Here is a 54,013-nt window from a genome sequence, read left to right as displayed (position 1 = left end):
ATTTATAGCCCTTGACTCGGCCGCCCTCGTCGACGAATTGGCGTCCTCGTCAATGAGTCTGCCATTGCCTTCGTCGACGAAGCGGTGGCCTCACCGACGAGCCTAAGATCCCCGGTTTCCTGAAATCTCTCGGCTTCTCCTCATTAACGAACCTCTGAATTTTGTCAACGAGAACAGAAGGGACTTCGTCAACGAACTTTGGCTTCGTCAACAAAGTTTGCCCAAATTACCACTTTACCCTTCTTTCAAATATCAAATCCACATACGACGGTTCGGGTTCTTACACGATCCGTGAGATCTAGAATAAATAAGTAAGAAAAAGGTAAAATAGTAAATTGAGTAGGCTTCGTCGACGAAGCCAGAGTTCGTCGATGAAATGCAGGTGCTCGTCAACGAGGAGAAGGTGAGAGGTATTGGGAAATCCAAAAATCTCAGGCTTGTCGACAAGGCCACCTCTTCGTCGATAAACTGCCTTTGTTGACTCGTCGACGAAGACGCCGCCTCATCGACGAGGTTGGCCGAGTCAAAGGTGCTATAAATATCATTTTGGTTACTTAGAAGCTAATATATCAATTGTTCTCTCTCTCTCTCTCTCTCTCTCTCTCTCTCTCTCTCTCTCTCTCTCTCTCTATCTCTCTCTAGATTTCTTCACCGTATGTTACTGGAATTGACGATCTGACATTACTACGAGGATCAGGAAGGATTCTCTTCGAGATTTATGGAATGGATTTTCGTTTCGAGCATTTTTGGGTTTTGACCCAAAATCGAGGTAAGGCTCGATTTTCATTTCAGTTTTAGTAGTTCTGTAGGGAATGGGATTGTAAGTATGTTTTGTACTGTGATTTATAGGTTTTGGGAACTCAGTTCATGGTTTAGGAACCGTAGAGTTCGGGTTTGGATTTTTAGGGAAAGGTAAGGAGATTCTATTTATATTGGTTATTTTCAAAATCATATTCGGTAGAACTGTGGTTCATCGTCCTATGTGTGTTTTGACTACTCATTTGGGGAAATCTAACGGGTGGAAATTATGAGAATTTCATGTTACAGTTTTGGGAAAAATGGGGCATTGGGTTGCATCTCTGGTTTCGTTGGAAAATCGTGGATATATTGTGATATATATTGTGTTATGGAGATGGTCGTGCATTGACTTGTTTAAACTGTATTTTTGGAAAATCATTATTTTTAGATTACCAAATGGGTGTGGATTTAATTGTTATATGAACATGCATAAGTTGTGATTTTTTGAAATGAGATATAGGAACGAGGTTCCGAGTTGTTCCAGGTTGTGAAAGAGTGTCTGCCTCTATATCTGAGGGTGTGAAATACCACCTGCCATTGGCAAGAGTGTCTCGCTCTATATTTGAGGGCGTGAAGTACCACCTTTTTGGCTAATCACCGAAGGGTGTGAATCTACCAGTTGTACCAGTACAATGCCATGGGAGCCTGGGGGCCATGTGCCGCGAACGCCATGTGCCGGCTTCAAGCCGAAGGGTGTGACGACATCGGTCACTTGATCATGTGTGTGTGTGATGAGCACTATATTGGAATTGTTTTGTGAAAATACTGGAATTGTATTGAACTGAGTATGTTTTATGTCATGATAACACTCATATGCCACACACTGATATAACCTGGATCTATCTTACTAAGAGGTGTCTCGCACCTATCGTACGTACATGTTTTTCAAGTCCTTCAAGTAATCGGAACTAGCATCCTTGTGTTAAGAGCGTAGTGGTTGGTGTACTGCGTGAAGTACTTGTGTAAGTACTAGGACTATATCGGGTTACTGTTTTGGGTTTTGGCTGGCACTCGGGTTTATGTTTTGTATTATGGAGCTTAGACTCCTTTTGTATAGACTCTTGTATGGTACAAAGTATGTATAGAAAGAACATTTTCCGCTTTGTATATGTCATATATGTGAATGTGTATAGGGTGTACGGGAATCCCACGAGGTCGGACCCTCATTCAATATTATTGTATTATTGGTGTTTTGTATGATACAAGGACAGGTTAGGTTACTAATTCACCCCTGGGTCTCATTACCGGGTTCGGTGACACTAGAACCTTACCTAATAACGCGTCGTTCGACCCGAAGTTCGTTTCGTACCTTATTTTCTCTACCGCCAAAATAAACTAATTATCCAGAGTTTCACTGATCCCCTAAACAGATTTGCATTTATCGACCCTTGGCATGATGATTGAAGGATTGAGTGACGAATTTTATGAAGAAAAGAGAAGAGAGCATGAAAATAAGTGAGAGTGGTTTTTGCTCTAAAGAAAGACAGAAAAATGAGGCTCTCAGGCTCACAAATCTATATATAACCGAAGGGTTCGGTCGACTGGGGCATGTCTCGGTTAACCGGCCTGCATTAAATGAGGCCACTTTTGTCTCTAGTTGGTCGAATGGAAATAGGATCCGGTCGACCGACACTGAAGGACTTTTCAAATTTTAGGGTCCGGTTGGCTGGGGAAAGGGATCAGTCGACTGACCTTCATAACCGGTTCAAAAAACAAGTGTCCAATCGACTGAGGCATGATCCGCTCGAATGGCGCTCAAATAGAGGCGTTCGATTTTGGGTTCGATCGATTGAGGGGAAACCAGAGGGGTTCGATTGACTTGGCAGTCGACTGGGGCTTTAATATTACAAGCTATGAGGTAGGTTCAGTCGATTATGTGACAACCTGAATTCTAATGAGATTTAAATCATAAAGAGGAAGGGAAATGGAAACAGTAACAGAAGGAAGAAGCTGACTCGCGTTCGTTGACGACATCGCACTTTGGGAAGAAATAAACGAAGGAAAACATCAGGGATTCGTCAACAAATATAGGTGATTCGTCGAAGAGGGCATAAGAAAATTCATCGACGAAAACTAAATTTCGTCGATGAAGAAATACCGAGAGGGGTTTTAAGCCGACTGAATTTCGTCGAAGAGGACTGAATTTCGTCGACGAAATTATTGAAGGATTTTATGTTAAAGGAAATTAGGGTCGTTACATTTGGTATCAAAGTCTGGGATTTTTGGTTCTGTAGACTCTATAGTGCAGCAGTAATAATACCAGAGTATAGGATAAGGGAATTTGAGGTCTGGTTTTATAGTCTAGATTTAGGACTTCCGTGGTGGTTTGTGTGATTTTCCTGAGGTGACGATTTCAGGAAAGTCATTGTAAACTATCATCAAGTTGGGTATCTAGGTTGTAGGATTGAACCTTGAATTAAGATTAGGAGTGACGAGTTAATTGGGATATATATACTATATGAGTTGAGTGATATGTATAGTGAAGGGGGTTTTGAGTTACGTTATATGTTTTTTAGGATGGACCTTGGTGGCAATAGTGCCCACGCTAGTGGGAGTGAGGGTGCTGGACCCTCAGGCGCTACAGGCAGTGATTTAAATGTTGTTTTATGTAGCGTGGCACCGCAGGTTATGGCAGAAATTGCCAGGAGTTCGAAGGAACGGGGTGGTCTGTTTGTAGGCCACGGTAGCATGATCGTGAAATTCTTAAAGATGAGCCCTCCAGCTTTCTCAGGAGGGACAGATCCTGCAGTTACTGAAAACTAGGTATAGGAGATAGAGAAGATATTTGTAGTGCTGCAGTGTTCTGAGGAACAGAGGGTACTATTTGCCACATATAAACTGACTGGAGAGGCTAAGAGATGGTGGTTAGCAGTGAGACTTTTAGAGCAGCAGATGACTGTACCTGTGGAGATGACGTGAGAGCGGTTTTAAGAAATATTCTTCGACAGGTATTTTCTAGCCTCGTCTAGGGAGGCTAAGATTGAGGAGTTCCTGAATCTAAAGTAGGGACAGTTGTCAGTACAGCAGTACGCGGCAAGGTTCATCTAGCTATCCCGCTTCGGCCGTACATTATTCCAGATGAGGTGAAGAAAGTACGACAGTTTGAGAGAGGTCTAAGGAGGGAAATTTACAAGCAAGTATTGATATTGAAGTTGTAGGATTTTGCTGAGATAGTGAACCGAGCCACTATAGTGGAGATTGGGGAGCGGTTGGAGGCTGGGGAGCAGAGGCAGAAGAAGAGGTTTACACCTTCTAGTTCCCAGTAGGGAGTCGGCCGTGCTACGTGGAAGAGAGGTGGCTATTATAGAGACTGGAGATAGAAGACCGGGAATCACAATTTTCAAAGTGTGCAATCATCTCTAGCTTGCCCATCTTATGGGAAGAGACACCTGGGGGAGTGTCGTGCCGGGCGAGGTGTTTGCTACAGGTACAAGGAGCTAGGATATATGATGAGGGAGTGTCTGACGCAGACTGGTACTGCTCCTGCTCCTAGACCTGCACAAGGAGGTTACCAGGCTTCATGAGGTGGCCAGTAGAGGAATACGACCCCCGTCAGAGTTTTCGCTTTGACGCCGGGTGACGCTAAGGCAGCTGACGACGTGGTAACAGGTACTGTTAGTATGCTTTCATTTAAGCTTATTGCACTTTTTGATTCTAGTGCTACATATTCGTTTGTGTCCTTGGAGTGTGTTAAATTATATGGGGCAGAAATGCAGTCATTAGATGTTGAGCTATTAGTAGTTACACCGACCGGGTCAATGGTGAGATGTAGAAGGGTACTCTATGGTTATCCAGTTGATGTTCAGGGGAAGATTTTATCTGCTAATTTAGTGGTACTAGATATGCATGGGTTTGACATTATTTTCGGCATGGATTGGCTAGCGACTAATTCTGCTATTATAGACTGTCGTGCTAGAAAAGTGATATTCAAACCTCTAGGGAAATCAGAATTTAGATTTACAGGGTCACGAGTGCAATCCTTACCTCATATGGTCTCCGAAGTCTAGGCAAGGAGGCTGCTCCTGAGTGGCTGTCTGGGATTTGTGGCTTTTGTGAAAGAAATGTCAGAAAATGAATTGAAGCTTATCAATATGCCTGTGGTGAAAGAATTTACATATGTATTCCCAGATGAATTACCAGGTTTGCCGCCTGATCGTGAGGTAGATTTCCCTATTGATCTACTTTTAGGCAGCGCTGATCTCTAAAGCACCGTACCGAATGGCGCCTGTAGAGTTGGCCGAACTGAAAGATCAGTTACAGGATTTGCTAGATAAAGGCTTCATGCAACCTAGTGTATCGCCGTGGGGAGCCCCAGTGCTATTTGTGAAAAAGAAGGACGGGACTATGAGGATGTAAATAGACTATAGGAAGATTAATAAAGTGACAATCAAGAACAAGTATCCTCTATCACGTATAGATGACTTGTTTGATTAGCTCCAGGGTACACGGGTGTATTTGAAGATCGATCTTAGATCAGGTTACCATCAAGTAAAGGTGAGAGCAGAGGATGTATCAAAGACGGCTTTCAGGACCAAATATGGGCATTATAAGTTTCTTGTTATGCCATTTGGTCTGACGAATGCTTCTGCGGTATTTATGGACTTGATGAATAGAGTCTTCCACCAATACCTAGACCAGTTCGTGGTTGTTTTTATTGATGATGTACTGGTCTATTCGAGGAGCTATGAGGAGCATGAGATACATTTGAGGCGGGTTTTACAGATGCTCAGGGAGAAGAAGCTATATGCCAAGTTCAGCAAATGTGACTTTTGGCTCGAGAAAATTGTATTTTTAAGGTATGTCATCTCAGGAGATGGAGTTTCTGTAGATCCTAGTAAGATTGAGGCGGTAGTGAATTGGGCTAGACCGAGGAATGTCCAGGAGATTAGGAGTTTCTTGGGTTTAGCCGAATATTACCATCGTTTCTTCGAGGGGTTCTTAGCTTTATCAGGGCCTCTGACACGACTGACTAGAAAAAATATTAGATTTGAATGGGACGAAAGTTGTGAGCAGAGTTTTCAGGAGCTGAAGCAGAGGTTAGTCACAGTGCCAATACTGATCATCCCGTCTGGGGGTGAGGGTTACACTATTTACAGTGATGCGTCCTTAAAGGGACTTGGTTTTATGTTGATGTAGCATGACAGGGTAGCGGCATATGCATCCAAACAGTTGAAAGAGTACGAAAAGAACTACCCTACCCATGATCTTGAGTTGGCTGCAGTGGTACACACATTGAAAATTTGGAGACATTATCTGTGTGGTGAGCAGTGCGAGATTTTCTTCGACCACAAGAGCTTAAAATATTTCTTCACCCATAAGGAATTGAATATGAGACAGAGAAGGTGGTTAGAGTTGATTAAAGATTTTGATTGTACTATCAGTTACCACCTAGGGAAGGCAAACGTGGTAGCTAATGCACTGAGCAGGAAGTCTGGAGTATCAACGTTAGCAGCTATAGAGATCTAGCGTCCAATCATGATGGATCTAGAGAGACTCAACATTTAATTAATAGAGTGTAATACTCCAGTAATTGCCAGCCTAGTGGTACAACCTACTTTGTAGGAAAGAATTAAAGCTGCTCAGAAAGAAGATCCAAAATTGGTAGAAGTAATGGACAGAGTGCAGAGTGTTCAGGGAGAGGAATTTTGCATTTCAGATGACGGAGTTTTGCGGTTCCATTCCAGACTGTGCATTCCCGCTGATGCTAACATTAGGAGGACTATTTTAGATGAGGCTCACAGATTCTTGTATACAATTCATCCTGGTAGTACGAAAATGTACAGGGATCTGCGAGAGTTTTACTGGTGGAATGGAATGAAGAGGGAGATTGCTGAATATATAGCTCAGTGTTTGACGTGCTAGCAGGTAAAAGCTGAGCACCTGAGGCCAGCAGGTCAGTTGTAGCCGCTATTTATCCCAGAGTGAAAGTGGGATCATATATCCATGGATTTTGTTTCAGGGCTGCCGTCGACATCGCATGGCCAGAATGCGATTTGGGTGATAGTAGATCGATTGACCAAGTCCACCCATTTTCTTCCTATCAAGATTAGCTATTCTCTCGGCTGTTTAGCAGAGATTTATGTTCAGGAGATAGTTCATTCTCATGGGGTGCCTGTATCTATTGTGTTAGATCGAGACACGCGATTCACGTCATGATTTTGAAGGAGCTTGTAGGAGGCTCTAGGGTCTCAGTTATCATTTAGTACGACATTTCATCCTCAGTCAGACGGACAGACTGAGAGAACAATACAGATACTAGAAGATATGCTCCGAGCATATGTTTTAGATTTTGGGGGTAGTTGGACTCAGTTTATGCCACTGGTGGAGTTCGCATATAATAATAGTTACCAGTCCAGTATTGGCATGACACCGTTTGAGGCACTATATGGTAGGAGATGTCGATCTCCTTTGTATTGGAATGAGGTAGGTGAGCGGCGAGTTGTGGGTACAGAGATGGTACAACAGGCGTACGATAAGGTTCGGCTTATCAGGGAGAGAATCAGTGCAGCTCAAAGCCGACAGAAGAGTTATGCTGACAATCGTTGTAGGAATTTAGAGTTTGACGTGGGTAATCACATATTTTTGAAGATACCTCCGTTAAAAGGAGTTATGAGGTTTGGTAAGAAGGGTAAACTTAGCCCTAGATTTATCGGTCCATTTGAGATTTTAGAGAAAGTGGGACCGGTGGCCTATAGGTTAGCTTTACCACCTTCATTATTCAGAATTCACGACATATTTCACGTATCTATGTTGAGGAAATATGTCCCAGATCCTTCTCATATTATCAGCTATAGTGAGTTAGAGCTCAGTGATTCGCTAGTTTATGAGGAGGTACCAGTGCAGATTATGCACAGAAAGGAATAGGAACTGCGTAGTAAGAAGATTCCTCTGGTAAAAGTTTTATGAAGGAATTATGCGATAGAAGAGGTTTCTTGGGAGCTCGAGGAACAGATTAGACAGAAATATCCGTAATTATTCCAAGAAGTTTAAAGGTAAATAGAAATGTGAGTAAATATGTAGTTTTCTTTTGCAAATACATGTAATGTTTTAGTAGTAAGAGGTATTTTAATCTGGGGGAAATTTTATTTTGGTATATGTAATCTCCCAAGACTTGAGATGTAACCACAGTATTCCTCCACCACAAGTGAGGGTAAGTAATAAAATAAGTAAACCATTTTGCCTCATAAGGGATGATGAATTACATGAATAGCAAATTTTGAGCACAAAATTTTATAAGGAGGGGAGAATGTGACAACCCGAATTCTAATGAGATTTAAATCATAAAGAGGAAGGGAAATGGAAACAGTAATAGAAGGAAGAAGCTGACTCGCATTCGTCGACGACATTGCACTTTGGGAAGAAATAAACAGAGGAAAACATCAAGGATTCGTCAACGAATACAGGTGATTCATCTACGAATAGAGGTGATTCGTCAATGAGGGCTTAAGAAAATTCATCGACGAAAACTGAATTTCGTCGACAAAGAAATACTAAGAGGGGTTCTGAGCTGACTGAATTTCGTCGATGAGGACTGAATTTCATCGACGAAATTATTGAAGGATTCGTCGACGAATGACGTGGCTCGTCGATGAATCCAGTTCTATATATATATATATATATATATATATATATATATATATATATATATGATTTTTAACTTCATTATTAAGCTATCTTCATCCTCTCTCTCTCTCTCCCCTTCAGCCCCCTCTCTCTCTCTCTCATCAATTTTGGGCCAGGTTTACGCCGAATCGACAATCCGAAGTTGCCACAATGCTCTTGGGGAAGTTCTCTCCAAATCTGCCGGAGCGGATCATTGGTGAAAGCAAGTTGGAAATCATCCCTGAGTTGAGGTAAGGTTTTTTAAGCCAAATTTGGTCTCATGATAGTTATAGGAAATGATGTACGCATGAAAATACTAAGGTTTAATACTGGAAATTTTCAGTTTCAAGGCATTGATCAGGAAATCCTACGGGGGTCAGGTTAGGATATTTTAGGGGCTTTCTTAGTAGTCAGGTAAGGGAATAAACTAAAGAAGTTACTTTTTACGCAAATTATTATTATTATTTATGAGCAAACTGATTTCCGGAAAATATGTATGATATTTGAATATTATGGAATTAATTCATGTTTGGGAAAAATACTGTATTTATGCTGAAACATGTTTATATGTATGAGATGCCAAAAACCATGATTTTCAGAGTACAATGTATAGTTTTATATAGCAAATATGTGGCATGAATATTATTTTACGTGGAGAAATATTATGTTATGATAATGATGTAAATGCAGTATGATTTGAGAAGTTATGAAAGTATACAGTACAGTATGATTCTGATAAATGCATGATAAAATGATTATTTTCATAATGATGTATCTGTGTATGATATGTTCGGCACGAGGCCGTAATTATGATATGTTCAGCACGAGGCCGTAATTATGATATATTCGACATGAGGCCGTGATTATGATATGTTTGGCACGAGGCCGTAATTATAATATGTTCAGAACAAGGCCGTAATTATGAAAGATGTTATATAATCATGTACTATATGTTATTAGAACCCTGATGTTAGTTTAGTTCAGTTAAGGAGCTCGATACCGTAGCTTATAGATCAGATGTTTATGATCAGATTAGTGCTAACCATCCCACGAGGGGATGGGAGATGGATAGTCAATGTGGCTTTCAGTAGAGTGTGGACGTCCACCTGGCAGTCCTGACCAGGGTGTGGTGAGCCCATCGTACTTACAAATATATTTGACTCGGCAGTGGTCGGCCAGCCATTATTGGGTCCCGCCTTCAGGCTGCACAACCCATCATGGGGGGTAATATATGACACTAGCTAGCTATTCATCCTGGGTATATTTTAGTATTATTAGTATAACAGATGTTTACATGCGATACGATTTACCAGCTATTATGAAATCATATGATTATTCAGTATATTATGTTAAATGTCTACATATATATGAAATGTACTGTATATGTATAATTATATTAAATATTCATGTTGCCACACAGCTGTATTTAGTTTATTTTCCTTTACTGAGAAATGTCTCACCCCCGAACATTAAATGATTTTCAGGAAATCTAGAGAGACCGGCGGGCCAGGGCCGCCGTTGAGTGATTGGAGCTTCCCTACTAGAAAGGTAAGCATTGAACTAGGATTAGGAGTTTTTGGTTATATGATCCTAGTGTTATTTTGATTTTTTCTGGAAGAGTGTAAATAAATACAATATTTTGGGAATGTAAATAACTCTGGTATTATGCTTTTGGATAGATGATTGAGATTTTTATTTTATTGCTGCTTAGGTTTCCGCTGTGAATGACAGGTGTCCCCGTTACCCACAGGTTCAGGTTGACCATTTTATCTATTATGTTACATTTTATGTTAAAGGAAATTAGGGCCGTTACAGATTAGGCTTGTAAGTTCGGTCAACTGGACCTTCATTAGTCTTGAATTTTAGCCCTATTTTTCAATTTTTTTTTTGTATATAACACTTTAAGCCAATGGAGTTAAGTTTTCAAAAAGTAAAAATTGGCTTTTAATCTTTACACTAATTAGATTAGAATGTTCATATTATAACCCTTCAATGAAATAAACTAATTTGTATTATGTGAGGGGTATAATTAAGTTCTTTAACCAAGATCTAAGGTAGGAACGATGACATTTGTTTTGGCACCCATATTTCTCTAAGTATTTGCGGGTTAGATTCCAGCGTTTCTTTGACTCTCTATACATGTTTGGTTTTCACATCTTTTCTTTTGAATAGGCAATCAAACTTGATGTGCCCCTTCTTTTTACATAAGAAGCAGGTGGTGTGAGTATATGGACCAAAGGAGTTACTAGCATAAAATTAAGATGCTTTTACAAAGTACCCCATGTATAGGTTATTTCTTTTCTTATTTTCAATTCAATTAAAACCTATACCTTCCTTATATAAGGTCATCTTATGAGATCCTACGAGCTTATCAAAACTTTCTTTGCCCCTAGTACATGTGATCTTAACTTGGTCCTCAATTTTTTTTCTAAGTCTAGAATTTTCAAGTCTTTTAGGCCCTTGCAAACATGCTTGTAATTTTTTGAATTCTTTGTTCATTTTGTTTGCTTTATCCTCTAGTTCGAAATGTGAAGATCCTTTTCATTTTCAATATAAATCTGGAATCTTAAATCTTTCAGCTCTTTTTCTAACATTGCATTCTTGTTATCCAATCTCATGATTTTCAAACCCCTTTCCCTATTAAATAGAACTTTAGATTCTAATTCTTTCAGTGATGCCTCATTATTGTTTTTCAAATCAATATATCATTTGTTAATTTTAACAAGAGACTTATGAGTTCTAATATATTCAATTTGTAATTCCTTAAAAGTAGGCATGCTTTCACTACCAGAACTATCACATGATTCACTATCAGAATCATCATGAAATATAGCATAATAATCATTACATGAATCAGCAGCAAGTATAGAAGGAGAGGAATGTACCTCTTCATTAGTCAATGCTATATAGCAATAATCTTCTCCTTCTTGAACGTTTGAGCTCAAAGCATCTGGAGTAGTGGATTCCCTTTTCTCGGTCTCTCCATATCTATTTTTGAGTTCCTTCCAAATATCCTTAGCATTCTGACAAGCTATGATTTCTTTAAAAACATCAAAATCTAAAGCACAATAGAGCATGTTCATAGCACTATAATTAATTTGCAATAAATTATAATCATGCTCATTCATTTCACTTTCTATTTTTGGAAACTCTACATTTTGAATGGTTTTCATTGGGATATAGTTCCCTTGATCGATTAGTTTCCAAACCCTCTAATCATAGTTTGAATAAAAATAGTAATTTTTTATTTCCAAACATTGTAATTTTTATCATAAAATATTGGAGGCCTTGAACAAGATCAACCCTCACTAAACATAGATACACCATTCTAAGTCATTGCAATCTTTATGCAAATAGCGGTTAAGCTTATTACAACCGAGTTTTGATACCAATTGAGGGGAATTGTGTAATCCTAAGTAGGGGTGAATTGGAATTTTAAAAACTTTTGTGGATAATTTAAACAATTCACACAACAATATCCCAATAAAAAATAAAGGCGTATATGTAAAAATAATCAGAGCAATTTATACAACATACACGTGTGGAAATTAAAGTGCGGTAATGTAAATAAGGTATGAGAGAGGGAGAGAGTGACACCGATATTTAATGAGGTTCGATTATACTCGCCTACATCCTCACTTTGGTCAAACCCCCCAAGGATTTCACTAACCCTGCTTACTTAAATGGATGGAGCAGAAACTGTTACACACTCCTTAAGTATGATGGAACCCTCCTCTCTAAGTGATACCCCACGCTTAGTACGATTCACAATCTGAACCGTTTACCACTCTTTACAGGATAGAGTCCCCCTCTTCAAGTGATGTACCCTTACTTGGCCCATGGTTCATAACCCGAACCGCAAAGGGCTTGTTTGTAAAATATTTTCATACAATAAAGTGCTTCACAAAAGCTAAGATGTACAAGTTTGAAAACTATTATGCAATATCAATGATTTATTGAGTGAAGCTTGGTAGAGTATTTTATTTTCCTCTCAAAATATTTTTCCAAGTAAAAGAGAGAGTTATGGAAAATGTTTTTCTTTAAGATTGACCTTGTGTAAATTCAAAATAAGAGAAGCTTTTCAAGTAAAGAATATATGAATGGATATATTGCTCAAAGTTCTCTTGATTTACTCAAATATTTTCTCCACAAACAATTTTCAATGATGAAGTGTAAAGGCAAGTTTGATTTTTGAGATTAACACAAAATACAATAAAAGGCTCTCAAGCTAGATATATGAAATTAATATAAGCCCAAGCCTCTTTTAAGAACCCCTTACAAATTTCTCCAAAAGATTATTTAAAAGAAAGTAAATGGAAAAATTTTGATCTTTGAAATTTGGAAAACAAGAAGGCTTTCAAGCACAACATGTATGAGATTAGATATGTACACAAGCCTCTTTGAGTAATTCACAAGATTTTCTCTAAAATGATTTTTCAAAATAAAACTAGGAGAAAAATGACTTTTTTCTTTGTAAGAGAGTATGAAATGTGAGAAACAATTAAAGAATAAACAATAAAGCTTTCAATATATTTCTTTAACATTTCAAAAGAGGTTTGGCCAAGTATTTATAGGCATTTTGAAAATATGGCCACTAGGTGACCGTTGGGCATTAAAATAATAGCATAATTTGAATTTATTTGATCGTTTGAAGCTTAAACTAGCACAACCTGAGAGGTCCGGTCAACCGTCCAAAGGGCAATTTCCTTTTTCGCGAGCTTCAGTCTGCCGGACACCAAGATACGGTCTGCCGGATCATAAAGCCGATTGACTGGGCCAACTAAGCGTTCAAGCGGTCGATCGACAGGGACATCTTAAATTATAATTTTGGCCTTATGAATTGGCCGATCGACTGGGCCAAATAGACTTACAAGAGACCAGTCGACTAGGCCCTTATATAATTGCCCATTTGTTCATTTCTATCGACTAGGCCATCAAGGCTTAAGTGTGGCCAGTTTGCCATGCTTATTCAAATTACGTTTTTGGCCTTATGCCTCACCGGTCGACTGGCCTAAGTGTAACTATGGGAGGCCGGTCGACTGGACCTTAAAAAAATGAGTTTTGGCATAGTCTTTGATTTCAAAAACATTTTAAACCTTTTGTGAAAAATAATCTGTAAGTATAAAAATATTTTCTTATCTTTAGGGTTCCCAATGTGATGACCTGCTTAATTTCCACGTTTTTTTCCTATTATATAATATAATTAACAACATAATTATCAGCAGATCATAATCCACCTGGACCCATGGATACCAGGAATACATCAGAACACATAACGGAAGCCTAAGCAGCAGGAAACATAAATCACAAACACCTCATTATACCATACATCACAATACCAGAGTACTACAATCATTGTATATATTTGTACACAACACTCAACCCAAAAATATGTCTTAAGGTCATTTCCATAAAATACATCTGACCCTATCAGAATACTTACCCTTCTGGAAGGGCAGATCTACCATACTAGATCAACGGGGCTTTATCTGCTCCACTATCAGGGGCACCTGAAAAGTTTATAAAATTTTGGGGTGAGACACCTCTCAGTAAGGGAAATAAACTAATACTAGTGTGTGACAACATGAGTATTCCGTGTTATACATATATCACACAGAACATATTCAGTAACTGTTTTGTCAAATCGGGGAAAACATATATATCATCAAAATATGGCAAAACATACTGCATTTTCATAAACATATTTCATCTCATATAATAATAATACAAAAACATTCCTGGTAAGTTAACTGGCTGTTTTCATGTATTACCCCCACATGACTGGGTTGTGTGGCCCGAAGGAGGGACCTGACAATGGTTGGCCAACCACTACCAAGTCAAAAGTACAGTCTGTAAGTCTGATGGGTCTGTTAGAGCCGGTCCGTACACCAGGGGTGCTCACACACTTCTTAAAAACCACATCGACTATCCAATCTCACACCACTTCGTACAGCGGCGTTAACACAAATATCATGATCACGAAGACCATGGACACATAGCAACAGTACTGTGCAAGTGCTAGCCTAAACCAAGCCAACCAGGTTCTGATATCATATAACATATACTGAAATTGTGATATATGGATATTTTATATCATTAATTATCAAATCAATCATATCATTTCGCATATATATATATATATATATCATTAAAATCATCGGCCCGTACGCCGATATTTCACATTTTACTATAGCTCGGCCCATACGCCGGCAAATCATAGCACAGCCCGTACGCTGGCAAATCATTTCCATAGCTCGGCCGGTATGCCGGCAAACATATCCATTGCACAGCCCGTACGCTGGCAAATCATACACGTAGCTCAGCCCGTATGCCGGCAAATCATACACATAGCTCGTCCCATATATCGGCAAATATATAAAAATCTCGGCCCATACGCCAGTTTTCCATTATAAAAATCCGTATCATTAACACATTCCTAGAAAACAGTAATTCATATAAATTTCTACTTATGCCACACTAAACAGGTTTTTCGCATATTCAACATACCATCATTTCCAACAGTATTTTTTCAATATATAAATCATATATAATATATTTATTTTCCAAAATCGAATGCTATAATAATATACATATTTTCATAAAATACTAACTTAGTTTATCCCCTTACCTGATTCCTAAAAAAGCCCCTAAGAAAATCTACCCCGCACCTGCAGGGTTCCCAACTTAACACCCTGAAAATAACATTCCTCATAACTAAAGTTCAGTATTTCTATGTGTATATCACTTTCTACAACTATCAATAATCCAAATATTGAGTAAAAACCCTTACCCTGGATTTGGGATGGTTTCCACCTCAGCCCCACCGATGATCCGCTCCGGTAGACTTATAGAGAATTTTCCCAGGAGCATCGTGGCGGCTTCAGATTGTCGAACCAGCAGAAATTCGGCCCGAAATCGAAAAGAGAAGGTGGAGAAACTGAAGGGTAAGAGAGAGAAAGCTTTTGCGCAAAAAATTTCGGCCAAAAAATGAATTTTAGGCCTATTTAAACTGTGACCTTATTGGACGAGCCACATCACCTCGTCGATGAGGTCAATACAAAATTCGTCGACGAACTCTCCCCTTTGTCGACAAAATTCAGAAACCCCAAAATCATCCTCTCGGTATTTCCTCGTTGACGAGCCACGTCATTTCATCGACGAGCCCAATAATATTTTCGTCGACGAGCTCCTGTTATACCCTCATCGATGAGTCCTTTATATTCGTCAACGAGGAGCTAAAAAATTCCTCAAAATTTATCCTTTCCAAAATGCAATGTCGTCGACGAATGCTTCTCCTTCTGTTTCCGGTTTCCATTTCCCTTCCTTTTATTATCTAAATACCATTATTCTTTAGGTCGTTACACCCAAGGTCAATCTAAGTTCATTTTGAGCTTCAATATAAATTATATGAGCATGCATGCACAAACAAATCCTAATTACTATTATAACTTAAAATTAAAGTCTTTAAGCTCTGCTCTCATGGAATATGCCATGGAATATGATCTTTTAGTTGCTTTTCATGGCTTTCGTATTGCATCATCATCTTTGCTATCAAAATAATGAACCTGTATAAACACTAAGCACACAATGAGATGTTATGGTTTTTCATAATCAAAACAGGGATCAAACTCAAAAAGTCAACAATAATCAGACTCCTTCCTCTGCGAGCATCCCTTTGCTACTAAGTGAGCCCTATACTTCTCTTTTTACCTTTTTAAAACTGCTTCTTTCTTCTTGTACACCCACTTGCATCCAATCATCCGCTTCCCAGCTGGAAGCTTCACCAAGTCCCACATCTGGTTCTTATGCAATGATTCCATCTCATCCACGATAGCGCCCATCCAGCTACCTTTATCCTGGTTGTGCACGACGTTTTTAAAAGTAGTAGGATCCCTGCTGCTAGTGATAAATGCATAGGACACCAGATCGTCAAAATCGTACTTGGGGGTAGCCTGACGATGTGTCTATGTTTGTCTACAACTATACAGTGACACGACTGCTGGTCATTAGAACTAGAACTTCCTGTATTCTTATCCTATGGACAGGGTAGTGTAGACAACCTCTCTACCTGCGAGCCTGATCTGCTCGTCTAGCTGGATCACCTGAAAAATGTTAAATCATTAGGATGAGACAACTTTCAGTAAGAAGAAATATGCTATTACTAGTGTGTGGCAACTGAGTTTACATAAACAATTTACTAATAAGTAACTAAAAATTGAGATAGCCTATAAAATTATACACAGTATAACTCACACCTATGTGGCTTAAAATATGTTTGTAATATTTGAATTTTCTATTTAATCATATTGCTAATATTATAATATATCTACTATTACTCTGTAAATCTGTATATTTATATATAAATAACTGTGAAAACTACTCTGAAAATCTGTATGTCATGATTTAAACCCTTATGATAGGGTTGTGTGGCCTGTAGGCGGGACTTAACTTTAGTTGGCCCACTAGGATAAGTCAACTGATACTCTATCAATCCTTAGTCTGGCCTTACTGCAATCCCTCCAAAGACTTGGTACTGGCATCTCCCTTGTCAAACTGACCACCTCTACCCAGAATACTGGGGAGCCTGTAATTACTCCAAGGCACGGTTGACGAAAATCCACACACTATCTGAGATATGTGGTTGTACTTTGATCTGAAATAGCTACGGTACCATGCTCTGCTGACTGAATTTGACTGAAATAATTAATCTGATTGAAATATTTCATAAGGGTATGATACTATATAATACTAATATATAATTATCTTACTATTTCATCATGATTCCAAAATAACCATAATACTGTAAATATTATATGTAAATACAGTAATATCTGACTGAAATAACTGTATATTTGATCCGTATTATCTGACTGAATAAATTGTAATATCTGAGTGCTATGGTTTTGTAATTCTGTAAATCATGATATTCTGTAAATACTGTAAAATATCTGTTTGTATAATATCTGTATGTAAAATGTTTCTCTGTAAAATATCTGTCTGTAAAATACTTGTCTGTATAATATCTGTTTGTATATACGCTGTAACTTATAATTCCGTAAAATCTGGTAAAATAAATTTTTGTGTTAAAAATACTATAAATCATGGTATCCTGAAAAATTGTATAAACTCTGTACCGAACAAGTATCTACTCAGACCACACAATTAATAAAACTCATGTTTTGAAATCTGTAAAATTGTATAATTTATACCCTGTATCTTAATAAACAAATACTATAATTTACTGATAAAAATTTTGAATTTTCTAGCACAGCATATTTCCCTTACTTCGCTTACCCCCATGGCGTTCATACTACCAAAATCCTGAAATTATACACATACATATTTTTCCTGTCAATCAAATGAATTTCCAAATAGTTTCATACTCACATTTCCTGAATTATAAACTATTTATCATTTACCTAGGTCCCTGAGGAAGAACACCTATTGAAAACCTAGCCTGCTTGTCGTGTATATATCAACCCTGAATTATACAAAACCTGAATTTCTCAATTTAACCTTAGAAATACATTCACATCTAAGCTTATACCTTCAATAATTAAATAATCAACCCAAAACACTCAAATAACACTCTTACCTCATTTTTGGGATGGTGCCCTAAAACCCCCAAATTGAAATTTTACTCTGCCTACGTTGTAGAGAATCTTCCTAGGAACCCCGTGGTGGTTCCTGATCGTTGAAACGAGGCTTATTGGAGTAGAAATTGCAGAGGGAGGGGAGAGGGGTCGTGGGTTTGAGAGAGGAGAGAGTGAGAATTTGATTTGTTTTAAAAAAATAAAAATAAAGCTCTCGATTCTTTATAACTTTCAGCACTAGCCAAAAAACCGTCGCCAATTTTCTGTGCTTCTCAGAAAACCGTCGCCCGTTTTCAATTAACTGATTCCAAAATTTACTGTTTAACCTTTACCCGACCGCGATAACTTCCCAAAATCGTTACGGATTTTCTAATTCCTTTAGAAAACCATCGTCAGTTTTTTCCTTCTCTGGCCAAAAATCCATTTTTTCCCATTTTTTTTATTATTATAATTTTTGGGTCACTACATTCACCATGTGAACTCTTATCACTGGCCTTCTTCCTTTTATAGCCCCATCAATGCATTCATGATATCCTCCAACTCAATGATTTCTTTCCCCCATGATAGAGTCGTGACCAGATTCTTGTGTGTGGGAGACGTCGGTAAGGAATTGAGTAGCATCAACACTTTGTCTTCTTCCTCGAACTTCACATCAACTCACTTCAAATCACTGATGATGTGATTGAATATGTTTATGTGCTAAGTTAGGTCTAAACCCTTTGTCATCTTAAGCCAATATATTTTTTGCTTAAGATACAACTTGTTTGTCAATGACTTGGACATGTACTGACTTGCCAGTTTTAGCCAAACCACTGGTGGCGATTGCTCATCCATGACGTTATACATCATGTCATTCGCCAGACAATGTCAGATAGTGGACACAACTTTTGCTTCCAATTCCTTCCAATAGTGTCATCCATGCCTCCCAACTTCTTTCCATATAGTGTCTTGATCACCATGCCTTGTTGCACCAGCAAGTCCTTGACCCTCATCTTCCAAAGTCCAAAATTTCCTGTTCCATCGAACTTATTAACATCGAACTTGGCCGAAGAGATCCCAGCCATTGCAATCAATAGCTCTGATACCAATTTGTTGATATGAATGCGCAGCGGAAGACCTCGCAAACTCAAATCACTCTCAGAACAAGAAATGCAAGCACTCAACGATGAATAATAAAAAACAAACAATCACTCGCAAAGAGAATCAATGAAAGCAATAATCAAAGACACAAAATTTATGTGGTTCGACAATATGCCTACATCCACAGGAGCAACAAATGAATTCTCACTATCACGATATCAAGCTTACAATTAGGGTTACAAATATTGATTAAATACGAACCCTAAGCGTACAAGAACCTTAGAGGCTATCTAAATCATCCCCGTAGCATTCGTAGGAGGAAAATCCTCTAATCCCCCGATCTACTAATCGCCAATTCTAAATTCCGTGCCCTGCGCCAAACAAAACCGTTGACGGTTTTAGCTAAATCGTTGATGGTTTAATGTCGAGAGTTGTATCCTACAGACTGAAACTATTGACAGTTTGATACCAAGAGCAAATCGTCTCTGAAACCGTCAACCAATTCGTCGATAGTTTGATCCTGCAACTAGCTTCCTTGTTTTTTTTGCATCACTAAGTTTTTTTTTCTGGTGCATGCATTCCATTCAAATATGAACCACATCTCCAACAATTAGGATTAAAGGAGGAGAGTATAAAGAATTTCCAATCACAATAGAGGCACATCAAGGTTCTACTTTGAGTTCGTATTTTTTTTACTTTAGTGATTGATGAATTCACTTAGAATATCCAAAATATGACCTCTTGGTGAGCTTCATTTGCAAATGATATTGCTTTAATTGATGAAAGTATAAATGAAGTAGAATATAAATTTGAATATTAGAGAAAAACTTTATGTTCTAAATGTTTTAGACTAAGTAGAAACAAGAAAAATATATATGAAATGTAACTTCAACCAAACAAGGGGAATTATTTAGGTAGGATAAAATTTGATAATCAAGAAATTAATAGCAATAATAGACATCGATACCTTAGGTCATCATGCAAGTAGAGGGACAATTTGAAAAGAGCGTGATACATACAGTGAAAGCAAGTTAGCTAAAATGGAAAAGTGCTTGAGGCATGCTATGTGGTTGTAAGATACCCTTAAAATTAAAAATAAAGTTTTATAAAGTAATTATAAAATCAGAGATATTATATGGATCAAAATGTTGGACGACTAAGAAATAACATATCCAAAAATTAAAAGTTATAAAAATGCTGATATTAAGGTGGATAAGTTTTAACGACCTGCTATTTAAATGGGTTTTTTTTTTATACCATAACATTTAACATGCTGTGATACCATACTAGATTAAACCCAATCATCAACCTAAGCAGCGAAAAGCAGAAATCAAATAAACATAACCATATCTAATTATATACAATACTAGAGTGCTAAATTGTTTCCCAAAATATACATATATAACTATTCCCCATAAATGCCCTCAATTGACTAGGGCTATACAAAAATACTCACTCTAATATTAGGACAATATTGAGGCCCCTCTATTTGTGAGCTTGATTTGCTCGCCTACCTGGATCACTTGAAAAATGTTAAAGTAATTGTGATGAACTAACGCTCAGTAAGACGAAATATGCTATTATTAGTGTGTGACAGATGAGTTACAATACTATGAAAATATGTTTCTATAAAATCATGTATAATTGAATCTGTAAATATAGTACAAGTAATAGAAACCACCACCATTTCCATGTTGCTTAACATATCAGTATTTTAGGATACTATTTAAAATATTTATAATGTACATAAGTATATTCTCTATCTCTGTAAATCTATATATACGTAACAGTAACTGAAAACTTCTCTGTGGATAACTGTGTGTCATGATTTAACCCCTCATGACAGGGTTGTGCGGCTCGTAGGTGGAATCTACCTTGGCTAGTCAACCAGGGTAAACCACTATACTTCCTCGGTCTGATTTGCCCTCCTCAACCCATATCTGATAGGGAGCCTGTCCACGTCAGGGCACTATACGATCGACTTACTACCACGTATTATCTAAATAGGTGGTTGCACTCTGTAAATTGTATGTAGCTACGGTACCGTACTTTGTAATTGTATGGTCCAACAGGGTCTGATACTATATAATACATCTCTATATACAACTATCTGATTTACCATGATTCTGAAATAACTGTATTAACCATGACACTGAAATAAACTGTAACTGTATCAACTGTATTTCTGAACTGAACTATAATCTGTAAGTCATGGTACTGGAAACTGTATAATCATGATACTGAAAACTACATAATCATGATATTCTATGATTACCATAAAACATATCCACTAACTGTATATTCTGTAAAACATACCCTGAAAATACTGTAAAACATACTTCTGTACTATTTTCATATTCTCAAGCCACACAATAATTTAATACATAATATTCATAATTAATAAACTGTATAATGTCCTACTGTGAATAATAAACTGGTAAAAGTATACATTTTATACTGAAAATCATTTTAAAACTACCTATCATAGCATATTTCCCTTACCTAACTCCTGCTAAAATCTCCTACTATAACGGGTCCAACACCCGCAGGGTTCTACACTAAACACCCTGAGAACCATAAATCTCAGAACAAAACTTTACTATTTTTATGTTTATTACATTTTTTACAACTGCTGGAAAGTCAAATTTCGAATAAAAGGTCTAACCCTGAATTTGGGATAAATTCTAACTTCGTTTAACCAACGATCCACTCTGACAGACTTGAAGAGAATTTCGCTAGGAGCGTCGTGGTGGCCTTAGATCGTCGATCCAGCGACTGATGGGGCCGAAATCGAAGAGAGATAGAAGAGAGGCCGTAGGAGAGAGAGAAGAGAGAGAGCAGCGCTGAAGAACCCTCGTCGATGAACCCCTGTATTCGTCAACGAGGCTTGGAAATTTCTTGAAATTATTATTATCTCTAAAGTGCAATGTTGTCGATGAACGTAGAGCCTCCCTCTGTTCCTGTTTCCATTTTCTTCCTCTTTAATTATTAAAATACTATTATTCTTCGGGTCACTACATAAGTGGTGTAACTTTAAAGGATAATTAAGAATGAAGACGTTAGCAATAAGATAGGCATAACTCCAATAAAGGACAAGACAAAAGAAAAACAATTTAAATGATTTTGGCATTTAAAGAATATGCCAAGTAGTGCTAGTGAGTTAGTTATTGTTAATGGTCGTAGAAGCGGCAAAAGTACACTTAAAATAATTTGTAATAACAATTAAGGAAGGATATTATATGCCTTAAGGTGACTGAGAAAAATGCTATTGATGAGGTGAATTGGAGAAAAAAAATTGATATATTCGACCTCGTTTAGGGTACTCAAGGTTTATTATCGTTGTTATCATTATTGTTTCTTTGCCTATTTTATTACTAAAATTAATATATATATTTTAAAAAATAGAAACGTTGAACATCATTACATCTAAAACCCAAAACAATACTACAAGAGTTGGTTGAATGAATATCTTCTATGGCAATCACACTTAAATCTTTTTATTTTTATTTTTTTTGGTAATCAGTCCAACATGGTTTTCTTCCCTATAACAAACTTCTCATTTCACAACACCTTAAAAAGAAAAGAAAAATGAAATATAAGAGATTGAGAGAGAATATTAGGAGGAGGGAGTCAGCTATGCTTTCCTATTTATCCTGCTCACTCTCCCACGCTCCCTCCCCTCTCCTCGCTCCTCTCTGCGCCCTCCACCCCCGCCTACACCACCCCAAGCTCCGCCGCACACGCCATTTCTGCGCCTTGCTTCCCCTCAAATCCCCGCCCTACCTCTCTGGATTCCCCCTCGCATGCGCCCGGGGCGCGCGCGCATCCATGCACTCTCCTTCGGTGGACTCGCCGCCGTCGGTGGATTCGGTCGCCGACGATCTCAAGAACCAGAGGTTGGGGGAGAATAATAGGGTTAGGGTGCAGCTTCAGGATCTGAATTGGGACCACTCGTTCGTCCGAGAACTGCCCGGCGATCCCCGGTCCGATACAATCCCCCGACAGGTATAGTTTCGCGATTTTGTGCTTTTGGTTGTGCAACTCAGATTATTATGTACAGTTACGTTAATTTTGTATTTATGGTTTCGAAATTCGGATTTATTTGCCTTTTTTTTTTCGCCGGTGATTGATTCAATCTGATTTAATTGGGACAGAGGTTGCGCTCCGTTATTCTTAATATTGGAGCAATGATTTCAGCTGAAGTGTTTGGTGTAGTAGCTGTTAAAATCAGATAACTAACAAGCTAGGATGCTTACATGTCTTTGGAAGCTCAAAGTTGGGATATTGCATTCGGTTTTGGTGTGTATTTTGGACAAGATGCACTATGAAGATTGTACAGACTTTAGTTATGCAAGGCCTCAAATCCATGCTTCCAAACTCATGCCTTATACTTTGTGAAGCTTAACAAGCTAGGGTAGAGTTGGACATCAAGGAGGTTTTGAACTTTTGCTTCACCAAAAGGTGTTGTTTTGTTGGTTGGGACGATTAATGGGTTGGGGTTGTCCCCACGGTACGGTACAGGGGTATTTGGGAAATTTTTCTAATGCCTCTGTACGACTAGGGTTAGTATAAATACATATGACGTAACCCTACTTTCATAGTTTCATATTATGAAATTCCGCTGCCACTTGCTCTTGTGGATGTAGGCATACTGCCAAACCACGTTAAATCTGTGTGTTTTTGTTACTTTATCTATCTTTGTGTTTTTCTGTACTATTCATCACAATTGCTGCACGTTTTATAACAATTGGTTTTAGAGCACAGATCACGATGTCTGGGATTTCTCCTACGAAGTTGGACATGGTGAAGCTCGACGGATTTAGAAATTTTGGATTATGGCAGAGGAGAGTCAAGGATTTGTTAGTGTTGTAAGGCATGGTGAAGACATTATACAGAAAGCAGTTAGAAGACTTGAACAACATAAATTGGAAAGAATTGGAAGTAAAGACTATGGCAACTATCAGACCTTGACTGGCTGATGACGTGATGTATCATGTCATGGATGAGGAATTATTGATGATAGTTTGGTTGAAACTGGACAGTCGGTACATGTCCAAGTCGTTGATGAACAAGCTTTATATTAAACAAAAACTGTATGGTCTTAAGATGTCAGAGGACTTAGATTTGAAGTAGCATGTCAACGTGTTCAATAAGATCATTAGTGATTTGAAGCGACTTATTGTGAAGTTTGAAGACGGAGACAAGACGTTGATGTTATTGAATTCCCTACCTGCTTCTCGTAAGTACGAATATTTGGTTACAACTCTGATGTGGGGAAAATAAACTCTTGAATTGGAGGAGATCACAAGTGCTCAATTAGGTTTTCATCAGAGAAAGAAAGCTAGTGATGAGAATTTACAAGGTAAATGACTTGTGGTGAGGGGTAACCAGAAACATGGGAGAAACAAGTCATGAAGCAGATCGAGTAACAATAAATCTTGGTCTAAATTCAGGAAGAGGAAGGTTATACAATGTTTATAAGTGCGGGAAAAAAGACACATAAAACGAGATTGTCTAGAGAAAAAGAAGAGAAATACAGAGAATAAAGAGGATCCATCAAAGTTTGCAAATGTAGTGGAAGAAGAAGACTCAGAGAGCGGTGACGGTGATATGCTTTCTGTTTCATTCAGTTATGATAATCTTATAGATTCTTGGTTCTAGATTCAACATGCTCCTATCACATGACACCCAATAAAAATTGGTTTGATACCTAAAAGTTAGTAAATTCTAGTTTTGTTTTGATGGGTAACGATGCATCATGCAAAGTTGTCATAATAGGGAATATTAGGTTAAAATGTTTGATGGTGTTGTTAAAACGTTGTATGATGTTAGAGATATACCAAATTTAAGGAAAAATCTGATTTAATTGGGCACTTTAGATTGTAATGAGTTTAATTATAAGTCTGCAAGTGGAGTAATGAAGGTAAGTAGACGTGTCTTAACAGTGATGAAGGGGCAGAAAATAGCAGGAAATTTTTATACACTGTTGGGTACCACAGTTGTAGGTGGAGTTGTAGCTGCAGAGTTTGAGTCAAATAGTACAGTTTTGTGGCATATGCGGTTAGGTCATATGGGTGAGTGTGGGATGATGGAGCTTCATAAGATAAATCTATTGAAGGGTGTCAAAACATGCAAATTTAATTTCTGCAAGCATTGTGTTATTAGGAAACAAATTAGGGTGCAGTTCAAGACAGCCACGCACAAGACAGAGGGAATTCTTGACTATGTTCATATAAATGTTTGGGGGATAGTAAGGGTAGCATCACGAGGAGGACACATGTATTTTGTGAGTTTTATTGATGATTACTCATAAAAGGTTTGGGTGTACTTCATACGACATAAGTCAGAACTGTTTGCCAAGTTCAACTTGTGGAAAGCTGAAGTAGAAAACCAGACAGGGAGGAAGATCAAATGCCTTAGGTCCGACAATGGTACTGAATACATAGATTCAAAGTTCTTGAAGTTGTGTGAGTAGCATGGGCTTAAGGGACACTTCACAACATACAAGACACCACAATAGAATGGTGTAGCGGAAATGATGGACAAAACAATAGCTAAAAGAGTTTGGTGTCTCAGGCTGAATGCATGGCTTGCAAAGAACTTCTGGTTAAAAGTAGTGAATATGACATGTTTCTTGATTAACAGGTCACCTAGTGCAGCACTAGAGAGGAGTTATGGACAGGCAGCACGGTAGACTACTTTGGTTTGAGAGTGTTTAGATGTCTAGCCTACGTTCATGTTTCTAGTGAGAAGAGATCGAAGCTTGATGCAAAGTCTAGACAGTGTATTTTTTTGGGGTATCAGAAAGGGGTGAAAGACTTCAAGCTTTGGGATCCGAAGGCAAATAAGGTGGTGATTAGTAGAGATGTGATTTTTGATGAGAAATTTATGTTGCAGTGTACTCAGGAAGAAGAGAAACAAGTGTTATAAAATTGCAGCAGCAATGAGCATGTGGTGCAGGTGGAGTTAGAGACCCATGGTAGAGAAGACTATGTTTAGAATGCAGGGAGTTCTAGTTCAGGAGATCAGCAGCTTCACAGTATAGCTATAGACAGACCCAGACACACTATCAGGCCACCTACCAGGTATGATTTTGAAGATTTGGTTTCTTATGGACTCATTACTAGTAACGGGGATCCTAATATTTTTTTAAGAGACAGATAGCCAAGAGAAGAATAGATGAATGAGTGCTATGGTGGAGGAGATGGAGTGTCTGCATAAGAACCCGACATGGGAGTTGGTGGAGCTTCCAGAGGGGAAGAGAGCGATAGGATTCAAATGAGTGTCCAAGAAGAAAGAACCTGCATCAGAAAAAAAGAGAGAAAATTTCAAGGCTCGTCTAGTAGTAAAGGGTTACTCACAGAGGAAAGGTGTTGACTATGATGAGATATTCTCCCTTGCGGTCATACATACTTTTATCAGGGCGATGTTGGGTTTGATAGCGCATTTTGATATACAGTTGGAGCAGATTGATGTAAAGACAACTTTTCTTAATGGTGATTTGGAGGAGCTGATTTACATGGTACAACCAAAAGGGTCGAGTCAGCCCGGACATGAATACTTGGTTTGTAAATTGAGGAAATCACTTTATGGGTTGAAGCATTCTCCGAGGCAGTGGTACAAGTGATTTGACTCCTTCATGATCTAGATTGGCTACAGGAGATGTAAGTATGTTATTGTGTTTCTGAGAAGTGGTTTGATGATGATTCGTTTATTTTTTTGTTACTCTATGTGGATGATATGTTGATTGCTGCGAAGAGTATGAGTGAGGTCAACAAGTTGAAAATTTTGTTAAGCAAAGAATTTGACATGAAGGATTTGGATGCAGCAAAAAAGATTCTTGGGATAGAGATTTGCAGGGATAGAGCTTCCAGGAGATTATGGCAATGTTGAGAGGTTGTTGGAGAGGTTCAATATGGATAATGCAAAACCAGTGAGTACACCTTTGACGAATAATTTTAGATTGTCTACCACTCAGTGCCCGAAGACAGATGACGAAGTTCAAGACATGTCAAAAGTTTCATATGATGTATGTTATGGTTTGTACAAGACCAGATTTGGCACAAGCTGTCAGTGTGGTGAGCAAATTTCTATCAAATCCGGGACAACAACATTAAGATGCAGTCAAGTGGATTTTTAGATACTTGAAGGGTACTATAGACTATGACATCATGTTTGGCAGACAACAAGGTGATCCTTCAGTTGTGGGATATGTGGATGCAGACTATGCAGGGGACTTGGATGACAGGAGGTGTACTGCAGGTTATGTATTCACACTTGTGGGGGGTCTATTTGTTGGAGGTCCATGGTTCAGTCTCTAGTTGTACTATCTACTCTTGAGTTTGAGTATATGATAGTGGCTGAGGCTACCAAGGAAGCTTTGTGGCTTATAGGGTTGGTCAAGGAGCTGGGTATTCAGCAAGGTGGGGTTCAGTTGCATTGTGATAGTCAGAGTGTCATTTATTTGACGAAGAATCAGGTGTATCATACGAGGACGAAACACATAAATGTGAGGTTTCACAGGATCAGGGAATTGGTTTCTTTTGGTGAACTATTGCTTGAGAAAGTTCACACTCTTGAGAATGCCACAAACATGTTGACAAAGCTTGTTACCACAGATATGTTCAAGCATTGCTTGGACTTGATTAATGTCTCCAAATGCTAGATGGGAGGCGTCCCAACCTATTGTCCCAGGTGGAGTTTTAGGTTATGTTTTCTTTTTCTCCTAAGGGGTAAATATTCGCCAAGGTGGAGATTGTTATAGTATGTGGCTCATATCGAGTGGAATGACAACATCGACCTTTTGAGTTTGTAATTTATTGTTTTGTTGGCTGGGACGATTAATGGGTTGGGGGTGTGGGGGCAATGCCCCCACGGTACAGTACAAGGGTATTTGAGAAATTTTTCTAATACCCCTGTACGACTAGGGTTAGTATAAATACATATGATGTAACCTTACTTTCATTTAATGAAATTTAGTTGCCGTTCGCTCCTATAAATGTAGGCATACTGCCGAACCACGTTAAACCTGTATGTTTTTGTTGCTTTATCTATCTCTATGTTTTTCCATAATATTCATTATAATTGCCGCACGTTTCACAACAAAAGGGTAGCACAAGATTCTACCCAACCATCAAAGAATGGGAATGTTTGTTCCTTTTTGAAGAGATATTGGACAACTGACTATTTGCATAAGTCCAAATACCGTTTTTTGCCTTTCAAAGGGATGATTAATTGATTATTAAGGGATGAACAACGGCATGATGGAGGATATGGAAAAAGATTAGGTGACTTTTTGAGAAGGCAATGAATTGGGGGTAGCTTAATGAGGGCCAACTGGGACTTGAAGACAAGTTGGTCTTGTATGGCAAAGATTGCCGACTTAATGAATAAGGAGTCACTTGCTTCAAGATGAAGGCAATATAAAGAGAGGACTTTTTTCCCTTCTTTTGAGAAGGAATGGCAAGAAGATGGACTGTAAGAATTTGGGCCAAGACTAATAAAAGAGATGATGACCTATGATCTAATAAAAATTCTCTCCAATTAGTAAAAAATGGGGAAATTGGATATTTGTGCATCAATTGAAGTGACATGAGAAGGGTATAGGGACTTAAGAAACAACTTCTTGATGTTTGATTTTGAATTTTCACTTACCTGCAAAAGACCATTTTGTGTTTCTTCATGTATGTGTTGTGGTTCCCTGCTCTTGTGGTGCTTTTCCCAACTGCAATGTTGAAAATTGAACAATAGGCGTTACAGACAATTTTGCAAGTTCAACATCCTTCTCTCATTTTACGAAAGTGATGTAAAAGGACCCACTTCCACTTGACTCCTATCATCCATTGACTTCACCATAGATGCTCTTATCCAAACTTTGTATTGCACTTTATCACCTTCTTGTGGCAATCTATGTTCATTTTAGTGATCACAGGCTTTGTTGTCATGCTCAGTTCATTCACATGCGGAGCAAAATATGGGCTGAAGTTTGTACTTGTGAGTTGTAATCCACTCGCTCCTCTTGTCAGTCTTCAACACTAAATGACCTCCTTAGGCCTATGATTTCTCCATTTGCATTGGTAGTGATTCTTAAAAATTTTTCCTTGAAGCCCCATATAGTTCCAATGTTGACATTGACAAACCACTTATTCTGTATAATCTTTGAAGTGTAAACCTCACACTTTCATTCATAACAAGGTGCGTATGAAAGATGCATTCCTCGCTAAAGATAGCCAAAAATGATTGTTCAAATGCCAATAAATTCCACCATCGAGTTTTTGTGCATTGTTTATGTTATGAACTTTCAAATGGGTTTCGGCCGACCACCACAAAGTCCACTTTGTTACCCAAAACCCATAACCCTAGACTTGCTTTGCGTTTCATGTGCTAAATGGCTTATTTCTTAGGACTTTTTTTATTAGAGTCAACTCATAATCACATCATCACAACTCGAGTCCTCCTCCACATTCAAATCAATAGTGAACTCATGGAAAACACCTTGAAACTCTTTTTGAATCTTCTAGTTCACCTTACTTAAAACTTTCATATACCTCCTTTTAGAAATGAAGTGAGAACCACGAGAAGACTAGAATCACATTTCACATTATACAAAATGACTTCTACATGACATCCTGAAAAGACTATAACTCTTTATTTATATATTTATTTATTCATTGTCACATTTCATTAATGGGTTTAATCCTTCTTCTTTATGCGGAAAATACTTTTTTTTTAATTGTTATAAATGCGACGCATATCTCCTTTGACAAGCCATGTAAGGATTTTAATTACGAAAACACACTTCACAACACCATCAAAGGGAAAAAAAAATACGAAGAAAGAAATGAGAAAGAAACATAGAAACGAGCTTATTTGCTTTTGCATTTATTCTTCTCACTTACTAATCTCTCTCCCCTCCCTTTTCTCCTCTTTTTGGCCCACACCTCTGTTGTCGCCTCCTTCACCCTCCCATCTCCCACCTTAAGCTCCCTTGTGAATCCCACTTTTGCGCTTTGCTTCCCCTAAATCTCTATTCTTATCCATTGAATTCCCTTGCACAAGTGCTGTGCAAACTCTTCCAATGGGGCATCCATGCATTCCCGTTTTGTGGATGCACACTTGTTAGTGGATTAAGTTCCTAGAGATTTGGGGGAGAATGATGAGGTTAGGTTGAAGCTTGAGGATTTGTATTGGGGCCATTCATTTGTCTGAGAATTCCCTTGTGATCCCAGCTTTAACGCAATTCTCTAACAGGTATAACTAAACCGATTTTGTGCTTTTGGTTTTGAAATTTGGATTCTTTTGTAATGTTTTTGTGTTTTGGAATTGATTTGATCTAGTTTTATTGCGAGAAAGGAGGAATGTGATTCTCTTCCATTTTATGACCGAGAACAACGGGGCAACAGTTGTGGAGGAAAAGGGATGATGTAGTGGCTTACTTTGGGGGGGGGGGGGGATCTAGAGATAAAAATAGAGACTGAGGATCTTGCATGGTTTTTGATGTCAAAAACAGGCTAGCCATTGCGGTGGTCCTATGCGATGCAACTTAGTAATGGATGTGATCCTGAATCATGTCAAATCCTGCAATACATCTCCCTTATGGCAATTCAATAGCCCCAACATTTGATCCATATAATAGCGAAAGGGACCTTGTAAACAACCAATAAGAGGCCCATGGGGTAAACAATGTTTTTTTTTTTTTTCAAATGTGTTATTCCATATCTGATGTTGCCTCATATGAATTTTGATTTACTTTGTTTAGGGAGTTAACTAGTGAGGGATCTTTCATATTCATGGACTTTTTAGATGGTGAAAGGGAAAACTAGGATGTCCAAGGTTGCCCACATGAGTTGGGCTTGAGTTAGGTAAATACTGATGGGAAGTTTAACGAATCTTGGGTAAAGGAAAAGAGGCTAAAAAATTGAAAAGGGAGCTGGATAGTGTTGTTTGTCAATTGTGATAGAGGATGCAGTTCTTGGCGGTCAAAATGTGATGTGGGACATGGGTGTTGGTTCTTTAAGATTTGTCTTGTACGTTCTTTCTTTTTGTTGATTTTACTAATGCTTAAGGGCTTTGAAGAGTGGTTCACCTCAATTTATAGCCGAAAGTCCTCTTATAGCCCAAATTCCTCCTCCTTGCGTAATTTTTTCTTTCACGAGTTCTAAAATAGTGTTTTTGGCCTATGTAGTTGTAGTCTATTATAGGTGGTGGGGAGGGACTTCAATGTAACTTGCAACTCAAGGGATGGATTAGGGGGTTCTTGGGTCTCTAGCAGTATGAAGAAGTTTTGACTTCTTGATTTGGTATTTTGGGCTTAGGGATATTCCTTTAAGCAATGGCTTTTGGTTCTGGGTTTCTTACACTGAGAGATTTTTGTTCACCGACGAGTGGGAAGGCATTTTTCCAAATGTGGTATAGGAGAGAAGGGTAGCCTAGTGTGTAAGCACAACAATGAACCGCGGCAAACCCTCAAACGACCTATCTAAGATTAGGGGGGGCGATCCTCAGTAGTGGTGACCCTTTCACTCTTGCACGGACTGATACATGTACCAAATGCTCATATGGGAAAGTGGGCTCTTGGGCTTGTAGCTTTTTTTGTGGATTGGGGGGGGGGGGTCGCTTCGAGAAATCCTTTCTTTCTCGTCTATTTAGGGGGGTGTGGACACACTTGCGCGGATTACAGGTGACAGTTACAAGAATGTCAGGGAAGTGAACAGTACGGTCCCGACGACATTCGGGGATGGATATAGACCCATCGGGCAGGAATAATCATTCCGGTCCTAGGAGACCTTGTTAGGCCTGTTTCAGACCAATGCTATGCGCTTGTAGGCCCTAATCCAATGCAATGGGCACCCACCCTTTTAGATTTTAAAACATTGGTTGGCACCCTTCGTTTAGGGATTGTGTGAGGTTTTTGGTGGGGGGAGTGGCTGAAAGGAGAAAAAGTTGAATAGTGGAATAAAAGGTGGGAATGTCAATATATGAGAAGGAATAGTGGGCTTGGATAGGTTGGAGGAGTGTGGCATCTTAGAGGAGGAGGATACACTTGAAGGGATACTCTTTGTAATGATTTGGAGGTGTTATTATCGAGGGAAGATATGGGTTGATGTTAGAAATCAATGGTGAAGTGGGTGAGGGAGGGAGGCTGTAAATCCAGATTTTATTTGTATTTATTTATTTATTTAATAGGATAGCCAGTGGAAGGAGGAGGAAAGGCCTTATCAAAGAATTTGAACTAGATTTCGGGAGCTGTGTGAAGTGTCGTAAATAGAGTGGAGATGAGACCAAAAGCTTTTACAAGCATTTGGGGGAGTACATGAACAAATTAATGTTGGGCATTGATTGGAGTGCCATTGAGACAAATTCTGCTTAGTGGCTTGGGAAGCCTTTTGAAGTTGAAGAAATTAAAAAACAAGGTTTGAGATGAGTAGGGAGAAAGCTCTTGGTCCTTATGGTTTCATGATGGTCTTTTTCCTGGACAACTGGGAGTTTGTATTTTAAAGTTTTTGAGGAATTTCTTTGTAATGAGGTGGTGGATACTAGTGCTAAAGCTTTTCCTTTTTGGACAGCTGGGAGTTTGATATTTTGAGTTTTTGGGGAATTTCATTGTAATGGGGTGGTGGTTAATAGTGCGAATTCTTCTTTGTCCTAGAAAGCATGAGCTCAAAGTGCGCGAAGGACTTTAGGCCTACTAATGTGCTCACTAGCCTCAACAATATTCTTTTAATGGTCATATCTAAAAGATTGGAGAGGTTTTGGGTGAAACAATGAGCGCGAATAAGAGATATCACGTAGTTGAGATATGTTGGGAGACCCAAATAAGAAGGGGCCTTGGCAATGTGATTTCTAATATCTCCCTAATTGGTAAATTGTTGTGGAGGTTCACCTTAAAGGTTAATTCCCTGTGGCACTGGGTGATAAAAAGTAAATATGGAGTTCTTTGGAATGCATGGGACACTAGAGGAATTGGCATGGTTTTTGTTGCGGATCCCTGGAAGACAATGGCATTTGGTTTTGGGAGGATGGTTGGGCTGGTGAGATATTGTTGGAGTTGATAGTGCCTCATCTTTTGAAGATTCCCACTCTTCAAATGCACCTATCTGCCCATTAGTTTCTTCGGAGGGGGCTCTCCATTTTTTAGGAATCTCAGTGAAAGAAAGGCTGATGAACTCACCACCTTGCTTAATGTTACTGGGATTCTTTTGCTCCTTCAAATAAGGGTGATGAGAGTCTTGGGGGTGGGGTGGATTCTTGAGGTCTCTTTTCTACTAATTTTTTTCCCCCTCACCTATTATATCCTGCCCCAGTCATTTTCCTTGGAAGAAGGCTAAGGGCTCCTTTTAAGATTCACGTTCATTTGGACTGTGTCTCTTGATAGGCTTAATATGCCAGACACTTTATTGTACATACAACCCTATAATACTCTCAGCCCTGATATGTGCTCCATGTGCTGTAAGTCAAGTGTTAACAAACATCTTTTCCTCCACTGTTGGGTGGCAAACTATCTTTGGAGTGGTCTTTTATTTTTTGTTTGTTTTGATGAAGCTAGGTGGCTCCTCGAGTTGTGGGGGATTTCCTGCAAGTGAGATATTGGAGGTCTTGGCAAATCCAGAAAGGGAAGAGCTTTATGGAGGTGCACCATTTTTGCTACCTTGTGGACCTTTTGGATTGGGAGGAATTTGAGAATCTTGAAGGATTGTCCAATCTCCTCTCATTTGTTATGGGATAGAGTTGTGTTTCTAGCCTTTTTTTGGGCTCATCTGTTCGGGTGTCTTTTTGAGGGATGTCACTTCCAGAACTGCAAAGGGATTGGAGGGCAGCTCTTTGGTAGTTGTTTTAACTTTTCCTTGGTTTATTTGGAGGACATCTTGTTCTCCTCTCATTGTACTTTGTCTTTTCTGTTAATATATCTTTTTATTACGTAAAACCAAAAATTGCAAGAGGACATGTTTGTTATTTTAATATTGGAGCTGTGATTTCAGCAGAAATGCTTGATGTGGTAGCTGCTAAATTCAAATGACTTTAAACAAGTTAGGATGCTTATTCTTTGCAAGCTGGACATGCTAGGGTATGGTTAGACATGACTTTGGTGAGGCAGTTTCTGCCACAAAAAAAGGGTAGCAGATGGATTCTATTCAATTTTCACAGGATACAAATATTTGGTTCTTAGAGGTGTGCTGGATAATCCATTATCTCCTATAAAAAAAATTCTTTATCCTTTGTAGGGGATATTGCACTGAAGGTCAAATCATCTCTTTTTGCTTGTCCCCCCCGGGGGGGGGGGGGGGGGTTTGTTAAGGGTTGAATGGTGAGACTATGAGTGAGTAGGAAATGGATTAGATGCATTTTGAGAAGGAAGGCTTTAAGAGTGCATTAATGGGGACAAGGGAGGGAGGAGAACTTAGGCTGACACAAGTTGGTCTTGTATGCCAAAGCTCGATGATTTTATAAATAAGTTGTCACCTGGTTCAAGTTGAAGGTTCTATAAGCATAAATATTTTTTTCCTTTGGGAAAGGAGGACAGGAGAGGATCGTCAAAATTGATTTGGGTATGATCTTAGAAAAGAATTTACCCTAATTACAAAAAGATGGAGAAGTTTGATATCTATGGATGAAGTGCGGTGATATCGAGAAGTATATGTTGAGATGAGTTAATCTATACATGAACTTCCTTGGTATTTTTGTTTCATGAAAAGGACAGGTTTTGCTAATTTTTTGGTTTTGAATTTTGAAGGAATATATTATTTTAAACCTATGGGTTTGTATTTTCAACTTCAGGCATATGCCCCCTTTTTGAAAATTGAAAGGATAAGGCAGTGGGAAGGAAAAACACATTGATTTTAAAACCTTTGCTTTCTTCTTACTTTTTCTGTCAAAGAATCAAATGGAAACTAATATTTTCATCTTTCAATAAGGAGAAAGACTTATAATTCGTTCTCCCCTCGGAAGAAAGTGTTATATGAGCAAAGTAGAGAACATAACTTGTACCAAAAACAGTCCTCCCTGTCACATGAGCGTTCACTCATTGAGCACATATCAATGGGAAGGGGCCTCCCCTATTGTGGCCTTTGGGAATGGTATTTTTTTGCTATTAAAAGTGATGTTACACCTGGCCAATCAGATTGGAATATGTTTATTCTGCTAGATGCATTTACCAAAGTTAGGGTGACTAGTCAAAGATTCATATTTTGATGTTTTGCTGGTTGCTTCACTGCAACTTCTGTGATGATTCTGACAGAATGAGTCTCTTTACTTCTGTTTTGTTTTGTAGGTATTGCATGCTTGTTATACGAAAATATCACCGTCTGCTGAGGTTGAAAACCCGCAGCTTGTTGCATGGTCAGAATCAGTTGCTGAGTTGCTTGATTTGGATCCTAAGGAGTGAGTATTGTTGTTTCTCATGCTTTACAGTCAAGTGGTGCCTCTCTTCTTCTTAAGCTTTCAGTAGAATGCTTGAAGCCTAAAACGGTCATAAATCCTCATAACTTGTTTGAGGTTATTTGAATGTCATTTTTAATTATAAGAATTATTTGAAATTTATGCATTTCTTGATTATTCAAAAAGTGCTCAATCATGTTCCATTTGGCTGTCGTTTAAGTGCATTTGCTCTGTGAATCTCCTGAACTCAATTGCCAAATTCTGGATTTTTTGTTTTATGGATTCTTAACTTCTTGATTTCTTTTTCATTTATGGTGTCTTAATAACTGTGGAGTTAACTGTGGAAACCATATTGGAGTTTCAGATTTGGAAGACCAGATTTCCCGCTTGTATTTTCTGGGGCATCCCCTATAGTAGGAGGGTAAGTGTTGTTGTACATGTCTAGTTTATGCACCTTACATAACAATGCTTAGTTCCACCTTACCAATATTCTTTTTTATAGGTTGCCGTATGCTCAATGCTATGGAGGGCATCAATTTGGCATGTGGGCTGGGCAGTTGGGTGATGGTCGGGCAATAACTCTTGGAGAGGTCCTAAATTCCAAATCTGAAAGGTGGGAGCTGCAACTTAAAGGTGCCGGGAAGACTCCATACAGCCGGTTTGCAGATGGCCTTGCAGTTCTGCGCAGCAGCATCCGGGAATTTCTTTGCAGTGAGGCAATGCACAGCCTAGGAATTCCGACTACGCGTGCGCTTTGTCTTGTGACGACAGGGAAATATGTCACTCGGGACATGTTTTATGAGTATGTATAACAAAATATGACTAATGCCAATAAGTTTGGATGTGTTGTCTGTGACGTTTCCTACCACCATATTGTGTTCTCCGTGTTTCAAATTTTACAGCTATTTAATAATTCATTGAGTACAGGACACTGCTTTTTAGAGCCATGGGGATCCAGCCTCCAATTATTGATAACCCAACTACCATCATAAAAGATGTGGTTAAAGTTTATGGAATTGATGCCTTTTTTGGTTTCAATTATGGCCAATTTATGTTTCATATTAAACAAAAAGGTTTATACTTCAATAGGTGATAGAGGATGCATTTAACCAATAGTTTCCTGGAATTTGGAGTAGTTCACTTGTTCATGAAGAAATCACTAAAGCTATTGTTTGCCTGCAGTGGCAATCCAAAGGAAGAACCTGGGGCAATTGTTTGCAGAGTTGCTCAATCTTTTCTGCGTTTTGGTTCGTACCAAATACATGCATCAAGAGGGAAAGAGGATCTTGACATCATTCGTGTTTTAGCAGACTACACCATCAGGCACCATTTTCCTCATATTGAGAACATGAGTAAAAGTGAAGGTTTATCTTTCAGCACAGGCGAAGAAGACCAACCTGTTGTGGATTTAACTTCTAACAAGTATGCAGGTGAATTTTTAAATTTGAAGGAATTATAGTGTGCAGGTGGCTGGCGATGCATTCTAGTACTTGGAAGTAATAATACTTTACTGTTTTTCTCCAAGTTTTTGGGCAGGACTCCAAATGATAATGGGTGTCCCGTTTATCATTATTTAGTAGCTTAGTATCTTTTCAGTCCAGTGGTTCTAGCTTAACAGTGTTTTGGCTTGGTTTCATCATTTGATCCTCAAATTAGCTGTAGAATCGGTTAGGGCTCATTATTGGTGGTTTGTCTTTTGTTCATTGATTACTTTGTAATGTTTGGAAGCATAATTGCTACCATATGATTATGATGCCTCCATATGGTTTGTTAGACTGCATGCAGATTTACATGGTCCATGCTGAGCTATGTGGAGACCAGGACCTGTGTTATTAGCACTCTTATTTTTTTGATACATTTTCTAGTGTTCCGCATGGTATTCACTGACATTCTAGAAGTATTTTTGAGGTGAACTGTTGAGGCAAGATTGTTGTAAAAAATGTTCTGGCTTTAAAATTAAGCATGGGGTTCAATGCTGGTGTGATGCCCCTCATAAACCTGGGTATGGTAGATACGTAATTTTTTTTTCTTCCTTTTGGCAAATGAGGTATATTCCTCTCTTGATTGGCTCTGCCTTCTCTCTCCTTTATTTATTTATTTATTTATTTTGTATTTTGGTGTATCAATGTACAATTCTCATAGAATTTAATCAACGATGGAAAATTGAGCTATTTTTTCTTTGTTTAATTATGCTGAATGTAATTCTATAATCCATGATGGAAGTATGAACAATTTTTTTTTTGTTTTTTTGTTTTAATATGCCATGGCCCAAATATGTATGAGATTGTATTACATAATCTGTGATGGTATTATTTGTTTAATCACCTGCAATTTCCAAATCTAACTCTTTCCTATTTCATTTTCCATTATTGGTGGATTTTATTAGCTTGGGTGGTTGAGGTTGCTGAGCGTACTGCATCCTTGGTTGCAAGTTGGCAAGGGGTTGGTTTCACTCACGGTGTTCTGAACACTGACAACATGAGCGTGTTGGGACTCACAATTGATTATGGTCCATTTGGATTTTTGGATGCTTTTGATCCAAGTTACACACCTAATACCACGGATCTTCCAGGGAGAAGGTATTGTTTTGCTAATCAGCCTGATATTTGCTTATGGAATATTGCTCAGTTCACAGCAACTCTGTCTGCTGCCCAGTTGATTAATGATAAAGAGGCCAACTATGCCATGGAAAGGTATTTTAAATTTTCTGGCCTTGTATTCCTACTAGAAAAGTTGAGTGGTGATTGGCAATTAATGTGCAACACAATGCCTTTCACTTGCTACAGATACGGAACCAAATTTATGGATGAGTATCAAGCTATAATGACCAAAAAACTTGGCCTTCCAAAGTACAATAAACAGCTGATCAGTAAACTTCTCAACAATATGGCCATTGATAAAGTGGATTATACCAATTTTTTTCGGTTGCTTTCCAATATCAAAGCTAATCCTAGCATTCCGGACAATGAGTTGTTAATTCCACTGAAGGCTGTTCTGCTAGACATAGGCAAGGAACGCAAGGAGGCATGGGTCAGCTGGGTGCAATCTTACATACTGGAGGTACAATGGCTTGTTCTCTACATATTGGTTTTAGTTTGGGAGCTTGGAGTTTAATCTTGGATTTCAATTTGTGTTGATTTAGACAAAATGCAGTAAAATTGCATTAAGTTTTATCCAAATCCATACGAATCCAAATCGAAGTCTAAATCTGTGCTTTCAAAGCCTAAATATATTTGTTCCTTTATTTCATTTCATAAATTTGTATGGAACATCTAGCCCGTCTTTTGTTCTCCTTCCGTGGCCATCTATTTCTTGACATGTGTGAACACATGCTGACAGTCTAAAATTCTCTGAGGAGTTGAAATTTCTAAAAATATTTGTGCATCATCCTGTTTTTATGAGATATAATAACTATCGTGGAATTAAACGTAAGAGTCATGCAATGAAACTTTGGAAAAGGGTAGTTGAACAAAGATTAAGGTTAGAAACGAAGATCTCAGAAAATCAATTTGGTTTTATGCCTGAGAGACTATATCTTTTAAGAATATTAATGGAAAAGTTCATGGAAAAGAATTGAGACTTGCATATGGTATTTATTGACTTAGAGAAAGTGTATGATAGGGTACATAGGGAAGTTCTATGGTGGGTTTTAGACAAAAAAAAGGTATATGTAGTAGATATATTGATGTCATTAGGGATATGCATGATAGAGTAATGATTAGTGTTAGAACCATAGGTGGAGAGATTAGAGAGTTTCCAATCACAATAGGTGTACATCAAGGATCTACATTGAACCCTTATCTTTTTAGGAGTATCCAAAATGAGGTTTCATGGTGTGTGGTGCTTGTTGATGATATTTTCTTGATTGATGAAACTAGGGGTGGAGTAGAATTTAAGTTAGAATTATTGAGAGAAACTTTAGAATCTAGAGACTTTAGGATAAGTAGAAATAAGACGAAATATATGAAATATAATTTTATTAATAGTAGGAGGAATATTAGAGACAAAGTTAAACTTGATGATGAAGAAATTGATCGCACAAGTAGATTTCGATACCTTGGATCTATTATGCAAGCTGAAGGAGAAATTGAAGAAGATGTAATGCATAAAGTTAATGTAGGTCGGGTAAAATGGAGAAGTGGTTCGAGTGTGCCTTGTGATCGTAGAATACCCTAAAAATTAAAAGGAAAGTTTTATAGGATGACTGTAAGACTAGTTATGTTATATGGATTAGAATGTTGGGCGAGTAAGAAATAGGATATCCAAAAAGTAAAAGTTGTTGAGATGAGAATGCTTAAATGGATGAGCAGTATAACGTTAATATAAATTAGGAAATGAGCATATTTGCGGTAAGTTAGGTAGAGCCCTTGTAGAAGATAAGATAAGGAGGGATGACTCCGATGGTTTGAGCACTTGCAATGTAGGCCAGTAGGAAGGGGGGGGCGGGGTGGGAGGAGGTAGGCCTAAAATAACTTGGAATTAGATAGTAAGGATTTAATAGCCCTGTGTTTGTCGAAGGAAATTGCCCGTGTTCGAATAAATTGGTGGAAAATAATTCATGTAGCTGACCCCACCTAGTGGGACTCAAAGGCATGGTTTGTTGTTTTTACTGTTGTTGTTGTTTATAAGGTGTTCATTATTTGAATACATATTTTGTGGGAGGATGCTGATAACTTGAAACTTTGTTAGGAAGTTGAAAATATGGAAAAAACCTTTTGCTTTCTTCTGATATGGCGGGCATGTGTAGTCATTGTTCTGAATGTTTAAATGATGATTTGCTATGAATATATATCAAATCCTTCATTATTTCATCTGCTATGAATATATACCTACAAAATCCTTCATTATTTCATTTTGAACTGTGTTAGTTTATGACTTTGTTGATTGTGGTAACAAAAATGTACTAAAATGTTATTTTAGAAGGAGACTCTATACCATATATAAGATAGGACGTGCTATCTCTTTTGCTGCTTGAAAAGAAGATAGAAGAAGCATAGTTGTTAAAATTGAAGCCTGCATTGTGGGATTCTACTTTGGCTGATCCAGACCATACATGGAACTGCAAATTCATAGGATAAAAGTTGGACTGTAGTAGGATGGGTCGGATTTTTGTTGGATTGTTGTCAATCCAAGGATCCTACCATGTTGTGTGCAGATGTGTGTTTTTGTGTGTGATTTGTTAAGTTGCTTGAATAATAATACTTGGCATTCCTACTCAACTTGTACAAGTAAGAGGCAACCTAGGAAGTGGCTTTGTTCAAGATAAGATTAGCAGAATAATGAGCTCATAAATTTACTGTTTGATAAGTGGTAATTAATTTTTGGATTGACAATGAAATAAAAATTAATGTAGTAATGCATTTGGTGATAATAATGATGGCAGTGATGATCTACTTGTCTAAGAGTGGGGTAGCAGGCATTAATTTGGCTGGTAGGGATTTAGAGGGTTTTAAGGCCTTGGCGAGCTGCATTAGAAGCTTTCTTATCTAGGTCTCTCACTTAAGAGGCAATCATAACTCCGTGGCTTTCTGGGACTTGGTGATAGAGGGGGTCTTTAGGAGGTTGGAGGGCTGGAAGAGGGGGTACTTATCTCATGGGGTCGCATTATATTCATTAGTGATTTCCTCTTGAATATCCCTATATACTTATCATTTTTTAGAGTGCCCATGAGTGTCAATAGTGCTTTTACTTTGGGTTTGGGGGAGAATAAAAAAGATCACCTCGTTAGTTGAGATGCTGAGAAAACCTAAATCTGAAGGCGAATTGGACTTGATGATGTGGTTTCTAAAAACATCTTTATTGAAAAATGGTCATGTAGATTCTCTTTTGAGGTTAATTCCATATGGCACAAGGTGATGAAATGTATGGGGTTCATCAGAATGGGTGGGATACTAGAGGAAGTGACATTGCTTCTCATGCAAGTCCCCAGTAGCTTGTTTCTTGGCTTGCTTGTCTTTTCCTTCCCCTCACTTGTTTTAGAGTGGGTAATGGCAACATGTTTCGATTTTTAGAGGATGTTTCAGTGGGTGAGGGCCTTTGGAGATGATGGTGCCTAGTCTCTTTAATCTTTCTTTTTTTCTTAATGCACCTATAAGCCCGTTATTTTGGGGTTCTCTTTCTTGGGATTTCTACTTTATTTTGGAATCTTAGGTCCTTGCGTGATGCTCTAGCTCACTTTGTTTCTCTCAATAATGATAAGAGTTTGGGAATTTGATTCATCATGTCTTTTCTCTGCTAACTATCAACTTTAAAAGTTCCTTTCCCTAAATTTTTCCTTGGAGCCACATCATTTGGAAGGCAAAGGCACCTTTCAAGATTAAGGCTTTCATCTAGATTGTGACTCTTAATAGGAATAATCCACAGTATCTTTACAAACACTATCTATTACAAATTATAAAATGCTACTAGTTTCTTAGTCCTAACGTCTGTATAATATGCCATTATGCCATGAATCCAATGAAACAAATGTTCGCGCCTTTTCCTTCATTGTCGGGTGGCAAACCACTTATGGACAGCTCTTTTTCTTGTTTTTGGTGAAGCTTAGCCGGTGCCTTGGGTTATAGGCGATTTCTTACTAGTGAGATGTTGGGATTTGGCGGGAGTAGGAAAGGAAGAGATTTATAGCATTGTGCAGTTTTTTCAATCCTGTAGACCCTTTGGATTGAGAGGAATGCGAGAACCTTCAAGGATTGTACAACCTCTCCTAGCTTGTTATGGGATAGTATAGAGTAGTGTTCTTAGCTTCTTTGTGGGCCAACTTGTTTGGGCTTTTTTGGGGGATGTCACTGTTCAACCTTCAAAGGGATTGAAGGGCCGCTTTAGTGTAGTTTTATCGTAATTTTTCCTTTTGCTTTTTGAAGGACATTTTGTTCTCCTCTCGTTGTACCTTGTTTGTTCTCGTTTAATGTAGATATTTGTTTTAGGGTAAAATCACACACTTGAGTTTTTTGAATATGACGTTGCATCCCTTGAATTCTTGACAATTATAAAAGAATCCCTTGAGATTATAATTTTTTTTTAAAAAGTATTTTGTATTTGTCAACAGTTAATTTCATGCAAAAAATGGTTTACATTTTTAAGAAAATGACCTTTTTACCTTCTCATTTAATTAATAAAATATATATTCCATTCCCATGATAAGTTAAAAAACAAGTGCAATAATGCATATTCACTAAAATATTAACAAATATTTTATATTGTCGTGGGTCTCGGGAAGAGTTAACAACCTACGACATAGTTAGAGGTAGGATCCAACACTTGGAACAGCACTGCACATTGTCTGGTGTTCAGTGCAACCTTGGTGGTCCTTGAAAATCTAGGAGACCGAGTGCTTTCCAGGCTTGATTGTACTCATAACAGCATCAAGTACCCAAGGGGAACAACCTTGGATGGAATAATGTAGGTAAGGGAAGTTTCCAAAAATGGATCCATTTTGGAAAATGATTGGCTTTGAGGTTGGGCATGGAGGTCTTTCTCTTGAAACTGTTGGCTGCCGGTGGACAACTTGACTTGCACCCTGGGGGAGGGGGGGTTGTTCCCTCAAGGGCTTGAACAGTTGACTCACAACTTGTATGGACAAGGACAATGTAACTATTTAATTAAGACGAAGTATTGCAATGGTCTTGCGTGATCATCAATTATTTTAAAGAGTAATATTTTTTTTAATAATATTTTAGTGAGCTTTTATCATTGCACTTAAGCCTTGATTTATTGTGGTAATGGAATATGCTCATTTTATGGTGATGGGATTTTTTTATGGGCACTGAGCCTTAATTTATTATCGTAATGGGATATGCTCATGTTATATGAATGTGATTTTTTTTTTTGTCTTAATATTTTTCTACTTTTATCTAGTGATGGCAGTGGATGTTATTTGATGGACTTATATGGTTGATGATGAGATATGAACATCTTAGGCAGCAATAGTAGTTGTTTTTATTTTTATTTTTATTTATTTTTATTTTTTTAAGGCAGGTTATCTTATGAGTAATTTTTTTTAAAAAAAAATTTAGAATATTTTAGAGAATACTCTTTATTGCACTTGGGCCCTAATTTATTAGGGTATTGGAATAAATAATTTTTTTAATTAAATGAAAGGCTAAAAGGTCATTTTATTAATGATTTAAACTATTTGTAAATTTGGAGTTAGTTATTGACTAACGGAGGGTTGTTTTTATGAATAAAAATTATAATCTCAGGGGGTTTCTTATGTAGTTGTTTGAAACTCCGAGGGTGCAGTGTTATATTGTGTTATATTCAAAAACATGGGGTACATTTGGATTTTACCCGTCTTCTTAAATGATGGCAGTGATGGTGGTTTTAATGATGGGCTTGATTAAGTCTTCAGCAATGATCTTAATGACAGTGATGATGCAATTATGGCTTGGATAACGACACTAATGTCGAGTGGCTGGCTTGATGGTTTGGCTTTTGTTATTTATTTGCTAAGCATCTTTTGGTTTGAGGTGTTCATGTTGTGTTTTTTGTTGATTGATTTGTATTAAAAACTAAGAAACATTGTCACTTCTAGAAGCCTGAAATGTTGCATACCCAAGCTTGACAGTCCTTGACATATATCCAATACATGTTGGAAGTTAATTAATTAATTTTTTTTTTTGGGATAAAAATGAGACACTGCTCGACACTTCTTAAAATGGGGAGGACACCTCTAGGACACCTTTGCTTTGAAACGAGTTTTGTTACCCTTTAGGATTCAGTTAATATTTTTATTTTTTTTGAATTTTTTTTATTTAAGTAGAGAGATTGAGAGTCGAGGTTCTCTGACATTAGAGTGGTTGGCCTTAGTGCCACTGCGCCAGCTTTGTAGAGCACCATCAAAACTCCCAGCCCTTAGAATTCCCTCTCTATAAAGCTATTGCTAGTTTTCTCCTTGCTGTCAAATATTTTTTTTAACTATACATTTCTTGATGAGCCACGCCCATTGCTCACCATTAGCCATGCCCTCGAGATTTTTTTTTAAATAATTATTCGTGGACCAAGAGTCTTTATTATGTAGTTAATGATTGTGTAAGTGTAGTTTGTAAAATGTGTTATTGATAATTTTGCACAAATGGTGGTTATATTTCCTTTTGAATCAATATTACCACAGTATTTGTCATCTAGAGGGAAAAACATGCGTAATTATATTTATATTTATATTAATGAATTAATGTACCCCTGGTGTCATATCCTTATTATATCGAAATTGTAGTATCTTTGTGCCAGTATGTGTCTTGTGTCGGCACCAGTGTTTCCTAAGTTAAAAATTATGTTATTCCTTTTTTTTTTTATTATATATTTTTAAATTAAGTATTTTTTCTTCTTATCTATAAGTTGGTTTTTTGGGCTGTAAATGCAGCAATTTGAAATGATATGGATCCTACATTTGAACTACTTGTGCATACTCATTACTCATAACCAAGTTTCTAGGTTTTTTTTATTGAAATCAATGAAAAATAATGTATAAATGCATTTTTAACCCAATCCTTGAAATCCCCTAATGATCCTTGAAAAGAAGAGAGTATTAATGACAAGTGACAAGGATTTAACTAATCTTGAGGCATCAACGTAGTTCTTTCAGAAGCTCCAATTCCAAGTGCTCCCTCTGCAACTTTTCACATGAGAACTGGATTAATGTTGGCCCTGTGTCTTACACTCGTACTTTCCCTTCTTAATGTACCTCACAGAAGTTCTATTCTGCTTCCACAGTTGGCTGCTGGTGGTGTTTCAGATGAGGAGAGGAAGACCTCAATGGATTCCATGAACCCCAAATACGTTCTTAGGAATTACCTTTGCCAAAGTGCCATAGATGCAGCTGAACAAGGAGATTTTGCAGAGGTTCGTAGGGTGCTAAAAGTCATGGAGCGGCCATACGATGAGCAACCCGGGATGGAGAAGTATGCTCGCTTGCCCCCCGCTTGGGCTTATCGGCCCGGTGTCTGCATGCTTTCTTGTTCCTCATGAGTTGCATGCTTGGTCGCTATACTCTACAAATGTCAAAAAAAGAAAAATAAAAAGATAATTTTTACCCGTTGTATATAATAGATTGAATTTAGTTTTTGGCTCCCATCCTATAGTGCAGAAGCTGCAACCCTTTGTTTCCTTGTTGCAGTCAATGCATTTTAGTTTATAGAGCAAGATACGAGCATTCTTTATCATAATTTTGAATGTATGTTTATTAATGCTGAGCCTTTTTGCCTTTTTTTATTTTTATTTTTATTTTCATTTTTCGCTAATCTGCCCTGGGTTGTTTTAAGAACTTCTAGCCTTTGTCATGGTGCTTATGTGTAATGGAAAATGTGAAGCCAGCTTGAATTCTACGATACTGTATGGGAGAATGATTACCCATATTGAAGTGGGCAAATGTTGCCAAACTAAAATTGCTGCTGGTTAGGGATGAGCGTTATGCAGCAGCTGCTGCTGCCTATATTTTTTGGTTACTTATTCTTTTGTTGTTTTTAATTGTAAGTTACAAATTGGTTTTCTTGCAAGTGACATCTTTTGCTAGGCATTTAAGCATTTGATTTGAGGAATTATATATCTAGAGATGGTACTTTGGAGTGAAGAATTCAGGATTATCAAAGAGATAAGCGGGGGAAGATGAATTCTATAGAAGAAGCAAATCTATAGAATCTCAGATTTTGCTATGTAGCATTCTCGGGGAGAACACAAATAGTCTCAAAATTACATGGACTTCCAACTTACATTTTCAGAATTCCCTTAGCTCTTATTTGGAAGCAAGAATTATAAATTATAAATTTTAATTTATATAGATTTGGACAAATGTAATACAAAATCATATTGAATTTTGTTCAAACTGATGAAAAATGTTATTGTTTCCAAGCACAACAATAACGTTGTGCCAAGGGTTTAGTTTTAAGAACTTGAATTTCAATGCATAGATTTTTTAAATGAAATGAAGTGCAAAATTATATTAAATTTTGTTGAATGTTACATAAATTTAAATTGGAAACCTAAAATCTAGTTTTAATTTCTAAGCACAACCTATTTATGAGTTTGGGTGCTCGGCCTTTAGGTCTTGAATTTCAATTTTCGAATACGAGAAAAAATAAAATAAAGAATGAGTTTTCTTCTTATTATTTTGTATTTTTAAAATTTTTCTTTAGACATAATTTTTATTTCGAATGGACCCATAAAGTGTATACTTCCACTCAACCTAATATTTTAAATCAAAATGCAGTGATACAATTTTATGGGATGATGCTTATTCATTGGATTCATATTTGATGCTTGAATAAGTTGATCTTCGAAGTAGGAAATAATTAATTTCTGGGTTTGCCGACTATATAATTTCTTTTTTCCCCTTCAGTGGGTTATTTGATCTCGTTTTATTTCAGTTTTTATTTTCACATAAGGCATTAGCATTTAAATTTTACATTTATACTATTTATCTTTGGTTTTGCTTAGGTTAGATAAGTTGCATACTGAATTACCAACTAACCCTAATATTTGTGTTATATTTGCTGAAGGTTTGGCATTTTAGTTGTGATCCAATTTGTTGAAAACTGCAAGGTTGATATTTTATTACATATATAAAGTAAGAAATGTAGTCCTCAGGTTAGCAATCAGATTTATTACGAATATGGATGATGAGTATGACAATCAAGTGAACATAATATTGTGAAATAAAAAAGTCTAATAGAATAATGAGGGAACTTGACGTGATTCTATTAAACGAATTGATCGTCCTTTAAGTGTGATGTGAGTTCTAAATATCCCGGTACCAACATATATCCCGTTATAGGGTACGCACATTGCCAAATACACGCAAAATAGCAAAATACACAAGATAATGTATATAAATCTAGAAGAAATCATGCAAAAGAAACAAACAAAGATCAAAATTAACACAAAAGAGGTTTTATTATGGGGGTAATAAATTTTCTATAATTTTATAAAAAATTCCCTAATTTTTTTTTTAGATTTTTGTGTGACTTCCTTTGATTTTTTAGGAATTTTCACTAATTTAATCATTTTTTAAAAAAATTTAAAAAATATTTTAGCGAGATTTGACTATTCAAGCAGACCTTTCTCCTTCTCTTCACTCGCGAACGGACGTTGTAGAGAGTAGGCTTCTGGCAAGAGGAGGACGGTAGAGGCTAGTAGGTTGCCGTTGGTGGAGCAGGTGACTGTTTGCATTTGAGTTCGATCGAGTAATGTATAAAACTTGTAGGAATGGGGTATGTTTTTCTTACCCAAAATCCCAAGTATTTTCATTGATTATTCAAATTTACTTAAAGCATTTCTCTATTCAAGATTCAAATTTACTATTTTGGTTTTGATTTCTTGTTTGGAAGCTGATCCGGAACCCATTGAGGTAAGACCTTTATTTAATTTTTTGTATTTTATTATATTACAAAAAAATAAAAATAAAAAAAACCTAGGGCTACTGTTGCAAGCTGTGTTTATATATATATACCTAAAAAATCACACTATAACATTTGTGTGCATTTATATATCTTTAATAGTTCAATCTTACATCGCTTAATATATCAAGAAATATTTATAATTTAAGGAATGTTTTTACAATAAATTTATACTTGTATGTTTAGTTATTAAATATTTAATTCTTCTGTCACTATAATTTCAAAAATAATTTCAGTTATTATGCTATGAAATCACATTTGGTAAAAAAAATTATACTTACAAATCATAGATTATTTGTTATTTGTGATGAGTTATTTGATTCAAATCACATTTGGTATACACACACACACACACACACACACACACACACACATATTTTCAACAATGATATACTTTGATAAATTTAGTGATGTTGTATTACTTGTATAATGTAGGTTTTATAACTCAATTTAATTTATATTGCATTGTGTTGTGTAATGTATAAAACAATTATCAAATATTGATTACCTAAACTTAATAATGAGAAAAAAATAATAATTAAGTGGTGAAGATAATATAGTTTTATAAATGCTAATAAAAAATATTTTAGAAATGAAAGCATAAATATGCTTATGATACTGTTGTGAAATTACGAAACAATGTTAAGTTGATCAACCACAAAGATATTTGAAAGAACATAACACATGAATAATTAGTAATGTAATAATTGTCAAAAAAAATAAAAAAATGAATAGGTACTTGAAGTAGTGTGAAAGTAAAGAAATAAAAATTATACTAAAAATAACTATTTAAAATGTAGAAAATAAGACAATAAATACAAATAGATAAAATAAATATGTTGAATGAGTGCGTATGTAAGTCTAACAATGTGATGCGATTAAGTAATAATATTCAATGAAATGTAATAATATTATAACTAATATGAAGAACTATGCAATTTAATAAACAAATGTGAATGACGAATATATGATAATAAAAATAGCATAAAATTAAATATTTGAACATTGTATTTGTGATAAAATGTAAATGAAGAAATTGAAATGCAATTGACGCTCAATATGATGTTAATTTATCAATAATATGGCCTGAAAAAACATTACAAAAAAGTGTATTGAATTAAAATTAATTGTGTATATACAGTGAAAATATATATTTCAAAAATGAGAATTACATTATAATTAACATATACAAAATGAATAAATGTAAAAAATAAGAAAAAAATCGTAAGATCAATATAATCGTAAATGGGTATATTCATTGTAAATTTGTAAAAAATGCATAAGAAAAACACTATATATTAAGTGATATTAAAAATAAATTAAATAAATAATTGTTAAAATGATGCATAAAGTAAAAATTAAAAATGACTTACAAATTTAATGTTTTAACAAAAATTTTGAAATGATGCTTTGACAAAATTTAATACACATAATAGTGTTAAGTTATCAAACAATAAAAAAAAAATGTGTAATGTATATAATGTAACTTTATCTAAACATGTAAATTTAACATTGTTTACTGATACAAATGTGGATTAGCAACAAAATGTAGTGATGCTATATAACTTTTTTTTTGTCACTTACTAGTTTATTGCAATTTAATTTGTAAATCGGGTGACAATTTGATCTGAATGCCTCCTGCAAGGTTGATGCAGTGATGTGAATTGCATGCTAGTAGAAATTATAGGTTCTCGCATGCCCAGACTCAATTATTACATTGCTTGCCAACGTTTCAGGGACATGATAAAAATGGACAAATGTTCAAATTACAGACGACATGCTGCCGAAATTTCGGTAGAACTTTTCCCAAAAAAGTAATCATGTACTAAGATGAAAACAATTAAATGCATGCAAAATTTTTTTTGAAATGATGAGTGAAACATATAGGTAAGATTGCACGCTCATGAACATATAGGAACATATTTTCATACTCATTATCAGTTTCAATATCATAGTGGATACCCATAACCTGGCGTTGGAAGCCTAACCTCTGGTTTAACGAAGCTATGGCCGTCACTAACGAAACCATTGCATAATCATTTTCATATTTTCATACTCATTATTGGTTTCAATATCATAGTGGATACCCAAAATTTCGGTAGAACTTTTCTTAGAAAAGTTCCCATGTACTAAGATGAAAACAATTAAATGCATGCAAAAATATTTTTGAAATTAATTATTGATTATTATAAGTAACACATATCACTTATACATACAATTTTATTTTGTGTAGGTCTTTTTTCTTTCCTGAGTACTGATCTAAACGGCAGGAAACTTAAGTAGTGTTCCGGTGACGGTATTGTTGTATTTAGGGGGGGGGGGCATTATAACCGGAGCAGATAGTGTTAGTTATAGTACTCCGCTAGTTCAATCAATTCGAATTAGCCATAGGTGTAAATTAAATAAATTGTATACGAAGATATACAAATATTTGCATATTGATCCAGATCACTATGCATTGCGGGTGACCGCAAGATACCCTTTGCAAGGGTTGAATAATACAGTCTTCTACGAGGCTATTCCCATATCTAATGATTATGGTTTGCGCATTGTGTTGGATGCACACTGTGTAGGTCTGATATATTTAACTGTACAATTATATGTCGAAACCATTCCTCAAATGGGTGTAACTGCGGTTAGGCAGCCAGAGGCGCCTGCCGAGCATTTGGATGAAGTGGAGGAAGACACCCAACAAACATGTCATATCGATATGAGTGCGGAGGTCAGAGGTATGCCTACTGTGGATTTGAACGAATATCCGGGATCGTCGTTTGAGCCGCCGACGTATAAAACACCTGTTCCTAACACGTAGTGGCCCAAAGAATAATAGTATTTTAAAATAATAAGAGGGAGGAAAATGGGAACAGGAATGGATATAGGATTTCGTCAACGAATATAAAATTTCGTCAATAAATACAGGATATCGTCTACAAAGGTCTTCATAATCTCGTTGACGAGGTCCCATTTCGTCGACGAAAAAATACCGAGAGAAGGATTTGGGCTACTCTGAATTTTGTCGACGAAGGGTAAGGTTTGTCGACGAATTTACTGAAGGACTTGTCGACGAGGTGACGTGTCTCGTCGACAAATCTAGCCCTATAAGTAGTGAAAAATTGGATTTTTATTACATTTCAGCGCCTCTCTCTCTCTCTCTCTCTCTCTCTCTCTCTCTCTCTCTTTCCCCTATGGACTCTCTCCCTTCTCTCTTCGATTTTGGCCCCGCCAGTCACCGGATCGATGATCAGAAGCCACCACGACGCTTCTGGCAAAGTTCTTTGCAAGTCTGCTGGAGCAGATCGTTGGTGAAACGAAGTTGAATTTCATCCCAAATTCAGGGTAAGACCTTTTAGTCCATTTTTGGCCTTATGACAGTTATAGGGAATGATGTAAGCAAAGAAATACTGATATTCTGTTATGGAAAATATTATTTTCAAGGTGTTATGTAGGAGGCCATGCAGGTGTTAGGCCAGTATATCATAGGGACTTTTTAGTAGTTAGGTAAGGGAAATATGCTATGTTAGGAAATTTTGAAATATTATACAATTTATTAAATTATGAAAATTATGTATTAAAATATGGTGTGGCTTGAGTATATGAATATATTACGGAGATATGTTTTATGAATTTCAGTATCATGATTTTATGAATTTCAGTACCATGATTATACGAATCTCGGTACTATGATTATGCAATTATCAGTGTTATGATTATACAGTTCTCAGTACCATGACGTATGTATTACAATTACAGTTTATGCAGTATCATGATTATTACAGTTATTTCAGAATCATGGTAAATTAGATAGTTGTATATAGAAATATATTATATAGTATTAGACTCTATTGGACTATGCAGTTACAAAGCACGGTACCGTTGCTACAGATATTATGTTATGTTATGAGTGCAACCACCTATTTAGATAATACGTGGTAGTAGGTCGATCACCTAGGCCCTTGACGTGGACGGGCTCCCCATCAAATATGGGTTGAGGTGGGCAAATCAGACTGATGGAGTATAGTGATTTATCCTGGTCGGCCAACCAGTGTAGGTCCTGCCTACGGGCCGCACAACCTTGTCATGAGGGGTTAAATCATGACACACAGTTATCTACAGGGAAAGTTTTTAGTTACTATTATGTATGTACAGATTTATAGAAACAGGGAACATACTTATGTACACTAGAAGTGTTTTGAATAGTAATCTACAATACTGTTATGTTAAGCAACATGGAAAGGGTGGTGTATTTTATTACTTGTACTGTACTTACGTATCCAGTTATACATGATTATATGAAAATAAATTTTCATAATACTGTAACTCATTTGCCACACACTAGTAATAGCATATTTCATCTTATTAAGCGTTGACTCATCCCAGTGTTGAATCATTTTTCAGGTGATCCAGGTGGGCGAGCATACCAAGCTCGCAAATAGATGGGCTTCAGTAGTGTCTTGTCAGTGAAGTGAGTATTGTGGAGGATTTTTGTGTATCCTAGCATAGTTGAGGGTATTTTGGGGAACAGATATGTGGGTATATTTTGGGAAACATGTTAGTACTCTGGTATTGTATATATATATTTACATATGGTTATGTTTATTGAAATTTTACTTCTCGCTACTTAGGTTAATGATTGGGTTTACCCCCAGTATGGTATCAGAGCATGTAGATTATCATAGTATATATATAAATCAGTTTATTAAGCAGGTCGTTACATGATATGTACCACAATATAGTCCAGATAAATATGCACTCACAGATGATAGAATTTAAGCTCAGTGCTAATGAAGTGTGCTAACACTCAATCTGATGTAAATATGCAATCAAGTCCTAGAGTGTATTTCCACACCACCTTTGAAACAATGTATCAATATTAATCAATCACAAAAGGTTTCAAAGAGTTCCAAAAAGAGTCTTCAAAAATATCCTGAAGATGATTTTCTAAAAATACTAGCTTAAGAGATGTTTAAAAAGTAAGCTTGTGAAAATGATTTTGCACAATCAAAAGCACACAAGCTTAATGAGTCTTACAATAATGATGCAAAGACTCACTAACTACAAAGGTTTTCTCACAAAAAGATTATCAGTTAAACCGGGGAAAAAACCTTGGTTAAAACTCTTAATAAAAAACAATCAATCAACTATAACCAAGAGAGTTTAAGCAAGTGGAATCTAAGTAAGATCACTTAAGAGCACTCTCACCAAACTTGGTTTAGCAAAGGGATAGCAATGGGTGAGTATTTGGCTTTGTGTATGAAAAAATGAGCTCTCAAAATTCCAGAGAAATTTTCTCTTAATGATAATGCTAATCACCCTTAATCTGAGCAAATGAATGCATATATATAGAGAAGGCCAAAATTATAACCATTGGGGACACTACGAGAATTATTAAAATTGTTTTAAATGTGTTTAAGAAATTAACCCTGTTTAACCCCAATTAACCGTGGTAAAAATTTGGCCAACTCTAGAGTTTCGATTGATTGAGCCATGAGTTCAGTCGCTTGAATAGACACACGAGAAATCCATGTTCGGGTGCCTAAAAATAAGTTCGATTTGTTGGCCAAGGCAATTTTTCAAAAAGTCTGAGGTTTAGTCGCCTGAAACTAAGTTCAGCCTACCAAATTGCCCAGTTTGGTCGCCCGAGGTGAAAATAAAAATGAAGTTTGGGCTCCCGAAAACATTGGAAAAAGTAAGGGTATGAGTTCGGTCGACAGTGGACACTTAGGTCATTTGAGTTCGGTCACCCGAAGTCAGGTAAATTATTTGACCATTCAACAGTTCGGTCGACCAAGGCAATTTGACTTGCCTGGTTTGGTCACTCGAAATCCTTACGATTTTAGGCCTAGGGTTCATACTTTAATTTAAATTTACCCTTGATGACATGTGAATTTAGTGGGGTCCTGTGCACTAAATGTGTAGGAACGTAAAGATCAATCTAAGGCAACCTGAGCATATAGGTCTATCACGCATGATGCAGTTATTACAAACCATATTGAATTACAATTCATAATGAACAATATAAAAATACAATTACAAATGAATACAGTAATCTTCATTCTTCCTTGGGGTCACCATATGCCACCATAAGATATAACTCTTTTCAATTTCATGCGTAGAGTGAACCTGCATACAAGCTCAGGGCAAACATCAATACCAAGGTATTTGTCATTATCAAAACGGGAT

The 54,013-nt window shown here is 37.0% G+C and overlaps 1 protein-coding gene across 1 annotated transcript; it reads left to right on the top strand.

Annotated features, from left to right (window-relative positions):
* The first annotated feature begins 22,642 nt into the window (after positions 1-22,642).
* Positions 22,643-45,634, top strand: LOC131147985 (uncharacterized). Its single transcript, XM_058097692.1, has 8 exons — positions 22,643-23,078; positions 35,341-35,450; positions 35,812-35,868; positions 35,950-36,249; positions 36,630-36,877; positions 37,834-38,140; positions 38,234-38,507; positions 45,156-45,634. The coding sequence occupies exons 1-8, from the start codon at positions 22,662-22,664 to the stop codon at positions 45,408-45,410; spliced, it is 1,968 nt and encodes a 655-aa protein (XP_057953675.1). The 5' UTR covers positions 22,643-22,661; the 3' UTR covers positions 45,411-45,634.
* The last annotated feature ends 8,379 nt before the right edge of the window (positions 45,635-54,013 follow it).

This window comes from Malania oleifera, chromosome 2 (genome assembly GCF_029873635.1).
Source record: "Malania oleifera isolate guangnan ecotype guangnan chromosome 2, ASM2987363v1, whole genome shotgun sequence".
Taxonomy (NCBI): domain Eukaryota; kingdom Viridiplantae; phylum Streptophyta; class Magnoliopsida; order Santalales; family Ximeniaceae; genus Malania; species Malania oleifera.
Note: the sequence above shows the minus strand (reverse complement) of the source record. Positions and strands in the feature narration are given on the sequence as shown.

Coding starts and splice junctions, on each gene's coding strand:
- LOC131147985 (XM_058097692.1), top strand. CDS start 22,662: ATGAAATATAAGAGATTGAGAGAGAATATTAGGAGGAGGGAGTCAGCT. Junction 35,451..35,811: donor CTTGATTTGGATCCTAAGGA/GTGAGTATTGTT, acceptor TTGGAGTTTCAG/ATTTGGAAGACCAGATTTCC. Junction 36,250..36,629: donor ACTCGGGACATGTTTTATGA/GTATGTATAACA, acceptor GTTTGCCTGCAG/TGGCAATCCAAAGGAAGAAC.